This window comes from Carassius carassius, chromosome 34 (assembly GCF_963082965.1).
Source record: "Carassius carassius chromosome 34, fCarCar2.1, whole genome shotgun sequence".
Lineage (NCBI taxonomy): Eukaryota > Metazoa > Chordata > Actinopteri > Cypriniformes > Cyprinidae > Carassius > Carassius carassius.
Genome location: NC_081788.1, coordinates 13,920,144 through 13,990,033, shown reverse-complemented (window position 1 = coordinate 13,990,033; position 69,890 = coordinate 13,920,144). Strand labels below are relative to the sequence as shown.

The following is a 69,890-nucleotide window of genomic DNA, read 5'->3' as shown; positions in this document are numbered from 1 at the left end:
TTGACACATGTAGGAAATTTCTGTCCATGAATCAAAGCCCTCAAGCGCTCTATCACAACGTCTCTTGAAGTATTGATTTTGATGTCAATGGTGTATTTAAACGACTTTAGTGGAGCTGCAAATGTTGGGAAAAAACTAAAATTATCTACTGGTCAAAATCAGCTTCAGATTTTATGATCACACCTGTAGTCAGTTTGGATTTGGAATAAGACAGCTGATTTCAAGATAGCTTCAAATTTTAAACAAAAATAATTTACGGTTCAGAATCAGCATCAGATTTTACATTGACAGTAACTGTCACCTTGGATTAGAAGTAAAGAGAGACTTCATTACCAGGTAGTCGCCGGCAGAACGGTTCGTCAGTTGGAAGAGAAGTGATGCATCTGCAGGTGTCATTATGATTGGGGCCACAAACACCATGTTTAGAGCATTGTTCAGAGGACCAAACGTACTGATTCTCACACTTACACTGGGTTTGGTTCACATTTGAGAGACAGACTAGAAATTAAACAATTTGTTAGGATACTGGTGAACCCATCTTGAAATCATTTTCAGATTAATGTGGATAGAATTGCTTTACACCTCTTATACGTCTCTTACCTGTAGTGATGTCCACACCAGATATTTTTATGCCTTTTTTGACACATGTGGGAAATTTCTGTCCATGAATCAAAGCCCTCAAGCGCTCTATCACAATGTCTCTTGTAGCATTGATTTTTATGTCAATGGTGTATTTAATCGACTTCATAGGAGCTGCAAAAAATGTGCAAAGATGAAAATCATGAACCTGTAAAAAACTTCATTGTACTTTTATTTTCATGCCAGTTGTCAACTTGGATTAGAAGTAAAGAGAGACTTCATTACCAGGTGGTCGCCGGCAGAACGTCCCGTCAGTTGGAAGAGAAGAGATGCATCTGCAGGTGTCATTATGATTGGGGCCACAAACGCCATTTTTAGAGCACTGTTCAGAGGACCAAACGTACTGATTCTCACACTTACACTGGGTTTGGTTCACATTTGAGAGACACACTAAAAATTAAATAAATTGTTAGGATACTGGTGAACCCATCTAGAAATCATTTTCAGATTAATGTGGATAGAATGAAATGACATCTCTTAAACTTCTCTTACCTGTAGTGATGTCCACATCAGAGATTTTTATGCCTTTTTTGACACATGTGGGGAATTTCTGTCCATGAATCAAAGCCCTCAAGCGCTCTATCACAACATCTCTTGAAGCATTGATTTTTATGTCAATGGTGTATTTAAACGAATTTAGTGGAGCTGCAAATGTAAAAAAAACCCCACAATTATCTACTGGTCAAAATCAGCGTCAGATTTTAGGATCACACCTCTAGTCAGTTTTGATTAGAAATAATGAGTGACTTCATTACCAAGTGGTCGCCGGCAGAACGTCCCGTCAGTTGGAAGAGAATTGATGCATTTGCAGGTATCATTATGATTGGGGCCACAAACACCATGTTTAGAGCATTGTTCAGAGGACCAAACGTACTGATTCTCACACTTACACTGGGTTTGGTTCACATTTGAGAGACACACTGAAAATCATACAAATTGTTAATATATTGGAGAAAACATATACAAATAACTTTTTGTTTTAATGGGAAGAGAATGGCATTATTCCTCTTATACTTTTGTTACCTGTAGTGATGTCCACACCAGAGATCTTTATGCCTTTTTTGACACATGTGGGGAATTTCTGTCCATGAATCAAAGCCCTCAAGCACTCTACCACAACATCTCTTGAAGCATTGATTTTTATGTCAATGGAGTATTTAAACGACTTCAGAGGAGCTGCAAAAAATGTGCAAAGATGAAAATAATGAACCTGTAAAAAACTTCATTGTACTTTTATTTTCATGCCAGTTGTCAACTTGGATTAGAAGTAAAGAGAGACTTCATTACCAGGTGGTCGCCGGCAGAACGTCCCGTCAGTTGGAAGAGAAGTGATGCATCTGCAGGTGTCATTATGATTGGGGCCACAAACGCCATTTTTAGAGCATTGTTCAGAGGACCAAATGTACTGATTCTCACACTTACACTGGGTTTGGTTCACATTTGAGAGACAGACTAGAAATTAAACAATTTGTTAGGATACTGCTGAACCCATCTAGAAATCATTTTCAGATTAATGTGGATAGAATTGCTTTACACCTCTTATACGTCTCTTACCTGTAGTGATGTCCACACCAGATATTTTTAGGCCTTTTTTGACACATGTGGGAAATTTCTGTCCATGAATCAAAGCCCTCAAGAGCTCTATCACAACGTCTCTTGTAGCATTGATTTTTATGTCAATGGTGTATTTAATCGACTTCATAGGAGCTGCAAAAAATGTGCAAAGATGAAAATAATGAACCTGTAAAAAACTTCATTGTACTTTTATTTTCATGCCAGTTGTCAACTTGGATTAGAAGTAAAGAGCGACTTCATTACCAGGTGGTCGCCGGCAGAACGTCCCTTCAGTTGGAAGAGAAGAGATGCATCTGCAGGTGTCATTATGTTTGGGGCCACAATCACCATTTTTAGAGCATTGTTCAGAGGACCAAACGTACTGATTCTCACACTTACACTGGGTTTGGTTCACATTTGAGAGACAGACTAGAAATTAAACAATTTGTTTTGTTACTGGTGAACCCATCTAGAAATCATTTTCAGATTAATGTGGACATAATGAAATGACATCTCTTAAACTTCTCTTACCTGTAGTGATGTCCACACCAGAGATTTTTATGCCTTTTTTGACACATGTTGGGAATTTCTGTCCATGAATCAAAGCCCTCAAGCGCTCTACCACAATGTCTCTTGTAGCATTGATTTTTATGTCAATGGTGTATTTAAACGAATTTAGTGGAGCTGCAAATGTAAAAAAAAAAAAACCACAATTATCTACTGGTCAAAATCAGCTTCAGATTTTAGGATCACACCTCTAGTCAGTTTCGATTAGAAATAAAGAGTGACTTCATTACCAGGTGGTCGCCGGCAGAACGTCCCGTCAGTTGGAAGACAATTGATGCATTTGCAGGTATCATTATGATTGGGGCCACAAACACCATGTTTAGAGCATTGTTCAGAGGACCAAACGTACTGATTCTCACACTTACACTGGGTTTGGTTCACATTTGAGAGACAGACTAGAAATTAAACAATTTGTTATGTTACTGGTGAACCCATCTAGAAATCATTTTCAGATTAATGTGGATAGAATGAAATGACATCTCTTAAACTTCTCTTACCTGTAGTGATGTCCACATCAGAGATTTTTATGCCTTTTTTGACACATTGGGGGAATTTCTGTCCATGAATGAAAGCCCTCAAGCGCTCTACCACAACATCTCTCGAAGCATTGATTTTTATGTCAATGGAGTATTTAAACGAATTTAGTGGAGCTGCAAATGTAAAAAAAAAAACCCACAATTATCTACTGGTCAAAATCAGCTTCAGATTTTAGGATCACACCTCTAGTCAGTTTTGATTAGAAATAAAGAGTGACTTCATTACCAGGTGGTTGCCGGCAGAACGTCCCGTCAGTTGGAAGAGAAGAGATGCATCTGCAGGTGTCATTATGATTGGGGCCACAAACACCATGTTTAGAGCATTGTTCAGAGGACCAAACGTACTGATTCTCACACTTACACTGGGTTTGGTTCACATTTGAGAGACAGACTAGAAATTAAATAATTTGTTTTGTTACTGGTGAACCCATCTAGAAATCATTTTCAGATTAATGTGGATAGAAAGAAATGACATCTCTTAAACTTCTCTTACCTGTAGTGATGTCCACATCAGATATTTTTATGCCTTTTTTGACACATGTGGGAAATTTCTGTCCATGAATCAAAGCCCTCAAGCGCTCTATCACAACATCTCTTGAAGCATTGATTTTTATGTCAATGGTGTATTTAAACGACTTTAGTGGAGCTGCAAATGTTGAAAAAAACTACAATTATCTACTGGTAAAAATCAGCTTCAGATTTTAGGATCACACCTCTAGTCAGTTTCGATTAGAAATAAAGAGCGACTTCATTACCAGGTGGTCGCCGGCAGAACGTCCCGTCAGTTGGAAGAGAATTGATGCATCTGCAGTTGTCATTATGATTGGGGCCACAAACACCATGTTTAGAGCATTGTTCAGAGGACCAAACGTATTGATTCTCACATTTGCACTGGCTTTTGTTTGAATTTGAGGCACACACTAACAATTAAACAAATTGTAAACATATTAAAGAAAACACTTTTATTTTTTTATTTAAAAAAAATTTGACTATTGTAGACATATTGGCATAACACCTCATATACTTTTCTTACCTGTGGTGATGTTAACAGTAGATATTTTCAAGCTTTTCTTGATGCACAGAGGGTATTTCTGTTTGTGTAGCAGGTCCCTCAATTGCTCTGTCACAGCTCCTCTTTGTGCTTTAATTGTTATGTCAGTTGAGTATTTGAACAGTTTTAGAGGTTGAGCTATCAAAAATAGACCACATTTTTATTATCCTTTATTTTGTAATGTCCAGTATTTTGTAATGCTCCATGATAGCACACAGTTAACGTCTGTGTGTTTTCTCCTGGTATTTGTAATTTTTTGAGTATTTTAGTGTAGGCTACTATATATTTAACTAATTTATTAACAAATCCATTAATTAACAAAATTTAACTCATGAAAAACATTCATTACAGCTTAATATTTCATTGGGCACAGATTACAATTTATTTACTAATGAATTACATATGTGTATTATTCTATTAGTTATCTACTACTAGCACTATGACTGATGCGGAGTAATTTTACAAAATAGCCTTACTTGTATTGAGATTCACATTGGTTATGGTGATATTTGGACGGATGCTATATGGAAAGGAGTATCCTTTAAGAAGTGTCCTCAGGTGATCCTGTACCATTTGCCTTGAAGCATTTATTTTGATGCTGATCAAGTATTTGAATGATTTCCAATTTGCTGCCAAAAATCAAGAGAGAATAATCCCAATAAAATAGGCATTCGTTCATTTTCTTTACACAAAACCTGTGGTCATGTTAAAATAAATTTCTTTGGTAAAAAAAAAAAAAAAAAACCTTGCCAATAATGCTGTTAAATTTATATTATTGCTTAAGTAAAAACTAAACATCAATCATATTTCTTTAAAACACTGTATTACTAGTTCATTTGCTATGACAATCCACACTAGTAAAAAATGTCCTACTTAGACTTACTATATTTAGTTTTAAAATAGTTCTAACTCTCATTTTAGTTTTTTAAATGCTTTCATCAAAATGAAAAACAAATCTAGTTGAAAACCTTTTCCACCTCAATTTCCAATTGATCAAATCTCAATGCATAATGCCTCTGTTTTCTCTCTCTCTCTCTCTCTCTCTCTCTCTCTCTCTCTCTCTCTCTCTCTCTCTCAACAGTTATTTTCACAGCACATATTGAGCTCAAAATGGTTCCTGTTTTTATCATGTGTAATGAAATATGTTGCTCTTTAGATTAATCATTGAATAATCATTTCATTATTGGACAATATAGCCCCATCTTTTATTAACACTCACACTGTCGTTCTTGTTTTAAGTTGTTTCCAATTTCATCCATGTAAGGTGGCTGGAAGTTAGAGGAAAAACACAGAACTGCTGTGAAGTTTATCAGTAATGCGTGTCTACAGTTCTATCAGTGATCACTGAAAACATGCTCATTCGGAAAAGTTTGCATACATCAAATAACTGCAAAGATTGTTTTTGAATCAAACATGATTAAAAATGTGGTTTAACAGAGTGCACATGCAAACTATGTGGAAAACAGCAGTTTCTTGCTCCACTGCATTCTATTGAGTGTACTTACCAGTGTTGTTTGCCATGTATTTACACCAAGCATTTCCTTGCTCACTGTCTGTGCATGACTCAGGCTTTGTATTTTCAATGATGAAGTCACATACAACATGATTATGATTCTCGGTATCATTGTAACAGGTGCCATGCCTGTGTGGTGGAGAGGACTAAAATAAAATAAAATAAAAATTAAGTGTTTTTTGAGTGAGTAATATTCATATCTTTCTTTTTAAGCAAAATAACATTATGAATTACTCATACTGAGGGTGAATTAATAATGCAACTTTGGTTATAAGTATAACCAAACAAAGGAAAATGCTTTTTTATTTTTTCACTTGTGTAAATCAATTCACTGCCTTCAAAATACAAATTCTGACCTTCTATGGCATTCGAGCAAAATGTATTATTTATTAAATTATTTGCTCTGACTAAATGGAACAATGTAAACTGATTCTTCTGGAATAATCAATTTGCACATTGATGCCTGTGGTTACACATATTAATCTCAATATAATTGTACCCCGATGCCATTATGTACTGTAAAACAATGCTTAGCTAACACAATGCTGTTATCACAGTAAAATATTTCCATAAACGTATGTAAAAATGCGCTATCCATAAACGCATGGAAAATATGGATTTATCTGTAATATGTTTATTTTATCACACAATGGGACAACACTTAGTTTGTTGATTGGTGAAGCAATTATACGTACACATCTTTAACAGAGTCACCATATTACTCCACTATTCTTTATATTGTAATTGATATGTTGTTTGACTAAACATAATGGATGAAAAGGGCTTTAAATTGGTCTTACCTTGATTTGGTGTCCAGTCTTAGCTTGTGATATTTTATTATTAAGAGAGGAGATCTGACTGTCTGCAGACTATCTGACTGCAGACATTCTTTTGTAAGGTGAAGCCTCTGTACTGTACTGTATTTTAAAAGGAAATTGAACACTCACCAAACATGTATCTCATCCTTTTGTTACTTTGTTAGGGTTTGATGGCAATCAGAAGGAAAGATAAATGTTTTAGATTTTTTAAATGTTTTAAAAAATGTCAGAGCACTAACTGAGAGCTATAAATTTGAACATTTATTATACTTGAAAAAAACCTTCTAATTTAAGTGAACTTCACATAAACCCATATATAATAAATGTCAGATTTACCTGCGCCCTTCAGAATTTATGAAATATGCAGAAATTTTATAAAGTTATGAAACACTAAATTCTAAATTAAATATAGATGAATCCTTAAAGCTACAAACGGTATTGATTTCTTCTTTTTTGTGCTTTGATTATCAGACATCACAACAGCTGGGTTATTAGGTTATTTTTGCTGTTTTAAGAACTGCAGCTGCTGAACATGACGCAGAGCTCTTAACCTTTTCTGGCCCACTTCAGGTCTTAAAGTCTCTATTAATGAGTTAACGAGTTGAATCGGGTGTGTTTGATAAGGGAGACAGAGCTAGGCTGCTTCAGGACAGTTTAGAAAACGTACTCGGTTACTAAACGTAACCTCGGTTCTCTCTAGAAGAGCGAACGAGTACTGCGTCTTAGCTAAGACGCTACGGGGAAAAGTCTCTTTTCACGAAATACTGAAGCAAAAAATTATCCTTAATTTTGTATTTTTGTAAAGCGCATTTGCAGCAGTACACAGCCATAGGCGAGACGGCTCGTTCGCTCATTGGCTTGTTCTGCGGCAACTGCACAGCCTATCGAGCGTGGGCTGATGCAACATCAGACCAATAAGGGCGCTTCGCGCCCTTCTTGCCACTTCCCGCCGAAACGGGTGTGGCCCAACCTATAAAAGGAGCTCGAAAAGGCTGACTCACCTGATTTATTTCATCGCCGAAGCGAACCAGAGTGAATCGTGCGCACGGCAGAGAACGCAGTACTCGTTCGCTCTTCTAGAGAGAACCGAGGTTACGTTTAGTAACCGAGTACGTTCTCTTACGAGAGCTCTCTCGTACTGCGTCTTAGCTAAGACGCTACGGGAACCCAATGTAAAACGCCGTGCGCGCAGGGATCACACACCAATAAACCTGAAGCAACGCCCAGGATTTACAGTGCACAGTCACCTGAGGGACTCACAGAGAGTCCAGGACAGAAAAGGGAAAAAGCCCTCCGTCCCATATCTAGCAGCATCCGTAGATGCGGCAATATGACGTCACACAGCCGAGGCAAGGCCTGACCAATGTGGCAATGCGGGTCTTACGCAATACTGCCCATATAACAGTCGGCAGCGCATAACGCTCGTGAACTCAGAATTCCCCTCAGGGCCCTGATTCGCCTATACCGACAGCAGCCTTGCTTGCAAGGTGGGAACCTCCAGGTTATAGAACCTGATAAATGTAGACGGCGAGGCCCAACCTGCCGCCATACATATATCCTGCAAGGAGATCCCAGTAGACCAAGCCCACGACGAGGCGATGCCTCTTGTGGAGTGTGCTCTGACGCCCAACGGGCACTGAAGGCCCCTGGAAGCGTAAGCTAACGCTATGGCGTCAACTATCCATCTGGATAGAGTCTGTCTCGAAACAGCCATTCCCTTGGAACGCCCACCGAACGAGACAAATAGCTGCTCCGTCTGCCGAAAGGCAGCAGAGCGAGACACATAAGCTCTTAAAACCCTGACAGGGCAAAGAAGACTCGAGTCTCTATCCTCCCCTGACACCGGCAGGGCAGACAGGGCAATAACCTGAGCCCGAAACGGTGTGTTGAGGGATTTCGGCACATAACCGTGCCTAGGTTTGAGTATGACTCTTGAGTCATTGGGCCCAAACTCCAAGCACGACTGGCTCACCGAGAGCGCGTGCAAATCACCCACACGCTTCACAGAAGCGAGAGCCAACAAGAATACTGTCTTGAACGACAGATGCTGAAGGCTAATCGATTGGATAGGCTTGAAAGGGGGACCTTTCAAGGCCTCCAAAACCGCCGCGAGGTCCCACATAGGGACTGACGGAGGTCTGGGAGGATTCAGCCTCCTAGCTCCTCTGAGGAACCGGATGACTAAATCATTCCTTCCTATTGACTGACCGGACGCCGTTTCAGAAAACGCCGCGATGGCAGCCACATAAACTTTGAGCGTGGATGGGGCTCTGCCCTTATCCAACAGCTCCTGAAGGAAGGAGAGGACCTCCGTCACCTCACAACTAAGGGGTGAATAACCTCGAGCTGTGCACCAGCTGGAGAACACCGACCACTTCGAGGCATACAGACGTCGTGTCGACGGAGCTCTAGCCTGAGTGATGGTATTTAGCACTCCCACTGCGAGATCAGCGGGTAACCATTGAGTGCCCATACATAGAGGGACCACAACTCCGGTTGAGGGTGCCAAATCGAGCCCCTGGCCTGCGAGAGGAGGTCTCTCCTCAACGGTACCGGCCACGGGGCGACATCTGCTAACTGCATCAAATCTGGGAACCATGGTTGGTTCTTCCAAAGAGGTGCTACAAGCAGTATTGAACATCTCGTTTCTCTCACCCGTTCTATCACCTGCGGAAGGAGGGAGACGGGAGGGAACGCATAAAGCGGGCAGCACGGCCATCTCCGTGACAGCGCGCTTTCGTTCTTGGAAAAGAACGCGGGGCAGTGAGCGTTTTCGTGGGACACAAAGAGGTCCACCTCCGCCATGCCAAATCTCTCCCACAACAGCCGGACTGTTTGCGGGTGTAGAGACCATTCGCCCGTAGGAACATTGCCTCTGGACAGCCTGTCTGGACCCAGATTCTGCAGTCCAGGCACATGCACTGCTCTCAGCGAGCGCACGTTGCGCTGAGCCCAAATCAGGAGGCGTTCCGTCAGCCTCTACAGGTTTCGGGACCCGAGACCGACCTGGCGATTTATGTAGGACACCACGGACATGTTGTCCGAACGGACTATGACGTGGTGATCCTTGATATGGGGACAAAAGCGCGTCAGCGCGTTCTCCACTGCCAGCATTTCCAGGCAGTTGATATGATGGAGCTTTTCCCGTTCTGACCATAGGCCAAAGGACGGTCTGCCTTCGAGCAGCGCTCCCCATCCCGAAGTGGAGGCGTCCGTCGACACCATTTTCACACTCGGGGAAGTCCCCAGGCTTACACCTGATCGGTACCAGCCGTTCGCTGTCCAAGGTGCTAGAGCCGCAACACAGCTCTGATCGACCTTGAAATGCAGCCGGCCAGACGCCCACGTTCTGCGCGGCACCCGAGCCTTCAGCCAGAACTGCAGGGGGCGCATGCGGAGCAGGCCCAGCCGCAGAACCGGAGATGCTGAGGCCATGAAACCCAGCATCTTTTGACAGTGTTTGAGCGCCACAGTCGCGCCACAGCGGAAAGAACTCGCTGCACGCTGAATGCCCATCGCGCGCTGTGGTGACAGCCGCGCCGTCATGGAACACGAGTTCAGAACTATACCCAGAAACAGGATCGTCTGACTGGGGTTCAGCGAACTCTTCACCCAATTGACACTGAGGCCGAGCTTCTCGAGGTGATCGAGTAAAACGGCTCTGTGGTCCATGAGCTCCGCTCATGATCGGGCCAGAACCAGCCAGTCGTCCAAATAATTCAGCACTCATGTGCCTCTGAGTCTAAGAGGAGCGAGCGCTGCATCCATGCACCTCGTAAACGTACGAGGAGCTACGGACAAGCCGAATGGCAGGACTGCAAACTGGTATTCCTGGCCCTCGAAGGCGAATCTCAAATATCGCCTGTGGTTTGACGCTATCTGTATTTGAAAATACGCGTCCTTCAGATCTATTGACATGAACCAGTCCCCTCTGCGAATCTGCGCGAGGAGCTTCCTGGTCGTGAGCATTTTGAAACTGCGTTTCATCAATGCCTGTTCAGCTGTCTTAGATCCAGTATGGGCCGGAGACCCCCGTCTCTCTTGGGCACCAGAAAGTATCTGCTGTACAGCCCCCCCTCGCTTTGAGACACAGGCTCTACAGCCCCTTTGCTCAACAGTTTTGATATTTCGGCCCGAAGTATGTGTGCTACTTCTGTTTTGACCGTAGTTTCGACGCGCGCTGAAAAGCACGGTGGGCGTCGAGAAAACTGTAGCGAGTAGCCTCTCTTTATAATGCCTAGCACCCAATCCGAAACCCCTGGAAGCACTGACCATGCATCTGCATGAATGGCTAAGGGCTGGATGCGAAACGCGCTCTGTTGACTGGGCAATGGCGGCGCTCGAGTGTGCTGCGCATCTGAGGCGGGGAGCGCGCTGATCACAGCGGGCAGATCGCTCTTCCTCGACCCCGTTCCGGCGCTTAACCGACTGGAGGGAGGCTGAGCGGGTCCCGTGGGACTCGATATATCTGCGAGTAACCGTGGGCTGCATGTGTGCACTTTTACCACTTTCAACTCGCTGTCTGCCTGTGCAGAATGTACGTGCACGGGCCTCGTTTTTACAGAAGCCCCGCGCCGTATGTGACATAGTGTATGTGGGCACTGGGAAGTGGGCACGTTTACTATGCGGCGCGCTCGACCGATCTGTGTCGATCTTATGTGCGCTAGCCCTGTGTGCAGGGCTGTGCTTACATGTGGAGATGGGCACTGGGTAGTGGGCATCGTCACTGCATTTATAGCACCATCGGCCGTGGCCGGACGAGCATGCACGGGTTTCGTTTTTACAGAAACCACATGACGCGTGTGACATAGTAATTGTGGGCACTGAGGGGTGGGCACGTTTACTATGCAGTGTGCGCGACCGACTTGAGTCGACATTATGGGCGCAGGCCCTGTGTGCAGGGCTGTGCTTACATGTGGAGATGGGCACTGAGGAGTGGGCATCGTCACTACATTTATAGCACCATCGGCCGTGGCCGGACGAACGTGCACGGGTTTCGTTTTTACAGAAACCACATGACGCGTGTGACATAGTGATTGTGGGCACTGAGGAGTGGGCACGTCTACTATGTAGTGCACGTGATCGACTTGAGTCGCTTTTATAGGCGCGAGCCCTGTGTGAAGGGCTGTGCTTATATGCGGAGATGGGCACTGAGCAGTGGGCATCGTCACTACATTTATAGCACCTTCGGCCGTGGCCGGGACACCAGGAATTACACCTTTTTCGGGAAATATCTGGGTAGCCGTGATAACGGTTTTCGTGTGCAGGCAAGCGGGCAACCGTACAGGCTTGCGCATTGCAAACAACGCTGAAACAGTCACAATCTCTGGAAACTGAAACAGCGGCGCGCTTAGGTGAGAGCCCGGCCGCAGCGGAACTCGTACACCGGCGCTTCGATGAAGCAGCCATCGTGTGTAGTGCCGACGCAGCGTCATGCAGCATGCGTAGATGGCTTTCCCAGGATGGCTTCGGGGCTCCCGGCCTCACCGTAATCCTCTGCCGCGGTCCCCGCGGCGCGGGGCGACGGCCAGTAGAGCGAGAACGGGGGTCTCGAGCTGCGTTGCTGAAGCTGTTGTGATAACACAGTATAACGGCTGACAAGAGAGGAAAATGGTTTTTTACGGACATTTGGCCTGACAACGGTTCGCTGTGGTTCTACTGAAGCTCTCTCATCACCCGGCACCGGACACTGAGGCTAAGCTGGAGTGCGCATCTGAAAGTCTCCCGTTTGGTAGATTGTAAAGACATTCTGTGTCTAAATAAACTCTTGTCAAGAAAAAAGAGACAGAAGCAGCAGTTTTGAGTGGGGTATGGCCAACCTTAGCTCCGCTACCATGGTAATTAAACTGAAAAAAAAAATACTAATAATAATCGCATGCATTAATGCACTAATTTTGACAGCACTAATCGTTACAAATAGGAAATTCAATTAGGATAACAGTTGGGGCATGTTGACTGGGGCTAGATATTCCCCCATGTAAACTGGCAAATGTTTCCATTTATTTACTTTGATGAAGCATGTGTCTTTAAAATGTATTTCCCCTGATAGATAAACTGAAGTGCATCCCTATAAACTCAAAAGTCATCTGCTGTCATATATCTCAATAGCTTTTTTGGCTCCATTTTACAAGTCAAGATTTCACATCCCATACAAATTCAATAGGTGACATACAGTGTTTAATCTGTCAATCTTAGGGCATAAAGTTGTTTAGTCTATACTATTTTCATCCAAACAAAATGCATAGGAAAAACTAATTACTAAGACTAATTATCCTCAAACTCCCTTTATTTATAATTTGGAAAAAGGCACATGTGGATGGTTAAGGGGGCATATAAGCTGTGGTGATGGTATAGTATGAAATTGTGCTCTAAATCACTCCACTCCAAATCGTTTTATCAAATACAACAAGTATACATTCCACATTACAAAATGGTCCAAGTAGAAACATACATTTGCAAACATCCCTCCATTTTACTCCATATGCAATGTATAACACCAACAAATCTACCGTAGATACATATGGAAACTAAGGTAGATTCTGAAAAACTCAGAAAAACTTCACTTGCAAGGAACAGGCACACATCCTTTTCATAGTTGAGGTGAGAATCAGCACAGAAAGGCACTTTGCAATGTTTCATGTTTCATGTTTCAGCCATCCCTTTATAACATATGAAACTGTAAAACACAGAAAACAGATATTTTAATGTTTTTCTTTTGCGTTCAGCAGAAAAAAGCAATTCATACAGATTTGGAACAACCTGAGGGTAAGTAAATGATTATAGAATTGTAATTTCTTTAAGAGTTCCACATTCTTACCATAGGCACTTTAACCTTCAATTGCAGCTTTGGTAGCTCCCAGACATCCATTTATGGCATCCATAGTTAGGCCACCAGCCACTGCCAAGTCCTGTATAAATGAGAAACAACATTAAATAAAACAAATATCTTAATTCCATACATTGAATATAATAAATAAATAAATAAAAATACTGTGGAAATAATAATACCTTTATACTTTCAGTTTCTATTTGCACCATTAATTCATCTTGAACCCGAAATGTATATAAATATGTAAAATTTCACTGTTGAAATAAAAACAAACCAGTAAAAAGATGCTTATGATGTTACAAAAAAAAAATTACATTTCATATAAAAGCTCTTTATTATCTTCTATACTTTCTATTCATTCTGAAGGATCATATGACATTGAAGACTGGAGTAATGATGCTGAAAATTCTGCTTTGCCATCACAAGAATATTTTTTTTATATATATTCAGATAGAAAACAGTTTGAAATTGTAATAATGTTTCACAATAGACTATATCTTCCGTTTCTATATGTTTTAAATCATTAAATGCACCCTTGGTGATCATTAAAGGTGTATTTATTTTTTGTGTATATACGTGTGTCTGTAATGGGATCTGTAAATAATGATATATATATATATATATATATATATATATATATATATATATATATATATATATACATACAAACCCAGTTCCAAAAAAGAGAGGACTGTTCAAATTGTGAATAAAAACAGAATGCAAAGATGTGGAAGTTTCAAATTTCAATATTTTATTCAGAATACAACATAGATGACATATCAAATGTTTAAACTAAGAAAATGTATCATTTTAAGGAAAAAATAAGTTGATTTTAAATTTCATGGCATCAACACATCTCAAAAAAGTTGGGACAAGGCCATGTTTACCACTGTGTGGCATCCCCTCTTCTTTTTATAACAGTCTGCAAACGTCTGGGGACTGAGGAGACAAGTTGCTCAAGTTTAGGAATAGGAATGTTGTCCCATTCTTGTCTAATATAGGCTTCTAGTTGCTCAACTGCCTTAGGTCTTCTTTGTCGCATCTTCCTCTTTATGATGCGCCAAATGTTTTCTATGGGTGAAAGATCTGGACTGCAGGCTGGCCATTTTAGTACCCGGATCCTTCTTCTATGCAGCCATGATGTTGTAATTGATGCAGTATGTGGTCTGGCATTGTCATGCCTTTCAGGATTGATGGTGCCTTTCCAGATGTGCAAGCTGCTCATATCACACGCACTCATGCAACCCCATACCATCAGAGATGCAGACTTCTGAACTGAGCGCTGATAACAACTTGGGTTCTCCTTGTCCTCTTTAGTCTGGATGACATGGCGTCCCAGTTTTCCAAAAAGAACTTCAAATTTTGATTCGTCTGACCACAGAACAGTTTTCCACTTTGCCACAGTCCATTTAAATGAGCCTTGGCCCAGAGAAAATGCCTGTGCTTCTGGATCATGTTTAGATATGGCTTCTTTTTTGACCTATAGAGTTTTAACCGGAAACGGCGAATGGCACAGAATTTTCTGGAAGTATTCCTGAGCCCATGTTGTGATTTCTATTACAGTAGCATACCTGTATGCGATGCAGTGCCATCTAAGAGCCCGAAGATCACGGGCATCCAGTATGGTTTTCCGGCCTTGACCCTTACGCACAGAGATTATTCCAGATTCTCTGAATCTTTGGATGATATTATGCACTGTAGATGATGATAAATTCAAACTCTTTGCAATTTTTCTCTGAGAAACTCCTTTCTGATATTGCACCACTCTGCCCATCTTGACTTCTGAGAGACACTGCCACTCTGAGAGGCTCTTTTTATACCCAATCATGTTGCCAATTGACCTAATAAATTGCAAATTGGGCCTCCAGCTGTTCCTCATATGTACATTTAACTTTTCCGGCCTCTTATTGCTACCTGTCCCAACTTTTTTGGAATGTGTAGCTCTCATGAAATCCAAAATGAGCCAATATTTGGCATGACATTTCATAATGTCTCACTTTCAACATTTGATATGTTATCTATATTCTATTGTGAATAAAATATCAGTTTATGAGATTTGTAAATTATTCCATTCCTTTTTTACTCACAATTTGTACAGTGTCCCAACTTTTTTGGAATCGGGTTTGTATATATTCACATTATTTACGGATTCCATTATTTACACACACACACACACACACACACACACACACACACACACACACACACACACACACACACACACACACACACACACACAGCATGCACATGATGCAGCAGTTGAGTTAACCAATTTAAAAGCTCACTTGTATAATCTCCTTTGCTACAGGCACAGGCAGTGGCTCAGGAGCAGGATTTTTTTCTGACAGTCTCTCTGATTGTACCTTTGAGGCATCTGTTGCTGTTTCAGGAATCTATGGGAAAGTGCCAAATATTCTATTTAGATTCATCCAAGAAGCTAACAGGATTTAATTCCTGATATGCACATTGTAGGCGTGTCTGCTCACCTGTTCCTTTGCAGCAGTTGTGTCAACAGCTACTGTCTCAGTACCAACAAATTCTCCGGTAATGGGGTCACTCGTGGACTCAACTGAAGGCTTGAGCATGTGAAAACCAGAGGGCAAGATACCACGCTCAGAATAAAATTTTAATCTAAGAGGATTCTGAACAAAAATGCTTGAAATGATACCATGTAAGGAGTTACCGTGGGTTCCTGCAGTAGGACCGGCTGCTGCTGCTGCTCAGCCTCTGGTTCCACTAAAGCTTCTGTAGGTACTGCAGCTTCCTAATAAAAGGAATGCATGTTATGTCTGCAAATTTTATTCAAGTGAGCTCTTTTTTTTCTCAAAACAGTAATGTTGAACAGTAATCGCAGGGGTCCAAAACAACTCTGAGGTCATTTGACTTTTACTGGATAGACAAAAACACTGAGATGGATCTCCGTTTATGTTTCTCATTCACACAGCTATAAAGACCTGAAAACCTGAATCAACTAACAGAACTAACAAATATTGCTACAAGTGTGACTGCATCATATAATAATTGCTGTTAATAATGTTCATCATCTGGCTGACTACGTCTGGTATACATTTTTTCTGAAAAATCCTGTCATATGCACACAAACTGACAGTCACCACTTATAAGCTACTACTAAATATTGTAGAAACATAATTTTCTGTAAAGTTGCTTTGTAATTATTTGCATCGTAAAAAGTGCTATACAAATAAACTTGAATTGAATTGAATTGAATGGAAAGACATACAGGTCTGACCTACATTCTTAAGATTTTTTGAAAAATGTTTCAACTGTTTTTTTAAAGTAGAAATCAAACAACACTGTGCCCCTTTGACTTTCATAATATAAACAAGAACACTTAAGGTATTCTGAAGGTACAACACATGCAGCATATTAAAAGAACTCATATATCAGGGCCTTGACATCAGTCTGTCAGTCAATGGGGTCCAAAACAACTTGACTTTCATTGTATAGGCACCAAGATATATCTGTGTCTATGTTCCAGAAGAAAGAAAGCCATACAGGTTTGGAAAGACATAAGAGGGAAAACGATAATAGCATTTTTTATATTTTTTGGGGTAAACTATCAAAAAATGCAGACTGGATGGGTAGGGTGGGGGTGTTTCTAAAGAACTTACCACTTGAAACTCTTCTGGTTCAGGCTCTGCATGTACATCCTGTAAGAAAGGAAAGAGCTTGTTTAAAATATATGTGTGTGTGTGTGTGTGTGTGTGTGTGTGTGTGTGTGTGTGTGTGTGTGTGTGTGTGTGTGTGTGTGTGTGTGTGTGTGTGTATATATATTTGATAGCACTAGTTAGTATAGTGTGCCTTAAAAACATGGAAAAAAATGTCCAAGGCAATGTAAAAAGTATGGCTAATGTGAGGCTCATGTCATGTCCAATTATCCAAACAAGTGCACAGAATGGACATGACAAAGTCACCTGTTGTGCATGCAAATACACTCATGCAAAGAGTCCATTGCAATGTGCCATGAAGATGTACTGTATTGTGTCAGGCACCTCCGTTACTTCTGCAACTTTGTGGACTTCAGTAGGCTCATTTTCAATGGTTATGGCTTCGGCTTCAACGTCAGGATATCCCACGATCCCAACAACTTCCAATGCAGTGTCAGCAACAGGCTCAACTTCAGTTACTACTGTTTCTGTCACAGTTTCAACTGCAGCAACAGTTTCAGCTGTAGTCACCATCTCCTTTGGCACTTGTACCTCTACCACAGGATCTTCAGCAGGAAGCTCACGTTCACACTCCGTGTTAACCGTCTCATCAGGCTGAGCTACAACATGCATCTGCACCAGAACATCATAAAGACAAGAAAACATGTAAAACAATGTACACAAAAACAAAATGCTCACGTTTACAGATTCTGGGCTTCAGATGTTTACAGTAAATTGAATTATAGTGAGTTGCATGTTAACCCTGTAAAGCCTGACATATGATATAATATTTAGAAAAAGATAGTCTTTTGAAATCAAACTGTCTACTGAAATGTTAGACAAAATATGATAAAAATATGACAATAAAATATGCATTACGGGGACATTACGATTTTTTTTTTTTTTTTAAAGATCTGTAATGATCACCAAGACTGCATTTATTTAATAATACTGCATTTATTTAAAAATACAGTAAAAAATAATATTGTTCAATATTTGTACAAAATTTAAAAGAACTGTTTCTATATCTATATATTAACATGGTATTTATTCATGTGATTCTTCAGAATTCAAATGCTGATTTGGTGCTCAAGAAACTTTTGATTTGAATTTTTTATTTAGATTATTATTATTACTTTTTGTAACAATCTGAAAGTCTTACTGTCACTTTTGATCAATTTAATCAGGCCTTGCTGAATAAAAGTATTAATTTCTTAAAAAAAATAAAAATAAAATAAAAAATCCTACTGACATCAAACATTTTTATAGTAGTGGGAGATAATTTAGTGAACACAACAAACAATTATTAATGAAATTACTTAAATTAATTAAAATATTTTAATTAAAAATATATTTTGTTTTGTGGTGGCAAAACAAATAGTACGAAACCAAAAATAACTAGTAAATAAAAAGTTATATTAATGTATTAAGATAAAATTATCTGTCCATCTATACATATTTATACAGACAGAAATCAGTTTGGAGAAGATCAACAGCAGTTCAGACTATGAAAAGACAATGCAGAAAAGCAGAGCGGATGTGGCGAATTTCACTATAGCATCTACAAAGACAGCCTTCATGCTTTTAATGTGAAACTAGCCACAGCTTGACAGAATTTCTTCTCAAACCTTATAAACAGTAACTTAAATAACACTCGTACTCTTTTTGCCACTGTCGAGAGACTGACAAACCCCCCAAGTCAGATTCCCAGTGAAATGCTTTCAGACAGCAAATGCAATGAGTTTGCATCCTTCTTTTCTGAGAAGATCATCAATATCAGGAAGGCGATTAGCACATCCTCAAGTAATGCAGAGGTCAGACAGATTAGGCCACAATATAAAAAAGATACTATGTCGATTTTTGAAGCAATTGATAGCAAAATTCTGGAAGACATAGTGCAGCACCTAAAATCGTCAACCTGCTATCTTGACACACTTCCCACATCTTTTTTCAAAAATGTGTTTAACTGCTTAGAAGCAGATCTTTTAGAAGTGGTGAACGCCTCACTTCTTTCTGGGACATTTCCAAACTCCTTAAAAAATGCAGTTGTTAAGCCCCTCCTGAAAAAGAGCACTCTTGATAACACCATTTTGAGCAATTTTAGACCAATATCTAATCTTCCTTTTATAGGTAAAATTATAGAAAAGGTAGTTTTTAATCAGCTGAACAAATACTTACACTCAAATGGATACCTGGACAATTTTCAATCTGGTTTTCGACCGCATCACAGCACAGAGACAGCACTCATTAAGATAATAAATGATATTCGCTTAAATTGTGACTCTGGCAAAATATCGGTGCTGGTATTGCTAGATCTCAGTGCTGCGTTTGACACTGTCGATCATAACATACTACTAGAGAGACTGGAAAACTGGGTCGGGCTTTCTGGGATGGTACTCAAATGGTTCAGGTCATACTTAGAAGGGAGAGGTTATTATGTGAGTCTAGGAGAGCATAAGTCTAAGTGGACGTCCATGACATGCGGAGTCCCACAAGGGTCAATTCTTGCACCGCTCTTGTTTAGCCTGTATATGCTTCCCCTAAGTCAAATAATGAGAAAGAACCAAATTGCCTATCACAGCTATGCTGATGATACCCAGATTTACTTAGCCTTATCTCCAAATGACTACAGCCCAATTGACTCCCTCTGCCAATGCATTGATGAAATTAATAGTTGGATGTGCCAGAACTTTCTTCAGTTAAACAAGGAAAAAACTGAAGTCATTGCATTTGGAAACAAAGATGAAGTGTTCAAGGTGAATGCATACCTTAACTCTAGGGGTCAAACAACTAAAAATCAAGTCAGGAATCTTGGTGTGATTCTGGAGACAGACCTTAGTTTCAATAGTCATGTCAAAGCAGTAACTAAATCAGCATACTATCATTTAAAAAACATTGCAAGAATTAGATCTTTTGTTTCCAGCCAAGACTTGGAGAAACTTGTTCATGCCTTCATCACCAGCAGGGTGGACTATTGTAATGGGCTCCTCACCGGCCTTCCCAAAAAGACCATTAGACAGCTGCAGCTCACCCAGAACGCTGCTGCCAGGATTCTGACTAGAACCAGAACATATGAGCATATCACACCAGTCCTCAGGTCCTTACACTGGCTTCCAGTTACATTTAGGATTGATTTTAAAGTACTTTTACTCGTATATAAGTCACTAAATGACCTAGGATCGAAATATATTGCAGATATGCTCACTGAATATAAACCTAACAGACCACTCAGATCACTAGGATCGAGTCAGTTAGAAATACCAAGGGTTCACACAAAACAAGGGGAGTCCTCCTTTAGTTACTATGCCGCCCGCAGTTGGAATCAGCTTCCAGAAGAGATAAGATGTGCTAAAACACTGGTCACATTTAAATCTAGACTTAAAACTCATCTGTTTAGCTGTGCATTTATTGAATGAGCACTGTGCAATGTCCGAACTGATTGCAATATATATTTTCACTGTTTTTTTTATTTTATTTAATTTTATGTAAAATCATTTTCTTACTGTTTTAAATTCATTTTAAATAAGTACAGTTTTAATAATTTTAAAAGTTTTAAAATTGCTTGTTTTATTCTTGTTATTATTTTTCTTCATTACTATTTTACTTTCTTTTATGTAAAGCACTTTGAATTACCATTGTGTACGAAATGTGCTATATAAATAAACTTGCCTTGCCTTGCCTTGCCTATATAAACCTACCTCTGTGGCTACAGGTGTAGTGTCCTCAAACTGGACCTGTGAATAGCATATTTTAAAAAGATCATGATTAAAGAATGAACATATTCAATTGATAAAGCCTTATACATACCCATTACAAAGTCTTATTAATGTATGTTCTATAGGCATGCTGTATATTTGTGTAAAGTTAGAGTCCTTGTTAGTATGGGTTAATATGTTTTCTTTACACCTCATAAAGGAAAGTTATGAGAAAAGCATGTTAGTGCACCCTGAAAGGTAAGGTGTGGCGCCGGAGGCCTGGTAATTAGAAAAATTAGTGTGAACGGCCAAAGGCAAGGGTGTTTAGTAGATAAACAGTAGTGAAATGTCAAGGGCTGATGGGATATGGCATGTTACCATACCTCAGATTCTGCAGGGGTGGACGCTGGCTCATCTGTAGATGATGTGACCTAAAAAGCACAACATTTTAAAGCTCAATGTCCACATCACACTAAAGATTATTTCTATTACACAACTGTCTATCATAAAGTGTCTTAAACTACAGTATATTAAAATACTGACAATCATAACACTTTACAACACTTTAATTTATATATTATGAAACAACAACAAGAATCTCTAACCAAAAGTTATGAGTTTTAGACAAAACTCACTCTACCAAATAGTGAGAAATGGCAATAAAATAAAATGCTAAATGTTAATAATGCATGTTCATTGCAGAGCAAAGTGTAACACGAGTACAACATATGCATGCATGTTGCTGAAATATTGAGTATGATTTAATATTGATGTGTTTTATATTACTATGCCAGTCTCTGCATTGAGTACTGAACACTTGCACTTGCTCAACAGGAGGTAAGTGCGCCAAATGCCCCCTGTGGGAGCAGAACAAAATGTTCCATGGCTAATTTAACTCTTTGGGGGAAACAACAACAACAACGAAACAGTATGGCTGTTCTGAGATCTTCCACTGTTCCAACTCTCCAGTGCATGTACTGTACTTGTGGAAGCCCATTTCTGCCATACAAGAAAAAAGTCATGCTTTGGTATCATAATCACAATTATGACATAGCAAGTAATAATTATGACGTAAAAAGTTTGTGGAAATCCTATACCTAACAGCATATGGAAATGAAGTTTCTCTTTTCAGTGGGCCACATTTAAGGTTGTACGAGACAAAAATTTTACCTATAAAAGTAAACCTATAAGCAATCATGAATGAAAATGAATGCAATAATGCGAATCTTTTAAAACATGGTAAAATTCACCTTCATTAAGCATGAAAATGCTACAAGTTTTACCCCATCAAGCATGTTCAAATAGCACATTAACTCTAGCAGTGCTAAAATGTTTAAAACTAAAACCAGAAAATCCTAAAACTAATGACTAAAGTAAAAACCAAACAAATCTAGATTAGATAAAAAAAAAACAGAAATGAAAAAGAACATTCAAAACTATAAAAACCATGGTAAAGTATTACTGTTTAATTTATTTGTTTATTTGGATCCCCATTTAATGTTTAATATATGCTCACATCATGCTCAGAATGACATTTAACTACATGCATTGTATAAACTACAAAAAAGACTTGTACAAAACACACACACAACTGTTGTCACAAAGATGACGTTAAAGACAAAGGAGATTCTGTTAGCCACCACGCCTCCTCAGAGCTGAGCGGGTGCATGTGGTTATGAATGAGCCTACAGTCAGATATCTGCTTCACATTCTTTTCCTTCAAAAATAAAGTTTTACCAATGGCTACAAAACAATGGCTATTGTTAATTAAGTTTTTATTTAGAAAACAATTGCTTTTACAGTTCTAATTTTCAAATGTAGTAACTCCCTACATTCAGATTTAACGATAAATTATTAAAGGTGCCACCCCCCCCCCCCCCCCCCCATTATCATGCATGACAAGGCCATGCACCCCACCCAAGCACATACCTCGTCTCCACCCACCTATCTGCACATAAACATATGAGCTCCTCCTCCACACTGTCTAACACACTAGCCACTGAAACGCCCACATTGGCCCCTACAACAAATACAAGGAGAGGTGAAAGAAAGCTGGGGGGGGGGGGTAGAGACACAGAGAGTACAAAACATTCTTTTTCCACTAGCTAAACCCCTTCACCAAGCCTCCATCCATTAAGGTGGGAGCTCACCTGCGTTTCCACAGAGACATCCAGCAAGTCAACGGGCTCACGAGGATCTCGAAACCAACTGAGAATGAGACCCATGCTGTCACAGACCTGACACTCCAGTAAACTCAGCCCTTAAAGCAACACTCACTATAAGGGTATGTGCCTCTCTCTCTTGCCCTGCGCCACTCTCAGTGTGTGTGGATGTCCAACCCAAGCACTTGTGATGTCTGTGAAGCTAGAGGAGAAGCTAATTTTCAAGGGTGGGCTTTAAGAGATTGGCTGCTCTTCAAGAAGGGAGGGTGAGGTGCAGGAGTTTGAGGAGAGAGTGGCAGTGACTTTATATTTTGGGATAATTTAGGGGGAACGTCAGCTTGCATATAGGCACAATCAGTGTTAGGGAAAGTAACTTTTAAGAGTAATGCAGTACAATATTGCTTTACTCCATAAAAAGTAACTAATTGTGTAATTAATTTCTCTTAACATGGGGACAGGAGAGGTGTCAGTAAATAAATGGCAAAACAAAGTAACTTGTGTTAATTATTTGAAAAAAAAAAAAACCCTCCGAAATATTTTCTTGTAAATTTAAAAGTAATGCGTTACTTTAACAGTTACTTGAAAAATAAAATCTGATTACGTAACTTGCGTTACTTAAAATGCATGTGAAATTCCCGAATGTGAGGTTTCCTATTGAAATTATGTGTTTTCGCCCTCAAAAATTTGCCAAACAGCATTAAATGTGAATGCACCTTTATGGTAAGTAAGCAACTATAGGGTCTGGTACAAAAAAACCCAACACAAAACAAATTTTAATCACAGGCCCTTCCAGGGCTGCATTGGTTGAAATAGCGTTTCCTTGTCCCCCCTAGTTTAAATTGTGATCACTTTAGAATCCAAGCGCCCCTCAAGCTGTGCGAAATGTGTGAAACCAAGCCTAAGAACAAACACTACTATATATAACTACCCTCATATATTCAACACATTCCACAATATAAAATCCTGCAGAGCCAACTGGTGTTCAATGGCAATTATAAAATACTGTTCATAATAAGGGAGCAGCATTCAGAAAAGCTAATTAATCTTATTTAAAAATAAAAAATTGCAGTTCTGAAAAATCTGCCATGGCTCCGGGCATGCTGTACACAATGTTCCTTCAATTTTTGGTGTTCACTTGATAATTATTACCAGCTCTGAATATATTTGACTGACCTCAAAGAATGGGGTTCAATAGCACATTACCTCTGATAATGGAATGGCAACAGTGTCATCTAGCTCTTTTGCAGAGGGTTCCACTGGGGTTTGTCTTAGGTCCTCTGCAGCTTTCACCACTTCATCTTTGATGGTATCCGTGATTGGGGCTTCTACCATGACTGGTTCTGTAGGAGTTACTTCAGCAGGAGGAACTTCAGCAGGAATATCAATGGGAGCAGTCACTGCCACGGGAATGGGAACTGGGACAGGGAAAGCACACATTCCTAGGCTCCTCCATCCAGAGGAGACGAACCTCTCCTCCAAAGCCTTTCTCTGGGCCTGCTGCTCAAATCAAATGAAAGAATGAGAAATAGTTGAGTTTTGAAATCAGAACCAATTTATTTCATATCTTTAGTTCAGTTGACCTCATAATGCAGTTAGACAGGGTCTAACGACTTCACTAAAACATTGCATAAGTTAACAAAAATTGCCTGTCTAACGGTTAAAAATGTCTGAATCCAGCTGATTCAGACATTCCTAGTCAAGCGATTTGGAAGAGTCAGCACCTCTTGGAGCTCTGGATGGGGCTAAACAGAATGGACAAAAATGCTAATCGCGTCATAATGGAACCATAATCTCTTTATTATCACACTCACAGCTTCATTATCCAAAAGCAAGAGCTATCCAGTGCAGTTTACATAGGCCTCAAAAGAATTTAAGCTCTCATTGTGCATGTATGGGGTGTACAGTGGCCAGCACAATTAAGGTCAAATTATGCAACCATGTGTGAAGACCAGCATCAGCGCAGACAGAGCCAAATCAGCCAAACATGGGCCCAAGTCCATGAAACAGGCCAACATAACAGAATAAATGGCCTGCTGTTTGGGGGAACAGAGGAGGTGGATAGAAAAAAGAAAAAAAAAGAAAGAAAGGAAGGAAACACATTTTCTTCAAGGAAGGTTGTGGATGGGCCTACAGCTTAAATGTATGAGCTGATTGGAACTGGCAGTTGAGCTAAAAAAAAGTTTCTTCTGTTTTGAAGGGTGGTTAGCAACAAACAGGGAGTTAAAATGCACTCAACCCCCAGTACTATTTCCAATTTTACCAGGATGATTAGTGACGATGAAATGTGCCCTGCTCATGACCAGCTGAATCTGGGGGCTTAACAGCTAGAGAGATAAAAGATACCCCTCTATTTCTGTACTTGTGTGAAATGCAGTTCTGTTGATATGACTGCGCGACAAGGTTTTAGGATAACAAGAGAGCATTAATCAGCTACATGTTAAGCTAAGCAGAATGAAAAGGGTGAGATTTTAATGACAAACACTTTAAAAAGCGGCTGTAAAATTCAAACAAAGAGTCCAGTGTTCATATGCACAAACTGTGTGTTTCATTATGTCACTGGCCAGAGGAGAAAAAAATGTCTTGGAGTGGTGAGGCATGGTCAATATAGTGCAACATTTCTTTGCACTGACAAAATGGATACTACATCACTTTCCAAAAATATGTTTATTAAAAAGCAATGGGTTTATAATGGGTCCATTATAAACAAAACCAGTGGATGCAAACTCTGGACGAACTGCTTCTGTAGGAATGTGCCCTGAGCCATATTTGGAATTAGACTCATCCAAAGGACGTGCCAAAATCAACAAGAGTTTGGAGGTGGGGTCAAAAAGCAAGATTTGGTTTATTGCACAGACGGAACAAAGAAAAAAGACCACTAAGCAAACCAATCACACTTTAATTAGAGGCGAAACACACCCATGGAATATACACAGAAACACACAGTAATTATTATTATTATTAATCTGGTATTAATTGTTATCAGGCACAATGCTAAACAGTGATGGTCAGAAGTCAGTAGTATGTTATTTTAAATGGGCATTTCAAGTGCACAATCCAAGCAACACTTTTTTTTTAAAAGATTTTATAATGAAAATATTTGCAATATTTACAAAATTATTGTTATTTATTATTTATGTATTAATCCAAATGTTTCTAGAGATACAAGGTAGGATGCGGAATTCGGTTGCATCTCTGTACTGGTTCTTATGGGACACACCCCTTTTATTACAGAAGACACTGCAAGTAACAGTTTCAGAAAAGATCAATAAATTCTTCATATGGAAATGGACCAATGACCAGAAAACAGAAAATTATACTATGACGACAGTTCACTGAATATTATTTATAATAAATATACAGAATTAAATAACGCAATTGGAGAAAGGATAGCTAAAAATGAATTATGCTACGGTTATAAAAAAAATAAAATAAAAACGGAACAACCTACAAAAATTATTTAGACATTAAAACTGTTTGGACGCTAAAAAAATATTTGAATTGTTTGCAGCACAATGAATCTGAATACAAATAAAAAATAAAAATAGTGGGAAAGTAAATGTACTCACCACTTTTCTCATTCGGCGCTTGTTCTGCTTTCGCTTGCTAGGCATGTTTACTGTGAAGAGTGTGTGGAATGAAAGAATAAAAAGTATATTTCTTCTGCACTGGATGACGAGCGGGTCCGTCTCTGCTCTGGCAGTCAGATAACAGCAGTCAGAATGACAATACGGTTCTATTTAAAGGCGCGTTGATTTGTTTCATCTGTCTGTCTGCCGATGGGGGAAGGCAGTCCACACATCTCAGCATCAGTCTTCATTGTCATGACATGAAGTGGGCAGACCCCACAGCTCTTTGTAAAGTTGCATAACATTATTACAACGTCACTTTTGAAAGCTACTCCACATACACACGCAATTTCAGAGAAAACATGAAAACATATTATAGGAAAGTCCATTTAAAAATCGGTGTCTTGCACAAGTGGTGTTTTAGTTGGACTTGGCCATGTAAAAAGTAAAACTAATGTTCCACGTTTAAATTACAGTAACAATTGCGTATATTCAACATGTGTGAATGTGTGTTACAAATGAAAAAACTTACCAAATCATTTTTAATTAGACCTATACATACATATAGGCTACATATAGGCTGCAAGTTAGTGATTTAAGTTCTATCTACATACACATACACACATGATGTTGCACATGATGTTCCAGTCTAATAGACATACATTCCTGCTCTATTTCTCTCAGGGACAACAAAACACACACACACACACACACACACACGCACGCACACACACACACACACACTTAGCTATCTAAATGGGGACATTCCATAGGCGTAATGGTTTTTATACTGTACCAACTGTACTGTATATTCTATTGCCCTACTCCTAAACCTACCCCTCACAGGAAACTTTCTGCATTTTTAAAATGTTTAAAAAACTTTATTTTTAAACCAGTTTTACAAACTAGGACATCCCCAAAGGGATGTTTTTGGAGATTTTGTCAGGTTTAGATCACTTTTGGGTACAAATATGTCCACTTTAGACAAACTACTAACTATAAGCAATTAGACATTCTGTGCAACTCTCAATAATTTACATCTTTAGGGGGGTGCACGAGAGGAGGTACAGGGTTAAAGTGGGTCTTTGGGTTAAACAAAATACTGATACAATATACATTTATTTTTAGTTGTGCTTAGGTTGCTACAGTTGGATTGTTTTTGTTTTGCAGAATGTTCTTAAAATATGAACAAATAAAGTATCAAAAATATTGTGCGCTATAATGTGCATGTAGGTGAGATGTCCTTTCATCAAAACTGTATGCATTGCATACTTGATATTGATTGGAATGGAATTTACTTCCTGCATCTCATCTTACAGGTCTTTAATTTCTCTCATTTAAACACTTCCTTTCACTTCCATCCTTGGCTATTTATTTTTCCATATCACCCTTTGTCCTCCTGACACACTCCACTACCAGTCACCACTGTCACTACTTAAATCAAACCCTCTACCAGCTCTTAGGACCTCCCTCCTCTTAACAAAATTAAAAATATTAATAAAATACGTTGGACACTTGAGTCTAAGCACATACTGTGTTCATTCTTTATTTTAAACAGGGAATATAACAGTACATTCTTTCACTTTTTAATTTCCTATAACTTTATAATAATTTTTAGTAACACGTTAATTTAAATATAATTGTGCCAACCTTTATCAATAATAGGATAAGAAGTAGTTTAGAACATCCTAAGTGTACTACAGACATAACTGGGTAGGTTGACCATCTTAGATCTGTTACAAACCAACTACACAAGCTTTATAGCTTAACTAGATTTTCCTGCAGTTACCGCTAAAAACAAACTCAGCAGAACACATTTGTTGATCAGCTGAAACCTAAGACACTCATCTTATCTCATATCTCTTCCTGTGATGTCCCTTTGTGTTCTTTGACCAGTCTTTCAGAAAAGTGTTTCTATATTTCTCAGTTTGATAGTAATCAGAGTCAATGGGTCCTGGTGAGTCATTTAAAGTGAGGAACATGTCTTCATTAGATGGCGTCACTGTGTGGACTCTTTGTTTAACACATTTAGAGGACCAGGTTGGTTTCAGGGGTTTCACAGAAGGGTCCACTGCCTAATAGAGACCCTCAGCTAATGTAATTTTATACTTATGCCACAGGCACACTATGCATGGTCGCCCATCAAAGTCCTTCACTGGTAAGAGAAAGTGAACAGTTAAAACAAATTTGTGGCATATAATATAAATAAGGGGGGAAAGTGGTCTAATTAAAGGCTTCACAACAACTCACCTCAAATATCTCCTTCCTAAAGTGGACCTCCAGAGTCTGCAAAAAAATAAAAGCATAACAGTGTTATTTAAATATATATTGTTTAATATATGTCAAAAGATATATTTTATGAACATATTAATGAGGACAGAATGATGTACATGGCCTTCAATCTGTAAAATTCTGAGCAGACAAAATGATTAACCAGGGCTATATATATATATATATATATATATATATATATATATATATATATATATATATATATATATATATATATATACATATATATATAAATAAAGAACACATTAATAGACAGAAAGATAATAGACATAAGACGAAATTTATTACATTAAACATTTTAGGTAATATAATCAAGGATAATCTTGTGCGATATTGATATAAAAAATACAAAGAGAAAGAACATATATTCCATTTGTTGTTATCAAACACATGAAGTGCATTAAACATTACATTACATCAAGGTTTATATATAAAAAAATCGCTAGGAGTTTGTGAGTTTAATGAATAGCTAATAATGAATTAAATCATAAAATTGTACAATTAAAACAAATCATTTAAAAATAACAACTCATTACCTTAAAACAAGGTGAAAGAGGTTTGGATGCATAAAAAAGAGAATCCCTGCATTACATGTAAATAAGATTATTATATTATTATAATAATATTTTAATATTATATTATATTATTATAAGATTTTTTTTTACATTTGTGCGTTTGAAAGAAAAAAGCCTTCTAAAGACTTAGTAGCTAATACATGGTTAACACATCGAGTGCTAATTCAAATAAAAATGCATGTGTTAATCAGTAGTTAATGCAATGTTGAAATGTTGAGAAAACTAGTAATTTACGAATACTTTATTGCTATAGTGTAATTATATAATCAATTAAATGTAACTGTAGTTAAGTACAAGTAGGCTACTTCATTTTTGTAATAATTTGCATCACAGCACAGGTCACGTTACATCGTATAGCGCGTTGTTACCTAAGGTATGTCACGATAGTTGTTGTCTAAATTGATTCTCCTATGGCAATAATATTCTCCCGCTTGAGCTGCTGCAGCGCACGGGGAATACTGAAGGATGACGTCTACACACGCACCTTAACTTTGTCAAATGTAACAGATCTGGTGGCCAAATCTCACATTAAGCGCATCTGTTTAAGCATCCGGGTTTGACAAATGACATTCATTTATTAACACGTGATAATCTTCTCTGGCATCTGTCTCATTTTTGTCACTTTTCAATATAAGTTAAAGATACCATAACATAAAACAATTCAAAAGTAGTATATTATGATTTCCGGTCATGTCCAGCGCTCGCGTTTCAAAATAAGAGTTTAGACTCTTACGAAACGAATCATTTCTGGATTAACTTTTCTGTTTATTTTTAGTAGTAGTAGTTTAGCGAAATAGGCTAGATGGTGCTGTGATTTTACAATTATTTTTATTATATTTTAGGGTTTCTCACCTTTTTTAACATTTTGCATTTAAGTTACTGCTCATTTTCACGGCACGAAGTTTCTGTATACAAACTTAATATAAATAAATAAATACGAAAGTATGATCACCACAGGACATGTAATCTTCCCTTGTATTTCATGTCAGCTGCGTGCCTTTAATAAACAAAGCCTTTAACACAAAATAATACCAGACAAAGTTTAATTTTAAGACCTTTAGATGGTGCTGTTGATACGCATTAAAATGCCACCCAGTTAAAGATGTGGCCATGCTCCTGTAAGTTCAACAATTTCAATTAATGTTGATGTTTACAAAGCTTGTAAACTTCTGCCCAGTTATAAACCCACTCACATGGTTTTTGCATATAGTTTTTTATGTTATCTAAGAAGTCGTTTATTTATTATTTTATTTCAACTGGCTAACTTTAAGATTGTCATTCAATGTAATTCTAAACACAAAAACAATAAATAGGCTACTTTAAATGTAAAAAGTATTAAGTTTCAAAACAATAAATACTAAAAGTTATTAATCCCATTAATCATGGGATACATTTACACAAAACATTCACAGAATGTCAATCTACTTTAAATAGCAGGTATATTTTTTAAAATGAATTTCATCATTTGACCTGATGCTTTTAAGTGTAAACATTTAAAACTGCTTTTGATATACCTCCTCCACCCATATAGTCTCCTTCTATTGCCTGACTGAGAATGCATTAACCCAGATTCTTCCAAAGGCCAAATGTTGCTTTTAGCATCATGGGAATTATGTTACATAGAGCAGCAGAAGTGGAAAATAAGATGAAACCTTGGTACCCAATAATAAAAAAAAGATAGTAAAGGGGCCGGAATCAACCGTGTGTGTGTGCCAAACATACAGCACGCATAGCTTGGCAGTTGTAACTCCACAGGCTGTCTGCAACCCCCTTAGTCAGTATTACTAGACTAAATGGTTTTCCTCTAAATGGAGCCAAAAAGATACCATTCTTTTTCCAGATTTTGGGTGTTGTGAAATAGCTTTAGCCAATGTTGAGGTACAGCACTTTGCTGTCTCTGCAGGTCTGTTGATACTTTACAGTCACCACGTTAGAATTGAAGCAATAATAAATTGCACGTTTACTTTCTTGCTTATGTAGTAGTAGCTTCTGTTATTGAAGTCATATCGAAGTTAAAAAAAATCTCAAAGGAAAAAAAGCTTAGGTTTGCGTAGCTAAAAAATTCTGTAGCTTATGTGTTTTCAAGCTGCTAAGAAATAAATTATTATGGGATAATGAAAGACATAATGGAATACTATGAATACTAAAAGGTACTTAAAGCCAATCTTTTCAGTCTCTCTCCTTTTCTCATAAGTGTAGGTTTAATTAGCTATGCATTCATTTGCTTTACATGGTAAACTAACTGTGAGAAATATCAGTGTAATTTATGATTTTTTTTAAATGTATTCACAACAGTGTCTTGCATGGAATTTTAGTGGATTTTGTCTACACAAGACTGTATACTATGCATTAAACATACAGGATTGCAGAAGCAAATAATAACCCCCAATTTCCACTAGAAGCGTAACGGCTGCGTTACGGCTCCGTCACGGCGGCGGAGTCAATAGGTTTCCATTAAAGTCAATGAGTGTATTTCCACTGAATGCGTTACAGCTGCGTTCCGATTCCGGCGATCTGCAGCCCTCCGGAGCAGATACGCAGAGCTTCTATTTTTGCCGGATGCTGGAGCGCTCCGCAGCACTACAGGGCAGAGTACGCAGGACAGGAAGTCGAGTGACAAAACAGAACAGCCAGAAACAAAATAAAAGATCCGTTTAATTTTCAAAATAAAATACACCGCGCTCATATTTCCCTACACTACACCTTGAAAACGTCATAATGGGCGGAGACAGGCTTGTTGAAGTTTTAACCCCGTTGACACGATGGATGAAGAAATGAAAAGAGAAAAGAAAAGAGTTCTATCCTATACTCCTTCAGATGGAAAACTGTTCCTGGTTTGGTAGTTCTGTTTATAGAAACTACATATCGCGCGATCACACCAGAATTCGCGAGATTACATGGGGCATCGTGACGTCAGCTGTCAGTCATGACCGCAGCTGTTACGCAACAAATACGGACCTGGTGGGTATTGACGGACGACGGAACACGGAGCTGTCACGCAGCGGAGCCGTTACGCATCTGGTGGAAATTGGGGGTAACAGTAGCTTGAAGTACTATAAATACAGGTAGTGCCAGTTCTGTCTCATTAATGAAATTTTGTGACATGTCTAATAACTGAGGCACAGGATGAGTTAAATTGAGACATTTTTGTTCTGTATTAAATAGCAGTTTAACCAGATTTCCTGGTGTGGAATGTGGATATGTAGGTTATGTAGTTTTTGGTTTAAATATTTTTTATTATTAGAAATGTTAGCAGACAGTCACTTGTAATTACACTTTTTAAAATACAAACATATATAACTTACATTTTAACAAATAAACATCCACCCCCCCATCCCACCCAAAAAAAAAACAGACCCTTTAGTGCTATTCAGTGGTAAAAGTAGGTACTGAAGGCATAATAAACATATTAATCATGAAGAATGTAAAAAGGCAATAAAAGGGGACCACATTTTTTTCAAATAACACAATCTTGTCTATTAGGGTATACCTGATTCTTTCCAAATGTAGTGTACTTGTCAACTCTGTCAGCCACAATTTCAGAGTTAGAACCTATTTTTTCTTCCAAAACAAAAGGATAAGTTTTTTGGCAGAGATCAACCCATATGAAACAAACTGTTGTTGTACCCGTGTAAGTCTCAAAAATTATTCGGAAACTCCAAATATAATTAATATAGGATCTGGTTCAATAGGAATGTCCATTGTATCTGAAAAACTTGGAATATTGTGTTCCAGAAACTCTGTAAGAGGAAGGGGAGGGGGAAGTTGTGGCCTAGTGGTTAGAGAGTTTGACTCCTAACCCTAGGGTTGTGGGTTCGAATCTTGGGCTGGCAATACCAAGAATTAGGTGCCCTTGAGCAAGGCACCGAACCCCCAACTGCTCCCTGGGTGCTGCAGCATAAATGGCTGCCCACTGCTCCGGATTTGTGTTCATGGTTTGTGTGTGTTCACTGCTGTGTGTGGGCACTTTGGATGGGTTAAATGCAGAGCTGAATGTCATGTCACTCACTGTAATTTGGGACACAAGACATAGCTATGAGACAGGCTGGCATCTAAAAATTGACATTTGTCACACAGTGGAGACACTTCTGGAAATATTTTATGCAATTTACACTTGGAATAATGAAGCCTGTGAAGTCTTGCATTAATGGAACATCTGTGGACCAGTTCAAGATTTTGTTCCCAGATTTCATTAGGAATTTCTACTGCAAGTTCTTCTTCCCAGGCAGATTTAATGTTCTCCATAGATGGACTCTTCAGCTGTTCTAAGCCCTTATAGAGCAGGGAGATGTTACTTCCATCTCCAAGACATCTTTCCAGAAATGTGTCCAGGTACATGGGTGTAGTGGTGACATAATTAGCAATATTACACTTCACAAAGTCTCTTATTTGAAGGTACCTAAAGAAGTGATTAGAAGGAATACTGTATTTCTCACACAGCTGCTGAAAGGAAGCAAATTTTCCATTTGTATATAAATCCCCTACATTCCGTAACCTTAAATTTTTCCAAAACTCAAATGCACTGTCTAACATTGAAGGGCAAAAAGAGGCGTTGGCTGAGATAGAGAGTAAAAATGACATTTGGGTGAATTTAAAATGTGTCTTTAACTGTTTCCAAATATGAACAAAGTTATGAATAACAGAGTTATGATTATAAAGTGAACTAGCTATACCTTTGGGTGATAAAAGTATTGCATTAATAGAATAAGGGAGACATTCCTCTTTTTCCAACACCAACCAGTTCTCCTCCACTGGAGTAAAATCTATCCATGACGTCAAGGCCCTCAGGTTTGCGGCCCAATAATAATAAAGAAAATTAGGTAGGGCAAGCCCTCCCTGTATTTTGGGTTTACACAAGTGGTGCTTAGAAATCCTATGGGCTTTATAGTTCCAGACAAAGGGAACCAGGATAGTGTCCAGTTTTTTGAAAAACGATTTGGGCAGAAATACATGAATGTTCTGTACAAAAATGTGGGAGAAATATAATCTTAATTGCGTTTACCCTACCCACAAGAGTATTGATCAGAAATTGATCATGGGTTTAAGTTTAGATAACAGAAGTTGAAATTTGGCCTTTTTGTCACCTGAATTCCTAGGTATGTAAACTGTTCTGAAGAAAGTTTAAAGGGCAAATGCTGAAGCCAAGAAGAATCTTTGATAGTAACTGGCATCAACACACTCTTGTCCCAATTAATTTTATATCCTGCAAATGTACCATAGTAATTTATCAGATTAAGGATATTTGGAATGCTACTATTGGGCTCAGAAATAAATAAAATTACATCGTCTGCGTATAACACTAATTTATTATCAGTACTTCTGGTTTTATAGCCTTTAATTCCAGTATGTGTTCTAATAGCCTCAGCTAAAGGCTCAATCGCTAATGCAAACAAAAGGGGTGACAGTGAAAATCCCTGTCTTGTACCTCTGTGTAATTCAAAACGAGAAGACATTGTTTGATTTGTGAGAATTCTTGCACACGGACTAGAGTACAACAATTTAATCCATGAAATGAAATTATATCCGAGATTAAATTTCTTTAATACGTTAAATAGGTAAGGTCATTTAGTTTGATCGAATGCCTTCTCTGCATCCAATGACAAAATGGCTAGATCTTGCTGCAAGCCTCTTGAAGAGTAAATTATGTTAAAAAGACACCTAAGATTAGAGGAAGAGTTACATTTGGGTATGAAGCCCTTTTGATCTGGATGAACCAAATTTCTAATTACTGTGTTTAGTCTGCATGCTAAAGTTTTTGCCAGAATTTTTTGATCTGTGTTTAAGAGTGAAATAGGTCTATAAGAACCCAGTTCCTCTGGGTTCCTTCCTGTTTTTGGGACTACAGTAATAATTGCCTCGTTTAGGGAGGATGGCAGAGACTGATCTATAAATGGCTGTTTATAAACCCTATATAAATAAGGTGAAAGTAATTAGTTGCAGGCTTTATAAAATTCATTACAAAATCCGTCTGGACCCAGTGTTTTACATTCTTTTAGAGATTTTATTGTATTTCTTCAATAGTAATTTCCGCGCCTAACTCCTCAATTTGCTCTTGATTTAATGAGGGTAGATTTTGTTGGTCTAGAAACTGAGCAATAACTGAAGGATCTATACTTCCTTTCGACGAATACAGTGCTTCATAAAATGATTGAAACCTACTATTTATATCCTTAGAGGAAGTAAGAAATTCTCCTGTGTCTGATTTAATTTTGTATATTGTTCGTTCAGATGCTATTTTACGAAGTTGTCGAGCTAAAAGTTTTTGAGGTTTATCACCAAATGCACAATATTTTTGTTTTACATACTGAAAGGATTTCGAAATTTTAGAACAGAGAATTTGATTCAATTTATATTTAAATGCACACTTTTTTTTTATATTTTTCAATACATGGATGTTTAGAATTTTCCATATCTAATTCGTGAATTTGAACTTCTAATGCCTCTAATTCAGCCCTATTTCTCTTTCTCTGAAATGCTTGATAAGAGATAAATGTGTCCCATAACACCCCCATAGAAATGTCCGGCTTGTCTTTCATTTCAAAAAAGTTTTTAATGTCTTGTTTTAAGTGATTAATAAAGACTTTGTTTGTAAGTAATTGAGAATTAAGCCTCCAATTTCTTTGTGGTTTCTCCATATTATCTATTTTAATAGAAAAGGTCATACTATCGGATATAATAATATTATGATATTTAGCTGTACAAACCTGAGGCATAAGTTTACCATCCAGAATGAAATAATCTATTCATGTATATAGATTATGATCTTCAGAATGAAAAGAGTATTCCCTAGCTGGTTATGTAGTTTTTATTTAATTTAATTTTATCCTGGTTACAGACAGACAGATGGTTCTCAGCAAGACCTAATAAGTTATAGCCACACACACACACAGATATATATATTATCTTAAATACCTTTTAAGTGTCCCCATTGATGAAATCAAGTATAATCTACATAAGCTCTCCACCCAAGAGAAACTCAGGGGTTAATGGAGAGCGGTGAGTTGAGTTTGTCCAGCCTCTGGAGAGTCTGCGGGAACAGTCCTGTCTGAATGAAGGTTACAGACACTCTTACAGAGAGAGTAGGCAGAGAACAGACGCATCCTGGCTGACAGAGAGCGATCTGTGAAGAACAAACAATCCTGAACCCTAGGTACAGCTCGGTAAGTGTCATATGACATTGACTTTTATCCACAAACCATTGCGTTTTAACAGGCACACTCTGGAGAAGGGTTTGTGTGGCACGTAGCTTGACTGCAAGATGCCCTTTCTCGGCGTGCTAGTAGAGTTCCAATGGAGATGAGTCATCTGTCAAGTTTCACAGCTGAAAAGTTTCAGTTAAAGATGTTTGTAAATAAGAAGTATGAGTTAAACCCTGAGCCGCTGTTCAGTGCACTGATTTATGTATCTATTATTATAGATCAGTGGTTCAGTTCAATCTAACAAAGTTGCCATGTTAACCTGGGTTTCCATAGTTACTACAGTTATTGTTATAGCCTAGTCACAATTGATTAGTATGTCCTTCAAACAGTGTAAGCATATTTCTATTTATTTGTTTGATAATACTAGAATGCAGAATTGCCTTTGAACACTTCAATTATGCCGTTGTAGTATTCTTGAGGTAACATTGTTACATGTAGGCTATAGTATTTAATATGGTTTATATATATATATATATATATATATATATATATATATATATATATATATATATATATATATATATCACTAAAACTTTAAGTTCTTTATTTCTTTATTTTAGTTTCATTAATTTTTTCACATCTCAGCAGTTGGAGATGCAAGGTGCATTCATAAAGCAGTAGCTATTTATTATTTCTCTTTGTCAGTTAATAAGGTGAAGGTACATCTCTTCACCCAGCTATGATTTTTCTAGCATTTTATGGCTTGTGCATGCAGTTAACACACTGTATAGCACTTAATGTGTGTGCAGCAGATATAAGGAGGTTATTAGCTTTGGTGCTCAGTGTTGCATTGAGACTGTAATGTAATATTTAATCTCAAAGCTTGTTTTGAATTCCCAGTTCTGTGCCTTGATTTGAAACATTTTGCCAGAGTGTTTTGCCCCAGTTATTGATAACTAGATCAGAGGAAGATATTTGTCTTTCAATTAATCTCAGAGTTAACCATACCCCCCTTTTTATTTTATAGCTTTAATATTTTGGATTTTTCTGCTAATTTATTCATTGCCTGAGCTCCTATAACAAGAAACATTTTATAGTTTGAAACATACTGTAGCTAAATCAGTATAAATGAACTCTACAACCCTTAACTAAATATAGAATCCTTCAGACTACTTCTAACATAATTTGAGTACTGCAGTTTGACCCCAGTTGAGGATATCGGTTCAGGTACAGTGCATTGTGCCATCCTTACACAGGAAATTCAAGTGTGAGAGCTTTCTGCATGGGGAGTGTGGTCAGCGATTTCCCCTCATCGCTCAGTGGCTCCATCAAGATTGCTGGATTTATGACACTGTTATTTTCCAATGCAGTCTGACCTTGTTGCTGTTTGTGCCTGCAGTGTTTAGAGGTTTCTCTGGACAACCAGACCTTGGTGAACAGGAGTTACTGCTTTGAACTACAGAAGGTGTGAGGAAGAACAAGCTGGGAGATAAGCAAACAGTGGATACAAAGAGAAGGTAAATGTCTTGTGTCAGAAAGAGTGCCATCAGCAGACTGCGACACCAAAAAATTGGTTATCTGCGGCTTCCACATATTGTTTGATGTGGTCAGCGGTGGCGAATCTGATCAGCCTTTTTCATCATATGATTTTGATCCTTTTTGTCATCGTGATAAAAATTTGCACCCAATAATTCATCAATAATCTCAGCCAGTGTTCATTATTTTTGTAGATCCTCGTCTACTACTAGAACAACTTCTACCAGAACAACTTCTTCCAGAGTGTGAAACGCCAAAATCAACCAGGACTAAGTTTGTACTTCTCTTTTAATTCTACCAAACTCTCTTATGTTAGCTGCCAAGACAACTAGAGCAAGGAATCTCCTTAAAGAGCCATTCAGAGCTAACAAGACAGAGGCAGGGAGGGAGTAAAAAGAAGAAGAGAAGAGGAAGGGTGGGTGGAGAGCCGGAGAGAATTGGCGCTCAAGTGTGAGAGAGATACATCAGAACCTAGCGAGCGTCTCCTCTAACCATTGGCACATTTCAAAGCCTCGCGCCTCGCACCTCGCACGGAAGAATCTGACAGAACGCGGTTAGCATCTGAGACTTGCAATCGCGCAGACGGTTGAACAAATGGGCTTTTATTTGAGGAGCAACAGTTCAGAAGGACTCATCTGAGGCGACTATTATTGCGGATGATTTTTTGAGAGACCTGCTGATTAAGAGAGATCTAAATAGTGACTTAAGATCTAACAACAGTCCAGAAAGCCAAAAAGGAGAGGGGAATTCACAATGGATGGATTCCCTTGGATTTTTTGGCAGTGCTGATCTGTTTTTTACTTTGTTGGTGCATTTGGATCTAAGAGATTCTGCCTTAAGGAGAAACAAGCTTGTAAGGAGTTCTGGAAAGGATCAGTTCCACCCTGGACCACACAAACTATCTAAAGGAGGTCTGGAGAGCATGGGGAAATCAAACAGCAAGCTCAAACCAGAGGTGGTGGAGGAACTAACCAGGAAGACCTACTGTAAGTGCTTTTTGACTACACTTTATAGAATAAAGATTCAATTGAAAATAAAACACTTTGGGTTCCCCAAAGAACCCTTCATTGAACACCTCCTAAAAGAATAATTTTGGTGCAAAAGAAGGGTTCAGTGGATGATACGGGTTCTACATGGAACCATAGCAGCACATTTTGTTTTAAGGATGTACAGTATGTGATAAATGCAGTTCATACATTTATTAAATTTTTTCTTTGTTGCTATAATCTCAATGGAGGTATTTTTTTTTTGTCAGTGGGTATTTGCACTAAGTGTAAATAGCATTAGAGGCTATTTACACTAAGTGCAAATAGCAGCATTTTTAGTGATATGCTATGTAAAATTTGCCTACTTATTGCAAATAGTGGCAATTATCTGCATCTCAGCATTGTAGTACATTGTAAATCAGTATACAATATTAACTTATTGAGTGTAAATTGTAGTTTTAATTCAAATTATTAAATGAATGCCACCTTACTGGGACAATAAAGCCTATCCTAACCCAACACGATACTTTATTTTCAACTTTTTGATTATATTTATTCATTTTCATTGAAAATATATGCTTTTCTGATTTTAAATTTGAAAAAGGAGAAAGAAGTTTGCCAAAAGGTGAATTCGAACGTCGATCGCGTCAAAATTAATACGTCACACGTTGTACCATCTGCGGCATTGGAGCTGGCAATTATTGGTTGTCTTTTGCATGGTTGACTAGCCAAATCACACATTGGTGGGCGGAGTTAGTGTAAATAGTTTCAGCCAACAAAAGCGGGCTATTTGCACTTAGTGTAAATAGACACTATTTTTTTTGTTGTTGTTGTTGCATTCAAGTAAAAAGGCCACGGTGGCTATTAAAACCTTACTTTTATTCTCTTGGGTCCAGCATATGCACTTATTAAAAGCCTAGAAATATTGAAAGCAACATTGTTAAACTGAATTCAATATCCTGCGGCTTATACCACATATATTTTGTCACAATAAATCACAATTCTCGTGGTATCGCAAACTGTGATTAGCAGAAGCCTGGAAGTGGGCCTAATCAGCATGTTTTAAAAACCCTCCAATTGGGACTCGAGCTTTATGAATATTCAAATTGGTTTGTCCTGAGATCTGCAATCAGGCTGATGGATACCCATAGAGATATCTGAAAGTGGCTTGCTCTCTGTCAGTGAAGCAGATTTGGTTTCCATGGATGCATAGGCAACATATCTAAACACACTTAACAAGGTCTCGATTCTAACATTAGTGAAATGACAACAGTTTTGGAAATGCTGAGGACACAATTCACTGTAGGCCTAGTTTGCATTTGTTTTACTGAGAATCTTCATTAGTTTGCTGTCTCATTATGTAGCCTACCAGCATATCATCAAGCAAGTTTTCAGCTCTTTGCAAAAGCAAAAAAATTCCACATTTCTTTCTTTTTTTTGGTTAATTAATTGCATCATCCAGGTATTTGAAGTTCACATTTTTACATTTCCAAAGTAAACATACACAGTGGCATAGAATAATGCAAAAGTACATTAATTGGGATGCACCAGTGTAACCTACAGCAGAGTTTTATAATTCTGCATAGTTTTTACAAAGGTTTACAACAAAATTAATGTGTGTAACATTATAAAACTTTATATAAGGTTACACTGTCTGTACTGAAGAACAAAGAGCAAACACCTAACCTTACCATCCATTTATTAAAAGTGATATAGGAAGCCTAATATAAAGTCTGTTATAATAAGCAGTGAACTCTGTAAAGTAGGTAGCATTTGAAGTCATGCTGATATACAATGGGGAGTGACAGCCACTGGCTTCCTAATGATGGTGTCAGCTGTGTGTTGGGCTCAGTGGTGGGCGCTGGGCAGGAAATTGCAGCATGCAGGGAAATGTGCCTCCGTGCTGGGATGGACTCCCTCACATACATTCTTTCTTTCTTTCTTTCTTTCTTTCTTTCTTTCTTTCTTTCTTTCTTTCTTTCTTTCTTTCTGTATTGCCTCTCTGTGAGCATGGAATGGAATACTATAATTAAGGCCTTATCAGCTCTGCTTGGCAATGAAGGACATTGCATTTCTCTTTCTTTCCATGTATCCATCTTACCTACCACTCTCTCTCCTCAGCAGTCCCTTATCTTTACCCTCCTTTGTTGTTGTTTTTTCCCTCATCCCTATTTTTTTTTACCTTCATCGGATTCTCCTCCTTTTGTTCCTGCAAGTCTTTCAACTCTCTATAAGCTTGAGCCCGTTGATAGAAATTATGTTTTTAATCGGGAAGAAGTCATCAATTGTGTATTTTTAGGGTTTGCCTTAGCACTATTGTCTGGTGCTACTGAAAGAATGGGAAGTAGAGGCTTTAAAAACATTTGCTTTTGCAATGTATAGGATGACCAGGAAAGAACAATGTTTTATAGAGACAAGCGGTTTGTAAATTACTTGCACTTAAATATAAATTAGCTGATCTTAACTGGAAGTCTTTAGTTTTTAATAATATTGTATTTGATTTTCAAAATTATCAATCATATTTTGAATCATATTATCAATTATAATCAAGTCTTTGTAGTCACAGATTAGTCTGAAAATATGTTTAGCTACTGTAAGAAACCACTTAGCTGGAATTGATTCTCCATGATTTATCAATATAAAACTGTAATAAATAAACAAATATGGTACTGTATGTAAACATTAAAATTGGTTTAAACCATAAGTGGCATATATACTTTATAACATAATTTGACTTTTGACTTAGTGATTCATTTCAAAGTGAACAGCTGGCCTCTCTCTCTTTCTCTCTCTCCACTGCTATCACAGCTGCAACCGACTGATTCAATCTACAGTTTCAGCCGCTTCATGTCTGTATTTTGGATATGTTTTTGGCAATTAAAGGACAGCTTAACTTGTTTTACAGCTGTGGAGGTTTGCTGTTGCAAGTGTTTATTTCTCATGAGTGGGCTACATGATTGAGTTTTTTTGCGTTGGTGAAGAGTAAAGGGAACCATGCATCAGTAGAGGCTAGATTTTAATGTAGGCAGGAGATTTTTTATTCTGCCAGGAAGGCCTTGATCAAAAGCTTATCAATTAGAACACTGGCTCGCCTATTCAGTGTGGTGAAACAGATTTTCCATGGCATTTAACTACAAATGTGAGGCACTTCTCTTTTGTTGGGTTATGTAACACTAGCTGATGGCATTTTCATAGCAATCATTAGATTATTTAATGAAGGACATATCTCTTGGTATTGATCGAATGTAATTGTCACGGTTGGTAAACCGTGATCTCTGGGTTTTGCACTTTGTGGGTGAAGTCTGTGTGTTACGCATCAGCACTGATTAGTTTGTGGGCGTCTCCGTTAATTGTCATCAGAAACAGCTGTCACTAATTACTCATCCCTATATATTGGCTTGTCTAGCGTCTTGTGTTCGTGAGAGCGTTGTTTCATGTTTGTAACATATGCCTAGCTTTCTTGTGTGTTTCTGCGTTGGATGTTCGTGTGGCCCTGGAACCCCGTCCACTCTACGCAACCCAGCACCAAGCAACACCACTTATCTTCAGCTCGCTTCCCCGCAGTTCCGGTGTCACCCTCTCCTGCTGCCAACTCACCTCCGACTTCCGGATTTGTCATTCCTCACCACCATCTTGGACTGTGCATTCCTCCCAGTGTTATTTGTGTCTCAGTTTTGTATTGTCTCATTGTCTTTATTAAATCTCATTAATCTTGCACTTGCTTCCTGCCACTCCTTCACCCAGTCGTTACAGAACGCTCTCACCAAACATGGAAGCAGCGAGCATCACTTCACTGTCTGAATTCATTCACCACAGCGTCAACCGCATGGATCTGCAGCAGGAGAGCATCGTGAACATCGGACGCGCGATCCAAGCACTGGTGACACAGGTGTCCGAGCTCACCCAGCGGATTCATCAACTCACCTCTCCCACTGCGCCCACCGCACCGCCTGCGCTGCCCGTCCCCCGGGGGACCTCCCTGGACCACTTCCGGCCAGAGCCGCGACTTCCGTTGCAAGACTTTCCTTAACAAATGTTCCATGCATTTTGCATTGCAGCCCCGCACCTTCGCGACAGAGGATTCCAAGGTTGCGTTTGCTCTTACCCTACTCTCTGGCAGGGCCGCCTTGGGGGACGGCGGTGTGGGAGAATCAACATCCGTGTTGCGCCTCATTCCACGCCCTCTACGAAGAGATGAAACGGGTGTTCGATCGAGCCGCGGCCGGCAGGGAGGCCGCTCACCAGCTCTCGGACCTCAAACAAGGAGAATCATCGGTGGCGGACTATTCCATTCTGTTTCGCACCCTGGCGGCCGCGTGCCAGTGGAACGAGGCGGCGCAGTGGGATCGATTCCTGCATGGGCTGGCCGACCGTGTTCAGAAGGAGATCTACCTCCTCGAGCTGCCCCCAACGTTCAACGGCCTAATCGAACCTGGCACTCCGGGTGGACGCTCGGATTAACCGCCTGGGTAGACAAGTAAGTCCTACACGCCATTACGTCTCCCTGGAAAGGGGCCGCTCGAGTCGAGAGAACATGGGCAGTCCCGTCGACGATCACGAACCCATGCAGGATGGTAGAGCTCGGCTTTCATGGAGGGAGAGCCGCGGAGATCCCAAGGACTATGCTTATATTGCGAAGGGCTCGGAGCATTCCATCCATTCCTGCCCGGTAAAAAGAGCCAGCCCGGTAGTAAGTTTGAGGCTACTATCGGGTGGGATCTCCGCCGGGAAGTCCTCAACCACATCATCGACTCTCCTTCCGGTGAAACTGCGGTGGGAGAACCACACTCGCGACTGTCACGCCCTTCTGGACTCTGGGGCCGAAGATAATTTCATTGACTCTCTCCTTGCATGTCACTTGAACCTTCCAGTCCTTCCTGTGTCTCATCCCATCCATGTCACCGCACTCAATGGCCAGGAACTGCCACACGTCACCCACTACACTGAACCCATAACTCTGCTCACCTCAGGCAACCACAGTGAAACCATATCCTTTTACCTCATGGACTCCCCTGTAGCTCCCATTGTTTTAGGTCACCCCTGGTTAATCAAACATAATCCACGAGTGGACTGGGGTTCCAACACAGTCACCTTGTGGAGTGAAAGTTGTCATGAGTCTTGTCTGGTTTCTGCTTGTCCTGTTGTGCCTGTTTCTGTCTTTCAGAAAGAGACCATGGTGTTATCAAACGTGCCCGCAGAGTACTTGGACCTGAAGGAGGTGTTCAGTAAGTCCTGTGCTGCTTCTCTTCCTCCGCATCGTCCCTACGACTGTGCTATAGATTTAGTGCTAGGTAAGTCTCCGCCTAAAGGCAAACTTTACTCTCTTTATATTCCGGAGAGGGAGGCCATGGAGAAATACATTTCTGATTCCTTGGCATCGAGGTTCATCCGCCCTTCCTCTTCTCCAGCGGGGGCGGGATTCTTTTTTGTGGGTAAGAAGGATGGTTCTCTGCTACCTTGTATTGACTACCGAGAGCTGAACAACATCACGATAAAAAACACCTATCCGTTACCGTTGATGTCTTCAGCTTTTGAGAGGTTACAGGGAGCATCCGTATTCACAAAATTGGATTTACGTAACGCTTATCATTTGGTCCGCATCAGGAGGGGGGATGAATGGAAAACCGCCTTTAACACCCCTAGAGGGCACTTTGAATATTTGGTGATGCCGTTCCGGCTCTCCAACTCACCAGGGGTTTTCCAAGCACACGTTAATGACGTGTTGAGAGACATGGTAGATCAGTTTATATATGTTTACCTGGATGACATATTGATTTTTTCTTCATCTCTCCAGGAACATGTTCAACACGTCAGACGAGTACTCCAGAGGTTACTCGAGAATGGGCTTTTTGTCAAGGCGGAGAAATGCGTATTCCATGCACAGTCTGTCCCCTTCCTAGGGTATATCGTCTCATCCGAGGGAATACGTATGGATCCTGACAAGGTTAAGGCTGTGATAGATTGGCCATCTCCAGATTCCCGTAAGGCCCTACAGCGGTTTCTTGGGTTCGCCAATTTTTATCGACGTTTCATTCGTAATTTCAGCCAACTAGTCTCACGTCTGACGGCCTTGACCTCCCCCAGTACTCCGTTCAGGTGGTCGGATGCAGCCGAAACTGCATTTACCAACCTCAAGAGCCACTTCGTTTCGGCTCCCATCCTTGTAACTCCAGATCCCACACGGCAGTTCGTGGTGGAGGTCGACGCATCAGAGGTGGTGGTAGGAGCAGTTCTTTCTCAACGTGCTGCCTCGGACGATAAGATGCATCCCTGTGCGTTTTTCTCACATCGTTTATCTCCTGCTGAACGCAATTATGACATTGGTAACAGAGAATTGTTGGCCGTCAAATTAGCTTTAGAGGAGTGGCGTCACTGGTTGGAAGGGTCAGGGGTACCTTTCATTGTTTGGACCGATCACAAGAATTTAGAGTACATTAGAACTGCCAAAAGACTCAATTCCAGGCAGGCTAGGTGGGCACTTTTTTTCGGTCGTTTTGATTTTACTCTGTCGTACTGTCCGGGTTCCAAAAATGTCAAACCTGATTCTTTGTCACGTCTTTTTGATCCCTCCGCCCGCCCGGTGACTCCCGAGTTTATTTTACCTGAGAGAATCACATTTCGGTTACATGGCCTCCTGGTAGACGTGGTTTCTGACAGGGGATCCCAATTCATATCCAAATTTTGGAGGGAATTTTGTAAATTGCTAGGAGCAACAGTTAGTCTGTCTTCGGGTTATCATCCCCAGAGTAACGGGCAGTCTGAGCGAGTCAACCAAGATTTAGAGAGAACATTGCGATGTTTGGTCTCCAAGAATCCTTCTTCCTGGAGCCAACAACTCTCTATGGTGGAGTACGCTCACAATTCGTTACCAGTGTCAGCCACGGGCCTCTTTCCGTTTCAGTGCAGCGTTTTCCTAGTCTGGAATCTGAAGTTGTGGTCCCCTCTGCATTTGTCCAGAGGTCCCACCGCACCTGGACCAGAGCCCGCGAGACTCTGCTCCGGATGAGGGAGCGCACTAAGGCCAAGGCCGATCGTCACCGGTCAAAGCCCCCCGTTTACTTCGTGGGTCAAAAAGTGTGGCTTTCTACTAACAATATTCCTCTCCGTTCCGTTTCTAACAAATTAGCTCCCAAATTCATTGGCCCGTTTACTGTCACAAAGATCATTAGTCCGGTGACAGTCCGCCTCAAACTACCTCCAGCGTACAGGAGAATACATCCTGCCTTCCATGTGTCCAAAATTAAACCCGTGTTTTATTCACGTATTAATCCACCTACCACGGTTCCCCCGCCGCCGTGTCTCGTAGATGGGGAACCGACCTATTCGGTTAATCGTATTCTGGACTCGAGACGGAGGAGATGAGGATTCCAGTGCTTGGTGGACTGGGAAGGTTATGGTCCGGAGGAGAGGAGTTGGGTACCTGCTAGGGACATACTGGATCACACCCTTATTGATGATTACAATCAGCAGGTAGGCCCTTCTGGGAACTCCAGGAGGCGTTCTTAGAGGGGGGGGGGTACTGTCACGGTTGGTAATACGTGATCTCTGGGTTTTGCACTTTGTGGGTGAAGTCTGTGTGTTACGCGTCAGCACGGATTAGTTTGTGGGCATCTCCGTTAATTGTCATCAGCAACAGCTGTCACTCATTACTCATCCCTTTATATTGGCTTGTCTAGCGTCTTGTGTTCGTGAGAGCGTTGTTTCATGTTTGTAACCTATGCCTTGCTTTCTTGTGTGTTTCTGCCCGGAACCCCGTCCACTCTACGCAACCCACCACCAAGCAACACCACTTACCTTCGGCTCGCTTCCCCACAGTTCCTGTGTCACCCTCTCCTGCTGCCAACTCACCTCCGCCTTCGTCATTCCTCACCACCATCTTGGACTGTGCATTCCTCCCAGCGTTATCAGTGTCTCAGTTTTGTATTGTATCATTGTCTTCATTAAATCTCATTAATCTCGCACTTGCTTCCTGCCACTCCTTCACCCAGTCGTTACAGTAATCTACTATAGCAGCTCTGTGGAGAACTGTAGCCTAAACAGCACTGGGCATTAGAGGCCCGAATGATATGTGGAGGCAAATTTAAACAAAGGCCCGCATTATTGGCAGTTCAGTGCCAGCTCACATCTCACTAAAGTGCTACATGTTAGTCTCCAGTGGTGCTTTTGGGAACTATGCGCTGATAGCAATTGCCCCATTAAAGTTCTGCCTTTTCAGTTAGCAGATTTACATACAATTGACAGTTAAGGTTCCCTTAAGAGTGTTACTAGCTTGTCCAAATGAAATATGAGTGTGTATACTCTTAAAGGACTAATGCATCAGAAAATGAGCATTCTATCATCATTTACCCACCCTCATGCCCTTTTATGACTTTTCTTCTTCTTTTGCTGAACATGCTTTCTTAATGGGACTAGAGTGTTCAAGATTTCAAAGAGACACAAAAGCACCCCAAATCTATTATAAAATAGTGCACACTTGGTCTACTGAAGTCATAAGATTAAATGCTTGATTTAAAAATCTGAATTTGTTAAAGGATATAAATAATATAAGGATTTAATTGTGGGTTTTAATTAATTGTATTTATTTATTTATATATTTATTTTTTGCCATTTTGGAGCTTATCAGCCCTGCTTCCTTATTCTCTCTCATTATATTAAAGAGGGTGGTCATCAACTTTTATGTTCTGTTGCAGTAAATCAGTAAATCACACAGGTTTGCAAAATATTTACATTGTTTGGGTGGTCTGTTCCTTTAATTGCTCACAGTCATTGCACTGTGAAGGAAAGTCTTGAGGCCAGTCATTACCTTCTCTGTCATGCTTTCCTAAATCTCTGTTTTCAAAGTTTGAAATACAAACTCTTCGTTTACGCCCATTAGAAGAGCATTGATTTCCTGTGACTTTGCGAGGAGGCATCTGAAAAGATCTTGCTACTGAATGGTTTCCCATTAGTGGTCTTATTAGTACAAAGAGAGCTTAGCTGCAGTCATTCATAGAATGTGAAAGAGGGTTGTTTTGAGGCATTTTGGTATAAAACAAAAAACCAGCATGAATTCACACCATTTCCTCTCAGTGGACCATTTAGAAAATGTGCAATGTACTGTATTAGACACAGAAATATTTAATAGTGACAAAGGAGGGTCTGCACACACTGTCTGTCTCAGAAACCTGAAAAATGTTGATTTCTCAGGCAGAATACAAAGGTAGGAAGGCATCAAGGCTTGTTTAAGTCCAGTGTTTGCATAACATCCTACAAAGATGCCTCCATCTGGTCGATTTTTCTGAGGGCAGCATATATGCATCATTTGTTGCCTACAGTGGTCCCAGTAGGATTTCACTGAGTTTATTTCTAATCATGGCTGCCCAAAATTACGGAGTTTGGCTGTGGCTTTTCAAAAAAAAAAAAAAAAAAAAAGATTTGCAGTGCTATTTGTCACACCACATGGACTTGGACTGCTCCTGGTACACGTCTCTCAACTCTTTAGTTCCCGCAAGCAATTTGGGTGATCTGAAAACAATACTAAATCATGGGCTTTGGTGTCAGTGTCTGCACATTTTTATTTATCTGCATATGCCACCCATATATGCCATTTTCAGTGAAATACATAATTCAGTTGCTCATATAGAAGCATAGAAGGATCCTAAGCTCATGGAAATCCAGTTGAAGGCAGTCATTCAGATTTAGAACTAAGCTCTATTCTTCTGTATTTCATATTTTAGCCAATATTACGTCATCCAATTAGTCTTTGCATACAGAATTTACATATTGTTCACAGTATACTTATAAGACTAGTGTGCAATTTAAATAGCCAAGAAGGTTTCATAACTTCCTTTTTTTTCAGATGCAAGGTGTCCAAGTCTCTTCACTTTCTCTATTTTAATCTCTCTCTCGCTTTTTCTGTTCAACTTTTCCTCACAAATGGAGCACAGCATTCCAAAAGGAGGTTTTAGTGAGACAAGATGAAGGTAGACAGACATTGCCCACTCAAATCTTCAAAAGCTTTTCCTGCTTTGGTGATGGACTTAAGCCCCTAACTGCACGAACTGCCATATTTCACCGTTGATGATTATCACCAAACAATGAATTCTCGAGCCAATCAAACTGTAACTAGTCAAACATGACAGAAGAAGTAGATATATTGTTATTTACATGCAGTTTTACCACAGATGTAAACTGAACCCATACTGCGCTGTCTTTGACATGTGTGACTACGAGTATTGGGTCATTGTGTTGGTTACGTTTTCAGTCATTGTTTTCAAGCTTGTATGTTACTGCTGTTTCCCAGCAACAACGTAACTGTGCTCTCCCTGTGCTATGTGTGGGTACAGATTCATGTAGCCTTCTCCTTATAATGCTTTACCCAGAATGACATCTTTTGCATGAGGGAACATGCATATTTTTGACAAATATTGTAAAAGCAAAATCCCTGCTTGGTTTATGAGGTTGCCCACACCCACGTCTACTCAATCAGTCAAATACACTTGCCTGTTGTATAGCAGTGGGATGCCCAGGGAAAACAGGAATCCACACCAGCAGGATTATGCTAATTGAAAACAAATTATCTTTAGTTTGTTACAGATTGTAAGAAACTATAATGAAATTTTTTTTTATAAATAAGAGCTACAAGGTATTTTGTGTATAGAGCTGTTGTTTTGAATTTAGTATATAAATGTTCTTATAAATTTTAATTCATTTAAAATGACCTGTTAAATAAAAATAATAATAAAATTATGTCCTCTGACCCATATATATTCCTTAATTATAAATAAAAAAAGTGATTGTGCTTATTTTGATCAATTGGATTAATTTGATTAAATAATAAGCATATCATGAAATTAACAAGTAATGTAATTCATACAGCATATATATTTTAATTTAAAAGCGCAAGACTGCAGTTTTCCATCTCAAGGTTTTTTTTTTTCTCAAAGGAATGGATACACAGCCATGCTCTTCAGGTTTTTTAGAGGAGTGTCTCTTGGGGTCCAGTTGTGAAAGCTGCCTCTCAGAATGCAGAGATGAGAGTAATGTGATATGATGTCAAAGGATTTGTTGTTTAGCATTTGTAAATCACAGGCCTGCATACTTCACCGAATACTGTTGACCAATAAACCACAGCCTACTCATTGTCTTCTGGCTCTCACTTGTGCTTGTATTCTTTTTTGTCAGCCCTTTCATTTCTTACAAAGTAACCCCATGTAGCTCCAGAGTGTCTAATAAGCCTTCTGCAAGTCACTTATGATAGATGTATTAGCTAAGTGATAAATGAATGTCAATGCCCTAGTACAAGTGAGACAGAGAAAAGTGTTAGTGTTGTGCATTTTAGAAGGAATCACAAGAGGCAATAAGACTGTGATGATAATGTAGCACAGGCTGCCAGACAAATTTTTATCTTGTATTTTAATTAATCTTAATTCAATAATTGATTCATTGTGTTATCTCTTATTTGCCCCTACAGTTACAGAGAAAGAAGTTCAGCAATGGTAAGTTATTGTATCTATCTATCTATCTATCTATCTATCTATCGATCTATCGATCTATCGATCTATCTATCTATCTATCTATCTATCTATCTATCTATCTATCTATCTATCTATCTATCTATCTATCGATCTATCTATCTATCTATCTATCTATCTATCTATCTATCTATCGATAGATGTGTTCTACACACACTCCTCTGTTCTGTGTTTATCCTCCTCCTCTCTTCCCTCTGTTGTCTGTTTTGGCACACTGGGTACATTATGTTTTTATACCTCCATCTGCTTTTGCCACTCAGCACAGCGTCATTTTACATTTACTCATCATTTTGTTGTTGTGCTTCCCAGGGGTAAATCTCAGTGTCTACCTTTGTAACACACACATTTGACAGTCATATTAACAGCCCATCTCTCCATCTATGTGCCCAAATGTCATCGAGCAGGAGTGTGTACTAGTTTGGCACACCTCACTTAACGTCAGTCTGTCAGAGAGTTCAAGCGCTGGCGCCTTAGCTTGGCATGCCCAAGGTCAGTCCAGTCCTGGCACTGTGTCCCTGGGTGTTTGCCAGGCTAAATTGTTGACTCATTTCTGCCACTGCTGGTCGACATTAAACCAGTGAGAAAGGACATGGAGGCTGCAGTGGGACGTGAGCTAAGTGCATTTTGAATTTACTCCATCTGTCAGAGTCCTGTACCGTTGCTTATTCGGTATCATTCCTTTTGAGGATTCTTCCTGTGAATGAATGATGTCACTAAAGTGATTTAGTGATGAAGGTGCAAGAAGCTGCTTTTTTTCATGGTTTTAGCCACAGTACTTTTGTGATGCTCAAATGTCAGAAGAGTGAAGATGAAAAAAACTGAAGTGACGTGAAGTGAAGTGAAAACGTGAGTAAGTTAAATGAAAATATAAAAGTGAGTGAGTTAAATAAAAATATGTGAAATATAAAATAACTTTTTCTATATTATAAAATGTAGTGTATTCCTGTGTTGCACGCTGATTTTTCAGCAGCCATTACTCCATTCTTCAGTGTCACATTATCCTTTAAAAATCATTTTAATATGCTGATTTGCTGATTAAGAAAGAAGATTTTTTTTTTTTTTTTGGGGGGGATTCTTTGATAAATTGAAAGTTAAAAAGAAAAGTTATTAAATAGGATAGGCTCATTTGAAATTAATAATGGCTAAATAAAATTTTGGCATGAAATAAGTGTATAGTGTTTAATTAATGGCATAGCAATGTTTGTGAAAAGTAATAGAAAATGTATATATTTGTTATAAGAATTTCTGTCTGGTAAAAAATAATATGTACAAGTTACTGTAATTCCCCCCCCCCAAAAAAACCCAAAGCAGATTATGCAGTTCTACTCATGGATATCTTCTTCCTTAAAAACACTGTTGCCTTCTAAACATAACTTAATTTCCAAGTTTATTGACAGAAATGGTGAGTGTTTACTTCCGGACGTTGCATAAAGCCAGTTAATCACAGCGAAACTGGCAGTTTGAGTCATTGCTTGTTATATTCCTTATTTCATCAGATGGTCAGAGAACAGACTGTGGTGGCACGTCTGAGGCTGAGAGTAATATTCATATATCTTTTTTGTGTGATTGTTTTTTTAATCTTTGTTATTCAACCTCAGGGCTGAAATGTAATGAAAGTGGCATGAACATCTTCCTCCCTGATCTCAAACTGAATTACAGAACCATTACATTAGCCTGACAGAATTGCATTCTCTTTCATAAAGGCTACGTCATTCAATGTCCTCTTATCCTAGACCCAAATTCTGTCGCTGATAATACAGAAATAAAATCCCCATCACTGCACAGGAGTTCCACTCACTATATGCATATAAATGACCATTTTTAAATGCGCTGATGGGCATTGATCAGCCAACTACTTTGCATTGCGGTTAACCTGCATGGAGGCTGAATGAATGGCTGTGCACAGGTTAACCAACAGCCTCAGGAGCAACAATTAAACATCTGAGCGATTAATTTAGTCATTTGTCTTTCCCTGCATGAGCTAATGGACTCTGTATTTGAAAATACTGCAATCTACTGAAGTGCTGTTTAATGGAGGGCACAGCTGAAGTGCCATAAGGTGAAGAGGCTTTTGTCAGCAGTCTTGCAAACCAAAAAGTCACATCTTCCCCTCCTGTGAAATGTTAAAAGCTGCAAGTGGATAATTGAGCTGTGAGTGTGTTGAACTTAATAACACAGTTGGTTCAATTTGTCAAAGTCACCTTTATTTATATAGCGCTTTAAACAAAATACATTGCGTCAAAGCAACTGAACAACATTCATTAGGAAAATAATGAAAAAAAATGATAGTTAAAGGCAGTTCATCATTGAATTCAGTTATGTCATCTCTGTTCAATTAAATAGTGTCTGTGCATTTATTTGCAATCAAGTCAATGATATCGCTGTAGATGAAGTGTCCCCAACTAAGCAAGCCAGAGGCGACAGTGGCAAGGAACCGAAACTCCATTGGTGACAGAATGGAGAAAAAAACCTTGGGAGAAACCAGGCTCAGTTGGGGGGCCAGTTCTCCTCTGACCAGACGAAACCAGTAGTTCAATTCCAGGCTGCAGCAAAGTCAGATTGTGCAGAAGAATCATCTGTTTCCTGTGGTCTTGTCCTGGTGCTCCTCTGAGACAAGGTCTTTACAGGGGATCTGTATCTGGGGTTCTAGTTGTCCTGGTCTCCGCTGTCTTTCAGGGATGTAGAGGTCCTTTCTAGGTGCTGATCCAGCATCTGGTCTGGATACGTACTGGATCCGGGTGACTGCAGTGACCCTCTGATCTGGACACAGACTGGATCTGGTGGCAACGGTGACCTCGGAACAAGAGAGAAACAGACAAATATTAGCGTAGATGCCATTCTTCTAATGATGTAGCAAGTACATAGGGTGTTATGGGAAGTGTTTCCGGTTCCGGTTTACCTAATTAATGCAGCCTAAAAATCCTTTAACGGATTTGGATAATAAAAGCATATTAGTATGTTATGTGTATGCCAGGTTAAAGAGATGGGTCTTTAATCTAGATTTAAACTGCAAGAGTGTGTCTGCCTCCCGAACAATGTTAGGTAGGTTATTTGTGAATGAATGATGTGAACAAATCATTCAGATTATTCACTCAAAAGAGTTGACTCGCTTCAAAATTCAATCATCTATTTTACTCAGATGTACTGAATATCATACAGAGAGGTTCAGAAGTGATGACGGTCAATTGATCCGACACCAGTGCAGCTGTGTAAGGAATGATAACATATTTTATTCAGGAACAAATGGCCAACTCTGTTGAAGAGACCAGCAGATGTTGTGTTTTGGGTGCTGGTTTCACTCCATGAATTCTGGCATAGTTTAAAAAAAAATGTGAAAATTATGGCATTGTTTATTCACCCTCATGTTGTTACAAACCTGCTTCATTTTTTTTTTGTGGAACACGCACAAAATATATTTTAAAGATATTTTTAGATGCTGCAATGTAAGATACATGCACTTCATTGTCACATATCAATGAAAGTTGGTGATTAACAGCTTTGATGGGACAAATTGGTTTGTCGTTTGAAATCTGAATATTAAAAATGTTTTTTTTTTTAACTAGATGCTGCATTACATTTGTGACCCTGGACCACAAAACCAGTCATAAGGGTCAGTTTTTCAAAACTGTGATTTAAACATTATCTGAAAGCTGAATAAATAAGCTTGTTATGATAGGACAGTATTTGGCCAAGATACAACTATTTGAAAATCTGGATTTGAGGGTGTAAAAAAAATCTAAATATTGAGAAAATTGCCTTTAAAGTTGTCAAAAAATGAAGTCCTTAGCAATGCATATTACTATTCAAAAATTAAGTTTTGATATATTTACAGTAGGAAATTTGCAAAATATCTTAATGGAACATGATCTTTACTTAATGATTTTTGGCATAGAAGAAAAATTTTGACCCATATAATGTATTTTTTGCTATTACTAAAAATATACCTCAGCGACTTAAGACTGGTTTTGTGGTCCAGGGTCACATTTATGCACATAAAATACAAGTGTTTTGTGATCCTTGCTTTCCAAAAAACAGTAGATGTTGCTTTGACAACAGCGGCATGCTCAAATTAAGCCGCAATCAAGTCGGATTAAAGTGAAGTGACATTCAGCCAAGTATGGTGACCCATACTCAGAATTTGTGCTCTGCATTTAACCCATCCGAAATGCACACACACAGAGCAGTGAACACACACACACACTGTGAGCACACACCCGGAGCAGTGGGCAGCCATTTATGCTGCGGCGCCCAGGGAGCAGTTGTGGGTTCGATGCCTTGCTCAAGGGCACCTAAGTCGTGGTATTGAAGGTGGAGAGAGAACTGTACATGCACTCCCCCCACCCACAATTCCTGCCGGCCCGGGACTCAAACTCACAACCTTTCGATTGGGAGTCCGACTCTCTAACCATTAGGCCACGACTTCCCACAGTCGAAAGTGAAATGCTGTTACCCTTCTGATTCGCTCTGTGCTCACTCTGTGCATGCTTAATGCTGTGGAGAGTTTGAATTCTGTGTTCGTGACTGTGTTGAGAGGTAGAAGGTTCTTCAGAGTTCCCTGCTAGGGCGCAACAGTCCCCTTCCAAGCCTCTGCCACCACCACCATCTACAGACCCCTTTGCCAATGAAAGGATAAAGCATGAATCATACTAACAGAGAACATTTTCTTCTTGAAGCTTTAAAAATAGCCCAATTGATTTGTGAATCATCTGAGTGCTTGGCTGTGTTTTTTCCTGACCGGTGAGGTGTAACAGGACAATTGCTGAGACATTACACAGCTGGCATTGCTCCGCATGTGGCCATAGAATGGCGCCATAAAGCTACGGGAGGTTCTACAGACACCTGACCCTCTGGGAGATAATTGTGCGCATGTGTCAGAAAATATCTTTGAGTGGTTTTGTGGTTGTGTGCAAAATCTCAGCTGGAGCATTTATAATAGTGAGTAAGAGAGTAAACTTATTGATCATGGCTGTGTTTAAGACTTGCATGTCCTTTGAACATTTAATTCAGCATTTTTTTTCTCATTTAAACTTAAATTCTGAATTAAAATAGAAATGTATTCCTATTACATGTTTGTGATCTTATGAACAATTCATCGATGCAAAGGTTTTTTTTTATTTCTTTTTTTTTTAAATGTCAATCTTCCGGTGGAAAAAAAACAGACTTTTCTGTGATTAGAATGTTGTTGTCACTTTCATAAAACACTGAACTGTGTGTAAAGAACAGAATTAATCAGGAGAGTTGACTACCAAATTTAGCTCAAGTGTGTGTACGTGGCCTGTGAGCAATGACATCTTAAAGTTTTGTGTTTATGCTGCAAATAATCAACTTCCTCTAGCGCAATAAAGTAAGAATTTGTCAAAACTTACAAAGACTGATGCAAGCCGTTGTGTCAGTTATTTTAAAAACCCAAAACATTTGTTTTTAGGAAGTAGACTAGTTTATTTTCATCTACAACCCGAATTCCGGAAAAGTTGGGACGTTTTTTAAATTTTAATAAAATGAAAACTAAAAGACTTTCAAATCACATGAGCCAATATTTTATTCACAATAGAACATAGATAACATAGCAAATGTTTAAACTGAGAAAGTTTACAATTTTATGCACAAAATGAGCTCATTTCAATTTTGATTTCTGCTACAGGTCTCAAAATAGTTGGGACGGGGCATGTTTACCATGGTGTAGCATCTCCTTTTCTTTTCAAAACAGTTTGAAGACGTCTGGGCATTGAGGCTATGAGTTGCTGGAGTTTTGCTGTTGGAATTTGGTCCCATTCTTGCCTTATATAGATTTCCAGCTGCTGAAGAGTTCGTGGTCGTCTTTGACGTATTTTTCGTTTAATGATGCGCCAAATGTTCTCTATAGGTGAAAGATCTGGACTGCAGGCAGGCCAGGTTAGCACCGGGACTCTTCTACGACGAAGCCATGCTGTTGTTATAGCTGCAGTATGTGGTTTTGCATTGTCCTGCTGAAATAAACAAGGCCTTCCCTGAAATAGACGTTGTTTGGAGGGAAGCATATGTTGCTCTAAAACCTTTATATACCTTTCAGCATTCACAGAGCCTTCCAAAACATGCAAGCTGCCCATACCGTATGCACTTATGCACCCCCATACCATCAGAGATGCTGGCTTTTGAACTGAACGCTGATAACATGCTGGAAGGTCTCCCTCCTCTTTAGCCCGGAGGAAACGGCGTCCGTGATTTCCAACAAGAATGTCAAATTTGGACTCGTCTGACCATAAAACACTATTCCACTTTGAAATAGTCCATTTTAAATGAGCCTTGGCCCACAGGACACGACGGCGCTTCTGGACCATGTTCACATATGGCTTCCTTTTTGCATGATAGAGCTTTAGTTGGCATCTGCTGATGGCACGGCGGATTGTGTTTACCGACAGTGGTTTCTGAAAGTATTCCTGGGCCCATTTAGTAATGTCATTGACACAATCATGCCGATGAGTGATGCAGTGTCGTCTGAGAGCCCGAAGACCACGGGCATCCAATAAAGGTCTCCGGCCTTGTCCCTTACGCACAGAGATTTCTCCAGTTTCTCTGAATCTTTTGATGATGTTATGCACTGTAGATGATGAGATTTGCAAAGCCTTTGCAATTTGATGTTGAGGAACATTGTTTTTAAAGTTTTCCACAATTTTTTTACGCACTCTTTCACAGATTGGAGAGCCTCTGTCCATCTTTACTTCTGAGAGACTCTGCTTCTCTAAGACAAAACTTTTATAGCTAATCATGTTACAGACCTGATATCAATTAACTTAATTAATCACTAGATGTTCTCCCAGCTGAATCTTTTCAAAACTGCTTGCTTTTTTAGCCATTTGTTGCCCCCGTGCCAACTTTTTTGAGACCTGTAGCAGGCATTAAATTTTAAATGAGCTAATTAAGTGGATAAAAGTGTAAAATTTCTCAGTTTAAACATTTGCTACGTTATCTATGTTCTATTGTGAATAAAATATTGGCTCATGTGATTTGAAATTCCTTTAGTTTTCATTTTATTAAAATTTAAAAAACGTCCCAACTTTTCCGGAATTCGGGTTGTATTTTTTAAGGTTGTTTATTTGTCATCAAAGGTCCTGATTTAGGTATCAGAGTCTGAAGTCAAAATTGGGATCAGTCCAAACTAAACTGGGGTTATGCGAACAGAGCCAAATGACCTTGCACTTGTCCTGTCCCTCATGTTAGCAGAGTCTTATTTCATCTTTCTTTCTTGTTCTTGTCCTTTATCATCTTATTTCTTTATCATCTAATTTCCTCTTTCTTTCTAGTTCTTGCCATTTATCATCAAGCAAGGGAGAGAAAAACTGACAAACTGAGTAAGAGAGAGGCTGTTGTGTGATGTTCATAACTTAAATTACACTGAATCTCCATTAGGAGTTTCAGCATGTGAGTCAAAGCTGAGAGTGTTTTGCTGAGATAGGGATAGACTCTCTTTCCCTTCACAATCATGTCACATAACAGCATGAATTCCTATTCTAAACTGAGCTGCACTAACAGTCTGCTTGGGTGAACTTGACACTAGTGGTTATATATCAACTGTACGGGTGAAAATTACAGCTTGATTAGAAGGTGAGCATTTATGAGAGCTTCTGTTCCCATTGTACCCTGCAATGCAGCTCAACAGTCCTGCACAGGTCATCACATCAAAAAATCTTTTTAAAAAAATTACAATTCCTTTCTGTCTTGTATATATCGTAATATATATATATATATATATATATATATATATATATATATATATATATATATATATACATATAGATATATATATATAGTTTAAAAGTAATGGTTGGTAAGTTTTTGAAAGATGTCTCTTATGCTCACCAAGGCAAACATTTACTTGATTGATCAAAATTATACAATAATCAGTAATATTGTGAAATATTACTATATTTGAAAAATAAATTATAGAATGTATTTTATTCAAATGATGGCAATGCTGAATTTTCAGCATGCATTACTTCAGTCTTCAGTCTCACGTGATCCTTCAGAAATCATTCTAATATGATGATTTGGTGCTCCAGAAATATTTCTTATAATTGTCAGTACAGTTGTGAAACATTTTTGTGGAAAACTTGAAAGATTTTTCTTTTGAGAAGGTTTGACCAGCAGGGCACAGTAGACTGAAGACATCAGTCTTGCTGCCTGTAGATTAGTGAAAGTTTCACTCTTCTTTCATGTAATTCTCAACTCACAGCAGGGTTCAGGATGCTGACAGATCTAGCTATAAATTATTTCTAACTTTCAGAAAGAGAACAGACTTCAGAGATCTTATGAAGATCAGTCAGGTGCTCTGCTCATTGATGAGCATAGACTTTTTGACAGTGTTCTGTAACATCTTGCACACTTTGTTTATAGACTTTTCAAAATGTATGAAATTATATTTTCCCCTCTTCCAGGTACAAGGGCTTCATAAAAGATTGCCCGAGTGGTCAGCTTGATGCATCAGGTTTCCAGAAGATCTACAAACAGTTCTTCCCCTTCGGCGACCCCACCAAGTTTGCCTCATTCGTCTTCAATGTTTTTGACGAGAACAAGGTGAAGTGCACATCACTGTTAGGGTCTTGCTCAATAGATTTTCTTTAGGGTTGGAGACATTCTGTCTCTATGTCTGTCTCTCTTTACTTATGCCCCGTTCACTCTGACAGTGATTTTATCGCTAAAGGTCACTGTTTTCTGGTGGTTAGTAGATGTCCCCACACTCTTAAAAATAAAGGTGCTTCAAAAGGTTCTTCACAGAAAACCACAAAGATCCATTCAGTCAAAGGTTCTTTAAAGAACCATCTCTTTCTTACCTTTATGTAATTTGAAGAACCTTCTTTGCAACAAATAACCTTTTGTGAGATAGAAAGGTTCCGCAGAAGTTAAAGGTTCTTTATAGAACCATATAGACAAAAAGGTTCTTCTATAGCATCGTGAAGCACCTTTATTTTTAAGAGTATACTATGCCCTATTGATGAACTCCACAATCCTAGGGTAAACCTGTTCCAAAACCTAATACATCTTATATGGTCTCAACACAAATATTGTTCCATAGAGAGAGAACTTAAAGGGATATTTCACCCAAAAATAAAAATTCTGTCATCATTAACATAACCTCAAGGTATTTCAAACCAATATGAGTTTCGTTCTTTTGTTGAACAGAAAAGAAGATATTTTGAGTTTCTGCCTTAGAAGGCAGTGAGAGACCACAGGCTTTGCAACAGAGCACGTATGTATATGGATTGGAGTTGAAAGGTTAATTATTCTCACTCTCTAGCGAATTGTGCTCTGTTCCTGTTATTAATTATTCATTAAATAGCCTAATTTTGTTATCTATGCAATCTGTAAATTGATTAGGAGCCAGTTAGCCCTGCCAGATAAGAGTCGTCTGGCAGCCAAACCACTTTTAGAGATCACACACACACACACACACACACACACACACAATCAAACCATTCTATATGTTTATTTATAGGTTTAGAAAGGCACCGCTGTTAGTGAGAGACATTAGTCTTGGCCTTTGTTTGCTCTTTTCTAGTAATCTGTACCACTGCAATGCATTTCACCTCAGATTCACTCTTCCAGCCACCGTCTCATGGTCAGTGTTCTGGAGATATTATCAGTCTGGGCTTGTAAAGAACTGCAGTGATGTCTAGAACAGAGGTCAAAGAGACAAACCAGGCATCAAAATTCTAAATTTCCTTGAATTTATACTCCAACATTTTGACAGCAGTATTAGTTTTGCAAGGAACTGGTCTTATTCTATGAAATGACATTTGTGTTATCCTTTTTCACATTTAATTCGGTTTAATTACAGTTGTACAAAAATATAAAAACTAAGAAAATAATTGCATGTATAGTTCACTCAAAAATGTTAATTCTGCAATCATTTAGTCATCCTCAAGTTCTTCCAAACCTGTATGATTTTTTTTCTGCTGAGCATAAATGAAGATATTTTGTAACCAAACAGTTGATGGTCCCATATACTTCCATAGTATTATTTCTTACATGTTTTAAGAGTTGATGGTGACCATCAACTGTTTGGCTACACATATTCTTTAAAATATCTTCTTTAATGTTTAATTTTGGGGGATAAACTATCCCTTTAATCAGGTTAAATGCCATATTGAATTTAATACGGATGAAAACAATAGACTTGCTATAAGCTTACAATCTGTACAATGGTTCATAAGGTCCTAGATTATGTCATTTTAAAAACGCACAACTTTCTTTCTTTTTTTTTTTCAGAAATACATTTCATTAGATGAACAATCGATATGTTGTTAAACAACTGTACAATCCATTGAATGCCCTCTACTTTAGATTGTGAGTGACATTCAGCCAAGTATGGTGACCCATACTCGGAATTAATGCTCTGCATTTAACCCATCCAAAGTGCCCACACACAGCAGTGAACACACACACACACACACACACTGTGAACACACACCTGGAGCAGTGGGCAGCCATTTATGCTGCGGCACCCGGGGAGCAGTTGGGAGTTTGGTGCCTTGCTCAAGGGCACCTCAGTCGTGGTATTGCCAGCCTGAGACTCAAACCCACAACCCTAGGGTTAGGAGTCAATCTCTCTAACCACTAGGCCACTCCCCCGTGGCAAGGATATAAGTAATGTTTTATTTGTGGAAAACAACTCTGAGCACAATGAGGCTTTTCATGAGGCTACAGTTAAAAGTGAGATAAAAGATTAAATAAATGGCTGTCCTCCAAAAGGTAGTGCTCTGAATAGTGGAGGCGTTGTAGGGCAGTAACAGTAACAGTAACTGTTGTTGTTCTTTATGACAGGCTGCATGAGACAGCGAAAGCAAATACACTCACAAACGTGACTCATATGGAAGGGTGGCAAGAAAGTGGAGTCACCTAGAGTTTGCCAGAGGCATATAGAAAATGCAACGCTTTGGTTTAATGAGATTCTGTGTTTGATGACACAAAAACTGAACCTTTGAACCTCAAAGCTGTATTTGACTGAAACTTAACACTGCATGCTAGATTCAGTTTAATAGCAGGACCTGGAAAACTCATAATGTTGAAGGGAAAATGAACTGAGCAATACAGAGGAATTCAGTGGATAAACATGAATTTGATTCTTGTTCCATCAGTGAATGAGAACGTAGTAATAGCTAAATTTTAGCTGTTGTAGTCATTTTTTATTATTTTTATTTGATTGTAGTAAGCTGTTGAAGTACTACACTGTAGTAATTTTAAAATGAATGTATAATTTATACATTGATTTATTAGTATTAGAAATTAATTTATTAATTTGTATAATTTTTTTCTGTTTATTATTTATTTATTATTATTATTGTTATTATTAGCTTGACATGTGAAGGTTTTTTATGTTTTATTCATGGAGATTATGTACTGTAGTAAAGAAAAAAGAGTAAGAAGTAAAGTTTGGATAATTTTATTCACAGGAACTAAATGCTGTCTGTCAGACGTTTCTCAGGCTCACTAGCTCAATCTGAGGTGAAGACAGAAAACACAGTGGCTAGTCATAAATCATAAAAATACACACAATAAAGTAAAGTTTGAACAACCAAGTTGAGCATTTCCACCCCTTGAGACATATTCTGTGTACTAAATAACATGAAACTGCATTCATGTACCGCTCTTGCTCTAGAGAGGTTTCAATTGACAAATCATAAAATGTGTCAAGTCAAGTCAAGTCACCTTTATTTATATAGCGCTTTAAACAAAATACATTGTGTCAAAGCAACTGAACAACATTCATTAGGAAAACAGTGTGTCAATAATGCAAAATGACAGTTAAAGTCAGTTCATCATTGAATTCAGTGATGTCATCTCTGTTCAGTTAAATAGTGTCTGTGCATTTATTTGCAATAAAGTCAATGATATCGCTGTAGATGAAGTGACCCCAACTAATCAAGCCAGAGGCGACAGCGGCAAGGAACCGAAACTCCATCGGTGACAGAATGGAGAAAAAACCTTGGGAGAAACCAGGCTCAGTCGGGGGTCAGTTCTCCTCTGATCAGACGAAACCAGTAGTTCAATTCCAGGCTGCAGCAAAGTCAGATTGTGCAGAAGAATCATCTGTTTCCTGTGGTCTTGTCCTGGTGGTCCTCTGAGACAAGGTCTTTACAGGGGATCTGTATCTGGGGCTATAGTTGTCCTGGTTTCCGCTGTCTTTCAGGGATGTAGAGGTCCTTTTTAGGTGCATACACCATATGGTCTGGATACGTACTGGATCCGGGTGACTGCAGTGACCCTCTGATCTGGATACAGACTGGATTTGGTGGCAACGGTGACCTCGGAATAAGAGAGAAACAGACTAATATTAGCGTAGATGCCATTCTTCTAATGATGTAGCAAGTACATTGTGTGTTATGGGAAGTGTTCCCGGTTCCAGTTTACATAATTAATGCAACCTAAAAATCTTTTAACGGTGTCATAACATATCTGCTGGATATTTGGCAGCAGAATGGATTTTTTAATGGCTGGTGGTGCCAGCCTGTAGCCTTAAGGTAGAGCAGGGGGTGGGACAGGAATAGCAGCCCACTGGCCCATTTTACTCTGCCAATCAACAAAAGGCTTTTGGGTAAAACTTTACAATAAGGTTCTATACTTTAAAATTAGTTAGTGCATTAGACATCATTAACAAACTATAAAAAAATGTTACAACTTTTAACAGGGTTCATTAGTGTTAAAATGTATTAGTAGGCTATGAATCAAAATATATAATAAATAACATTTAATAAAATCTATCTATCTATCTATCTATCTATCTATCTATCTATCTATCTATCTATCTATCTATCTATCTATCTATCTATCTATCTCTCTATCTCTCTATCTATCTATCTATCTATCTATCTTTTTCACAGGATGGACGGATTGAGTTCTCAGAGTTTATTCAGGCCCTGTCTGTGACCTCACGTGGGACCTTGGATGAAAAGCTCCGCTGTAAGCATGTTTTTGATTAGTAAAAGACCATTTAAGTGAGAATAAGTTAAAGACAGCTGCAGTGAAGTACCTTCGTGGGGTGATTCATAGAAGAGGAATATTTATTAATAATTTATTAATAATTTAACTGCTATAGGTTTTGTGTTGTGAAATGTTTGGCTTGTAAAGTATGTTTTATTTATTTTTCAAATAAATGTCATTTGGTTGCATATTTTCTTATTGAATACCAAGAAATTCTAACATTTTTGAGAGAGGCTTAAGTGTCTGAATACGTTTGGGGCAACTGTGTTTTGTAAAATTGATTAAATGTGAAATTACCTCAATGTATTAAAACCAATGCAATCTTCTCACTGATATTAAACAGACACTTTTACATATACGGGTCGGGTACCCCCTTTTTCTTTGTTAACTCTTCACCCCAGGCACTGACCTGTGTTTGCACTCTGCTATGTGAGTCGTAGAATTGTCTCTTTGTTGTAGATGAGTGGAATAAAGTAGGGCTGTATGGGTGGGATGTCCTGGAGTCCTGGCATGTAGAGAAATTCATAGATGGCGAGATGAAAGAGTCGCTCCTTGCTGCTGTAATTACTGTGCAATGATTTGGCTCAAACAAACCATGCCTTTATCACGCAATCCTGTGTCTATCATTCCTTTTAGTGCTTATAAGCTTTCATGTCAGCATTCGAACATTGCTCTTTAATTCATAATTAAATTTTTTTAGTTCATTTTAACTTTAGTTAAAAGTAAAAGTACATTTATCAACTTAACTTTAACTTTAAGTGCCTATTTTATTTCAGTTAGTTGCAACATTTCAACTTTTTTCGTCTAATATTTATATTTTATTTGACTTCAGCTTTATTTTAATTCCCCCCCAAAATTTTTTAATAATTTTTATTTTAGTTTTAGTTAATAACTACACAGTTTGTATTGCTTCTTAAATTGATGATTTTGACACGTCTTGAATTTCTTAGCTGCATAGCATTTAGAATCATACAACAGTATTTATTACATTTATCTGAAAGTTAAGCACCTCTTGGCACCGACTGTTTGCTGAAAAAGAAACCAAACTTGAAAAAAATGTCAGGGCCTATATTGTACCCTGTTTACAGAAAGTGCCGTATTATTTCTGCACACACTCACCATGACTTCTTGTTACACGCTTTAGGGGCCTTCAAGCTTTATGATCTTGATAACGATGGCTATATCACACGTGATGAAATGCTAAATATCGTAGATGCCATCTATCAGATGGTGGTAAGTCACTGTTCATTTCACCTGTAATTACATTTAGAACATATGGAATTGTTTAATGAGCAAAATCTCTCGGATGTCTTTAACATCTATAACGTGTGTTCAAGGGAAACACAGTGGACCTTCCAGAAGAAGAAAACACGCCGGAGAAGAGAGTGGATCGCATTTTTGCCGTGATGGATAAGGTATGGTTATGTCCTTTCTTTTTGACCCCAGTCACACTGAATCAGTAGATAATCCTAGCCAAAACTGAGTGTTATTATGTAGCGGGCTGTTTATTATATTAGATATGTGGAATTATTTAATTCTATTTTTGGAAATCACTTAAGCAGACTAACTGCAAAAAGAAAATGTTGTCATCTCTTATGCACCCTTATGTCATTCCAAACCTGTATGACTTTCATTTTTCTGTGGCACATAAAATAAAATATTTTAAACAATGTTTCAGTTCCCGTTTTTTCTTTGACTTCCATCGTATGAACAAAAATACAATGGAAGTCAATGGAAACCGAATCTGTTTGGTTATCAACATTGTTGAAAGAAAGAAACGCATACAGGTTTGTAATGACATGAGGGTGAGTAAATGATAACAGAATTTTCATTTGTGGATGGACTATTCCTTAAAGACTAAGGATTTAAACAAACTCAACAGTAATGATTAGCAATCAACCTTTACTAAACCCCTCAAGAAAAATCACTCATTCATAGCTCAAGCCCTGAAAGACGAGATCAGGACTTGTTTGGGAATGTTCACAAAGATGATATGCTTTGCAATCTCAGCTTAGATCTGCATGAGGAACCAGTAGTTATTTTAGGGAAATATAAGGCTTCTTCAAAACAAGTACTACATTGAGCCACATAAGGTGAAAGAAGCATTTGCATTGCCTACTCTGTTGAGATTTTTTCTTCTATGGATCAGCCTGTTAGCACCCGCCCCCTGCTGGGCATGTGAAGCATCTTAAAAGTGGGAGCGTATTTCCTCATACATCATTGAAAATCCTCATTGCTGATGTTTTAGTATCCTTTAGTTTGTAAACTGATATAACCTTAAAGTCTGTTACACATTCGTTTAAAGTGTCATGCATTCGCGTATAACCACAAACAAACTTAAAATAACACATGTAGTTGTTTTCACTCAGCATTTGAGACAGTTGAGATTCCAAACAGTGTTTGGTTGTTTACCCAGAATGCTGATGGGAAGCTGACCCTGCAGGAGTTCCAGGAGGGATCAAAGGCAGACCCCTCTATTGTACAAGCTCTGTCACTCTACGATGGCCTTGTATAGTAGCAGTATCTTGTCTTAAAGATACAGGTACGCTGTGCTGAATAGAAATTCATCAGGTTATATGTCAGTTTCATGACATCCTGTCTACATCCACTGTTTTACATGCTATAATTTATTTTAGTATACTTTTATATTCATAGTCATTGGCATACACTGATAACAGTGTAGTGTAGCAGAAAACAGGGCATTTGATGTTAGTTACTTATTTTAGGAGTGCCAAGAAAAGTGGTTTTTCTTTGATTTTGGATTTCCATTTTAAGCTTTAGGGTTTTATAGCCTTTGCTGTGTGACAGATAACCTCAGTTAAGCCAGTAATTAGAGGAATGACACTATTATTGTTATTTATTTGTTTCTGGCATTAAGATGACATTGAGGTAAGCTGTGTATCCATTTGCTGGCCTTATCTTTCCACATGGAAGTTATATTGCCACCTAGTGTACTTAAAAACCTACAGCAGCACTGAGCTAGAGGTGTACATCTTTCAGAACTGAATTGGAAAATCCTTGTACATAATTCAGTTTCTGATTTTAAACTTGAGTTGTGGTAACGAAAGGTATGCACAAGTATAACTGACATTTAAGGAATTAAAATGAAAGAAAATTAAGAATGAAATAAAAATATATTGTTTTCCATAATACTGACAATATATTATTTTCAATACATTATTTTATATTAATAATTCAAGTTTGAAATGAAATCTTTTTTCAAGAATGCCATACTTTACTAATATACTGAAACATATACGCTTGAGTATTAATATCATTGTTTAATTATGTTATTTTATATTTATTGGGATTGATTGGACCTTTATAATTAACAGATTAGAAAAACACTACCGTGCATATTTTGTGGTGCTTCATGGCAAAATTAACATTTATAAGAGGAATATACAAATAAGTGAAGGAAAAAGTATATTCTGCATTTCAGGGGATAAATGGAACTAAATAGTCAATGATCTAATTATTTATATATGTTGTTACACAACTTGTCTTGAACTAATGAAATTCAAACAATAGTATGAATGTGTTTAGTTTCTTAGAAATACAGTTCAGTAAATTCCTCTTCCTGTCATCCTGTTGTTCAGTGTGAGCGATTGAATTTTAACTCCAACTCATGAATTGAAAGTGAGCTGCTTCTTAAATAAAATCACCCATTTCTCACTGTGAGCATTTTCTAATGTTTGTTGTACAGGTACGACAAAGGATCCAGTGTGGTGCCATCCCAAAATGCCATTCAAGGAGATGAGTCTGTCATTCTGGACATTTAAGTCTGAGACGTCTAACCACAAGCACATCACATTTTAGCATACAACAATGACAGAAAAGAAGAACCTGTCATCCTGAAACTGTTTGTGTGTGTTTATGTGTGTGAATGCTATAATTCAGGATCCCATGGAATTGCTTGTTTGCTGCAGAACAAACGCACTGGAGATGTATGGATGGTACTAATTGTTAAAGTAAAGCATACTGACCATCCTAAAGTATAGATGTAAATATGTGTAAACATTTCATATTTTTATTCATACTTCGCTGAGATATTGTGGATGTGCTCTTCATATATAATTTAAGAGACTGGCAATATTTTATTTATGTCTTGTTTACTTTGAAGTGTATGGATTGCAGCTGTTACAAGCCTCAACATTTCTAAAAGTCTCTTGGAATGAAAGACTTTACTCCTGTTTTGCTTTTTCTTTGGAACTATGAATGTGAAAGGAGATTCATTTATTATATTTGCGATACACAGCTCCCATTGTGAAGAGTGTGCTGCCCATTCATAGCTGGCATAACTCATTGCGAAGTCCTCAAGCCACTTCCTAAGCAAGGCAATGTAAGCCAGCAACATGCTACATTGTTATTCCCGAATAGCTGCAACTCAAAACTGATGCAAGTACCTCTGTAATGGATAAACAAACAGTCTACCATCTGCTAATTTAAACTGCACCTCTGCGTTTGACTTTTTCTGTGTCATATTGCTGTCAAACGAAAGCCATAGACTTGAACTATGACATTCTCCTCTCAAAGTAATTGGGTATGTGCCGGGCGGGTTTGAGTGGGTCTCATGCTTTTTCAGTCCCTCTCTGGCTGATGATTAAATTTGAGTCACTGCATAATTTCCTCAAATTTTATTTGCCATCGGTAAGTAAGATGGAGGTTTTAATATCTGATGTGTCCCCTCTTGATATTTCAACATTGGCTGCTTCTATTTTCATCACAGTGTGGTATGTATAGAAATGCTGTGCACATAATAGGACGATGTTCAATAGGAGCACAGACCTTGTATTCCATCAGCACAATGGATTTACTGGCACGCTTTCAAAAGAATTTGCTGTGGTCAATTAATCCTTCGAAGTAATCAAGTTTGTCACCCAAAGGGAGCATAAATCAAACACATTCTAAAACACATAAAATCTCAGTCTCAGGTCTCAGACGCCATGTGTTCCGTTTTCATTTAACACCATATTTAGGTTTGACACTATATTTAATTTAACGCTGTAGAAAATGAGGCTGTGAGGAAAAAGACTTACAGTCTTTACAATAACATGCACTGTATAAAGTACAGTATCTAGATCACTAATATTATCAACAATTCTAAATTCTACTCACAATTTAAAAAATAGTTTTATGTTGCTTTTATATATTGAGCCCCCCGAACTAATATGTTTTGTCTGCTGCACAGTTGGTGTTGTCAAACTACAGGCCAATCCATTTAATGCACTTTACTTCTATCCTTACAGCCTTATTTTTAATCTTGTTAAAAACTAAATATGGTGCTACCCTGACTAAGTCACGTAAGCTAAATATTGACAAAAACAAGCTGAGTGCACATTTAAACAACAGGATTGTATTTTAGTTTTGTCATTTAAATTTTGCTCAGTTAATTTGGATCAGGTTGATCTGCAAATCACATCATAAAAAAAAATTCAGTTTCGATTACTGTATGTTTGTCATGCTCATTAAATCTGTTTAAATTCCACATCTGGTCACAGACTGCAGAGAGAATACTGCGTTTTTAGCTATGTTAAGACAATGTAGCCTGGTTAAAACCAGCGCTCTATTAGCCTTTGGGGACTATTAGTCCTCCATCCAATTCTCTGGAAGAACTAGCCCCCAAGTCAGAGGGATGGTGCCAGTCTTTCCCTCACCTTTGGGGACCTTGTAAACCACTGAGATCACAAACAGCCGGTGATCGATAGAAAGGTGTTACAGCCTGCCCCTCACAGCTGAGAGAGGGATGGAGAAAGTGCAGAAAATGAATCTTAGAGCTAGTTGCAATGCTGCTTGAGTTGTTCAGTTCATTCAGGCATGAGCACTGCAGTGTGAGGACCCTGTTGGAATTGCTCCGTTTCTTATTAGTTTTTGTGTTTTTGTTTCTAATCCTGCTGAAAACAAAAAATAAAAAAAAAGAAATCAGCCCGAGCTGGTTTGCTTGTCTTAACTGATTTAAGCTCTTCCAAGACAGTTCACAGACAGTTTAACGGTTTTATGTTTACAAATACCCCAAAACCCTCTAAACTATAGCAAAAGTTAATTCAAGTCAAGTCTGCTTTATTGTCAATTCTTCCACAGTTACAGCACATACATACAGAGATTTGAAATTGCATTACTCTCAGACCCTTGGTGCATACAGATAACACTAATAGTAGAGCATAAAAATACAGATAGATACAGATTAAATATAAAATACAACTATACAAATAAGTGCACGTAAAAAAAAGTAAAATATTAAAGTACAGACAGAAAACGTCTCGGTTAGGTATGGTAACCTTCGTTCCCTGAAGGAGG

At 38.7% G+C, this 69,890-nt stretch overlaps 2 protein-coding genes and 2 long non-coding RNA genes across 9 annotated transcripts; 1 reads left to right on the top strand and 3 right to left on the bottom strand.

Moving 5' to 3' along the window:
- Positions 1–1,422: 1,422 nt before the first annotated feature.
- LOC132115159 (uncharacterized) lies at positions 1,423–2,045 on the bottom strand. The gene is made up of 3 exons (XR_009425428.1): positions 1,927–2,045; positions 1,663–1,815; positions 1,423–1,559 (listed from the first exon to the last, which is right to left on the bottom strand). It is a non-coding gene; the product is annotated as an uncharacterized LOC132115159 (long non-coding RNA).
- A 10,901-nt stretch (positions 2,046–12,946) lies between these two features.
- LOC132114438 (calphotin-like) lies at positions 12,947–26,846 on the bottom strand. Of its 5 annotated transcripts, none has more exons than XM_059522559.1 (11): positions 26,599–26,845; positions 24,236–24,529; positions 21,254–21,301; positions 20,874–20,909; positions 17,521–17,808; positions 17,140–17,178; positions 16,212–16,271; positions 15,994–16,083; positions 15,793–15,900; positions 13,496–13,586; positions 12,947–13,354 (listed from the first exon to the last, which is right to left on the bottom strand). In XM_059522559.1, exons 1-10 carry the CDS (start codon positions 26,641–26,643, stop codon positions 13,506–13,508), a joined length of 1,089 nt encoding a protein of 362 aa, XP_059378542.1. In that variant the 5' UTR covers positions 26,644–26,845; the 3' UTR covers positions 12,947–13,354; positions 13,496–13,505. The 5 variants fall into 5 exon arrangements, with proteins under 5 accessions (XP_059378542.1, XP_059378541.1, XP_059378545.1 ...); XM_059522558.1 differs by having other exon boundaries at positions 16,191–16,271; positions 26,599–26,841; XM_059522562.1 differs by lacking the exon at positions 17,521–17,808 and having other exon boundaries at positions 16,191–16,271; positions 26,599–26,846.
- Positions 26,847–28,118: 1,272 nt separating this feature from the next.
- Positions 28,119–30,109, bottom strand: LOC132114437 (uncharacterized). The gene is made up of 3 exons (XR_009425322.1): positions 29,950–30,109; positions 28,849–28,884; positions 28,119–28,753 (listed from the first exon to the last, which is right to left on the bottom strand). It is a non-coding gene; the product is annotated as an uncharacterized LOC132114437 (long non-coding RNA).
- Positions 30,110–36,477: 6,368 nt separating this feature from the next.
- Positions 36,478–67,601, top strand: LOC132114436 (neuronal calcium sensor 1-like). Of its 2 annotated transcripts, XM_059522555.1 has the most exons (10): positions 36,478–36,625; positions 38,004–38,121; positions 38,335–39,126; positions 50,579–50,603; positions 59,051–59,189; positions 63,494–63,572; positions 64,738–64,826; positions 64,931–65,008; positions 66,010–66,135; positions 67,300–67,601. In XM_059522555.1, the coding sequence occupies exons 3-9, from the start codon at positions 38,898–38,900 to the stop codon at positions 66,106–66,108; spliced, it is 738 nt and encodes a 245-aa protein (XP_059378538.1). In that variant the 5' UTR covers positions 36,478–36,625; positions 38,004–38,121; positions 38,335–38,897; the 3' UTR covers positions 66,109–66,135; positions 67,300–67,601. The 2 variants fall into 2 exon arrangements, with proteins under 2 accessions (XP_059378538.1, XP_059378539.1); XM_059522556.1 differs by lacking the exons at positions 66,010–66,135; positions 67,300–67,601 and adding an exon at positions 65,272–66,003.
- The last annotated feature ends 2,289 nt before the right edge of the window (positions 67,602–69,890 follow it).

Bases quoted from the DNA above. Each gene is read 5' to 3' on its own strand.
- LOC132114436 (XM_059522555.1), top strand. From the start codon at position 38,898: ATGGATTCCCTTGGATTTTTTGGCAGTGCTGATCTGTTTTTTACTTTG. The intron at 39,127-50,578 runs GTAAGTGCTTTT...TTGCCCCTACAG, and splicing joins ACTAACCAGGAAGACCTACT to TTACAGAGAAAGAAGTTCAG. The intron at 63,573-64,737 runs GTAAGCATGTTT...TACACGCTTTAG, and splicing joins CTTGGATGAAAAGCTCCGCT to GGGCCTTCAAGCTTTATGAT.
- LOC132114438 (XM_059522558.1), bottom strand. From the start codon at position 26,643: ATGCCTAGCAAGCGAAAGCAGAACAAGCGCCGAATGAGAAAAGTG. The intron at 17,179-17,520 runs GTGCCTGACACA...CCTTTCTTACAG, and splicing joins AAGTTGCAGAAGTAACGGAG to GATGTACATGCAGAGCCTGA. The intron at 16,272-17,139 runs GTAAGTTCTTTA...TCCTTTTATTAG, and splicing joins AACCAGAAGAGTTTCAAGTG to GAAGCTGCAGTACCTACAGA.